Source organism: Cryptomeria japonica, chromosome 7, assembly GCF_030272615.1.
Source record: "Cryptomeria japonica chromosome 7, Sugi_1.0, whole genome shotgun sequence".
NCBI lineage: Eukaryota > Viridiplantae > Streptophyta > Pinopsida > Cupressales > Cupressaceae > Cryptomeria > Cryptomeria japonica.
In genome coordinates, this window is record NC_081411.1 from 381,473,004 (window position 1) to 381,545,092 (window position 72,089).

Genomic DNA, 72,089 nt, shown 5'->3' on the forward strand with positions numbered 1-72,089 from the left:
TAAAAATCCTATCCAAAAAATATAGGACACTAGAAATATGGACCTATTATGCAATGTCATGGCATAATAGGTCCTATTATGAAATGACATGATATAGTAGGTGGACTATTATGCAATGATATTATTATGGACCTATTATTCCATGATGGCATAATAGGTGGACTATTATGCAATGTCATGGCATAATAGGACCTATTATGCCATGATGGCCATGACATGATATAATAGGACCAACTATGGACCTATTATGCCATCGTGGCATAATAGGTCCATAATTGGTCCTATTATACTAAGTAAACATGTCGAACTAGCATAGTTTCAGTGTTGGAGATTAATTAGATGATGAAGTAGGCAATTCAAGAAAATCATATCATGTTGTGGCTTAATAGGTCCTATTATGGACCTGTTATGCCATGATGGCATAATAGGTGGACTATTATGCAATGTCATGGCATAATATGACCTATTATGCCATGATGGCATAATAGGTCCTATTATGCCATGAAATGATATAATAGGACCAAGTATGGACCTATTATGCAATGTCATGGCATAATAGGACATATTATGCCATCATGGCATAATAGGTCCATAATTGGTCCTATCCTACTAAGTAAACATGTAAAATTAGCATAGTTTCAGTTTTGGAGATGAATTATATGGAGTTGGCAATTTGAGAAAATCATGTCATGTTGTGGCTTAATAGGTCCTATTATGGACCTGTTATGCCATGATGGCATAAAAGGAGGACTATTATGCAATGTCATGGAATAATATGACCTATTATGCCATTATGGCATAATAGGTCCTATTATGCCATGACATGATATAATAGGACCAACTATGGACCGATTATGCAATGTCATGGCATAATAGGACATATTATGGAATATTGGTATAATGTGTCCTATTATGCCATGACATGGCATAATGTATCCATAATTGGTCCTTTTATACCATCACATGACATAATAGGACCATAATAGGACCTTTATGCCATGACATGGCATAAACCTAAGCCTAAACTTTGATATCTAAAATTTGAAGAGTAATGTTAATTACTTTTAAGGTTATACTAATAGTGGTAACTTTTGTATTACCTAATGAGGATTAAGAACAATTTTGGTAGATATGTTCAATTTAAGGAATTGGAATGGTGGCTTGCTAGAAGTGATTAAATTTTTTCGTTTTGATTTTCATTTAGTTTTGGTTTTGTTTCGATTTCATTTTCCTTTTTGTTTTTGTTTTGATTTTATTTTTGTTTTGATTTCATTTTCGTTTTGATGTTTCTGAGATATCTAATTTGATATTTTGTTTTGCTAACTATCTAGGTTTGGTTTTGATTTGTAAATTTGTTGATTAGGGTTTAGGGTTAACTGTTGAAGAATATTTCAGATCAAAATCAAGAATTTAAAAATGTGAAAACAAATCTATTTATAGGATACTTTAAAAAAAAAGTAAATTAATACCCCAAAAATCTACATAATACACAAAAAATAGGAAAAATATACAAGAAAATTATGAAATGTGAAAATACATGATTGAATGTGTACCTGGGATAGTGGTGAAGGCTTGAAATGGAGTCCATAGCATGGTGGCCCATTTTTGATCTCCTGTTCTTGATGAATACTAAGAGGGGGGGGGTGGTGAATTAGTATGTCAAAACTTACTATACTTAAACACTTTACTAGACTAACAGTAAACTGGTAAAACAGTTTAGCAGACAAACCAGTTAGCACACATGCAAACCAAATAGCAAGGAATGCATTCACCCATAGAAGTACAAACACCATAACATAAGAGATTTTGATGTGGAAACCCAAATGGGAAAAACCATAGTGAGATGGAACTCACAAGTAACTATCTGCAGAATAGGAACCAGACCAGTTAAGGTCAGACCGGTTAAGGTCATACAATGTTCTTTACCAGAACAGATCCTGTTAGGAATCTTAATCTCTGTTAGGAGATAAGTCTGGTTAAAGACTACCTTGCTAGAGGATTTTAGATTCACAGATGTGAACCACCTTGTTAGAGGATTTAGAAAAGGCTTTTGGGCCTACCCAGTTAAGGGCTTCAAACTTGTCGAAGATGTGAGTAATCAACAAGTGAGTGATCTAGCAAATAGCACAGATTGCTTGGTTAGATCCTTGATAGCTCATTCGTAATGCATTCTAGCATTACTTCAGTCTTCAACACATTCACACTCTCTCTAACTCATCAACCGCCTTAAAACCCTAGCAACAACCTAAAACCCTAGACATGATGTCCTTATAAAGGAATCTGATTTCATGTCGGTCCAATAAGATTACAATACAATTTCCTAGGTTCAATGCATCTAGACATATTCTATAACACGACACAAAAAGCACCATCAAAGTGTCAGCACCGTCAAACAAGTGATGGATGGTAACTCATCACGAAATGCCAATTGGTAACTCATCATAGAGTATTACCGGTTCATACAAAATACCGGTTCAAGCAAAATACCAGTTGCCGGTTTGACAATAATGAAGACTAGGAAATATGAGTTGTGTTGCTTCGTTCGTTCGTTCGTATCGCTTGAGATCCTCGAACCACTTGGGGTCTTCATACCGCTTCAGATCGGTACACACTTTCTGCAAAACACCGATAGTCTAAAGACTATAATACATCATACCGGTTGGAAGAAATACCAGTTGAGCTTTAACTCATACATACAAAAATTGATCTCAAATCAAGTGTGTGTCCATCAATGACAATCACAATATTAATCATCAAAAATGCCAACAATCTCCCCCTTTGGCATTGATGGCAACACTTAGGCAAAATTTTGACATCTAAGTGTTTTACAACAAAAATATGCCACAATCAAAATTACTCCCCCTAAGCATATACACTATCCCTTTTACAAACAAAACAATGTATATCTATTTGTGTATAGAGATAGTCATGAAGATATACAAAGCATACATCAAAATTTTATATACCAGAATACTTCTCCCCCTTTGCCAACAATGACAAAGTACAACTGAACAACCCCTGTTTCCATTTGGTATTAAAATAATAAGAGTTTATGACAATAAACAGGAAAACTTGTCAAAAGCTAATTTAAAGTCCTACAAAAATTGTTTCATAGATAAGGACCAGGACTCAAGTAGGGAGGTAGCCACTTCTTTCTTTGTTTGCATCTAGAAGACTTGTTCTTCCATGGCATCTATTGTGCTCATCTCTTGAGTCACCATTAAGGCATCTATATTGAGATAACATTTCTGAAGTATTTGCAGACGTGGGAGTAGAACCAGTTGTAGTTCCTACAAATCTTGAGTCCGGTTGCTGATTTCCAACTCTATTTTGGCAGACTGGATATGAAACCGGTGAATGGTTTGCCCATAAGTTGTAAAAGAGTCATATGGTGGCTTGAAGGTGCTCATGTATAACTATATGTCAGTATGTAGCTTTTGCTTCTATGCAAGCACATCATCACAAAAGAGATGGGGTGGGAAGATCTTACTCAGAAGTAGATTCCCCTCATCCAGAGCATTCCTTATAGCTTTTTGAGCTTTTTGCAAATCGAATCAGAGATCATTTAGCTTCTTCACCAGGGCAATGTTGAGAGCCTTGTGATGCTCTTTCTTTGCATTTGCCTCTGCTACCTCTTCTAGGCTCTACACCTGATGATCAACTATGGTGCATAAGAGCTTCAATTGTGCTAGTGATGAATCAGTATTGGGGAGGTTTGTGCTGGGTAACAAACTGATAAGAGTGTCCACTGTAGCTTGGATCACATCTTTCTCCTTCTTCCTCCTTATCACTTCAAGGCGTTCTTGAGCAACCTTAATGCTCTGTAGTAGCTCCATTTCATTTGCAGACTGGAGATCAATAAGACTGGTGAGGTTAGCAGGTTTGGCTTGACTACTGGTTGCCTTTAGAGTCCCCATCTGAGTGCATTTTGCTGCTTCTTCTTTCTCTTCTTCCTTCTTTTTCTTCTCCGCTTCTTTTTGCTGCTCCTCTTCCTTTTCCTCCTTTGCTTTCTTCTTCTTCACTTCCTTTCTCTTCTCCTCTTCCTTATCCTCCTCTGCTTTCTTCTTCTTCGCTTCCTTTCTCTTTTCCTCTTCTTTATCCTCCTCTACTTTCTTCTTCTCTGCTTCCTTTCTCTTCTCCTCTTCTTTATCCTCCTCTACTTTCTTCTTCTTCACATCTTCTTGTTTCTTTTCCTCTTCTTCCTCTTTTCTCTTTTTCTCCTCTTTCTTTTTCTTCTCATCCTCTTTTATCTTTTCCTCCTCTTTCCTTTTCTCCTCATCCTCTTTTCTCTTTTCTTCCTCTTTCCTTTTCTCCTCATCTTCTTTGTTTTTCTTCTCCTCCACTTGCTTCTTTGCTTCCTCCTTTTTGTCCTTTGCTTCCTTTTTCTTTTCTACCTATTCTGCCTGCTTCTCCTATCCTGTTCCTTCTGATGGTATATCCTGAGTAACATTTTCCCCATCTAAGGCATCTACATCAATAGGGTCCATTTGTTCTATGACTGTTTCTTCTTCACTGTCATACACTACATTTGGTTTGCCAGTTTCCGGTTCTCACTCAGCTTTTCTGTTGGCTTCATCCACTTCATGCATCTTAAGAGATTCTTGAGCATGAGTGTGTGTATCCTTGATCACTTCTTGACCCTTTCCTTCCAGTTACAAGAGTCTTCTTCTTCTCATGAAGATGAGGCCTTTGTATTTATTCATAACTTCAAAAAGTTCTAAATTAGATACATTAGGAGAATGTTGAGCAAATATTTTCTCCCTCATTTCCTATTCCTTTTCTATGGCAATGCGCCATTTATTGTCTAAAGAATTATACAAAGAATCCGGTGTCTCAGATCTAATTTCTGAAGGTGACCAGTCATTAACACACAAATACTTAATGATTTCCTATTCAACTGCTTCCTTTTCATCATAATTGAAATCATCAAATCAATCAATTAAATCATTCATCACTTTTCTCCTAATGTTCTTTATAGTTCTTTGACAATGTGTCAAAGGTTTGTAAGAAGAAATGTCAATATTTACCAGTGCAGATGATGTCGGTTCATTCTTTGTCTTTTTCTTTGTTTGCCTAGTCTTCTTCTTAGGCGGTTCTTCTGACACAGTTTCTTCTAAGTCAGGTGTATTGATTTTTGTCTTTTGCTTCTTCTCAAAGACTTTTGCAGGTGCTGCTTTCAGTTTCTTCTTAACTGGTGACTGCTTGGTCACTTTGGGACTGACTGCAATAATCGGTGCCGATGCTGAAGACACTGCCTTTCCTTTCTTTTCAGAGGGTTCTACAACCGGTGCAACCCTTTCCAAATAGGTGCAGGTTCTCTTTGCCTTAGGATCAAGGGGTGAGGTGATTAGGGTAGAAGCATACCCATCCAGCATCTCATACATCACCTCGTAGCCCATAGGCTCCACTTCTTCCTATTTGGGCTCAATGACCTTCATTATGCATTCATCCACATTGATGATAAAGAAGATGTCCTCTTCATATTTCTTGACAATGTCACTAGATATCCTCATCCTTAGGCTCATCTTTCTTCTAAACTCATCAAAGTACTTATTCAAAACTTTAGGGTAACTAGTTCCAACTGCTTGCAGGCTCTCCTTTATTTGTTTTGTTATCGGTTGGTCCATAGACCACTGAATATCACTACTCCTGGAAAGTAGCCTTGAAAGTAAAAGAACAACCCAACTAGTAGTTGTTTGAACTTGAATCTCAGTGGATTGTCCTGTTTGATTGACCTAAGATTCAACATAAGTTGTCTTTGCATACAAGTGTACAGATCAAATGATGCATCCTCCTTGATCATCCTGTAAGTGGCATTTATCGCTATAGCAGAGACAAAATTAATTCTTCTAGCAGAGAACGTCTGGTAACCTATCACCATGTAGGAATACTTGACCAGACCATCCTTGATTGAGTTGATGGTCATGCCATGTGAGTCACTCACTAAACCAGTGAGTTTGGACATTTCAGTCTTGCTGACCTTCCTCAGGGCTGGCACTTCCCCTGTATTGCAGAAACCAGTGATGACATGAATCACTTCCGGTGTGATATCATGTGTTCTCTTAAGATACATCTTGTCACCGTGAACTCTGCTCAGAATGATTCGAATGTGGTCATCTGTGAAATCCTCTAGGAAGTAAACTGCATTGTGAAGTTTCTTCTTTTCCAAGATGCTATACTTCGGTTTGATCTTTTTATCCTTCCCACAAAATATACCTAGCTAAGAATGGATCACTAGAGACCCTAGGTCTTCGATTTTGCAGTCTATGTAATCAAAAATCCCTTCTACTATAACACTAGCTGGTACTTGAGACAAGGCATTATATTTCAACTTTTGTTGTATGAAGTCCATAGAATCAATAGTTGCACTAGAACTATCATGAGATGCGGAAGCCATGATAAAATAGAAAAACTTGAGAAATACCTTTCAGAAATCAAGAATTTAGGGCTTTCTAATTCCTCTTCACCTCACACTTCATCGGTTGTTGAATTACCGCTTTGAGTTCCTCTCTTGACCGTTTGATATTTTCTTCTGAATCTTCTTCAGGGTTTCAAAATTTCTTTGAATCACAACACAAATCACTTTTTCTTTGCTCTGCACTTGAAAAAATTCTTCGCTCAAAAAAATGATAGTGAGAAATGATTTGAAAATTCCTTTTAAACATATTCCTCACCTACTGTAATAAATGCTCCACCATTAGGGTGTAAACCCTAATTTTCCTATTACCGTTTTCGGTCTTCTACCAAATGACAGGTATCAAATACTGGTTAAGGTCTTTTACTGGTATAAACTGGGGGTTTGAAACATTTCACCGTTTTCTCCCCCTAAGCTTTATGATGCTTAGTTTGCTAGTTCCATGATTTCCACACTAGTTGCAGAAACTAGTTCATCTTGCAACACTGCCGATTTCTTTTTCCAGTTTTGTTCATATCCTCTTGAATAGTTTCAATATCAATCTTTCCTTTTGGAGTGACTAGTATATAATCTGATATACTCTTTCTACTTCTGCAGAATCTTGCTGAATGACCCAGTTTGTTGCAATGATAGCAAACCATTCAACGTGCTCTCCAAGGTCCATTATTCATGTTTCCATTCTTCCTTCTGCATGTTGCAGCTGTGTGACCATGACCATGGAAAATCCAACAGTTTGATCTGCATCTGGTTGCCGCTTGATAGCCACTACTTCCTAACTGATGATTATAGGTATTAAATCGGTTGGGATTTCTATTCACAAAAGGTTCCGGACCAACTCCTTGAGTCCTCTGAGGATATCTTCCAGTGTTGTTCATAACAGACCTACATTTAGATGCTCTATGCCCAAACTTGTTGCATGCATAACAATTACCATTGAACTTATTGGATCTAGGCACATTGTTTATAAAGTAAGGAAAATTATTGTAGGCTTTGCTCCTACACACATTGGCAGTATGCCCTTCTTTAAGACAGTTAAAGCAAACAAGTTTAAACTTTTGCTTACCTTTATCCTTTGATGCCGGTTCTTTGTTCGACGCTCTAGCATTTGTACTAGAGGTCTCACCTTCCTCATGACTGGAATAACTAGGTCCATCAATATTCTTGACAAGTTTGACAGATTCAAGCTTTTGCTCTAGCTTAACAGTACTCTTGTTGAACTTAGCAAGTATTTCCTTTGACTCAGAGAGTCCTTTCGAAATAGCAGAATTTGTTTCCATCAAGTTTGCATTCTTGGAGATGGTCATGTTCAGTTCTCCTTGCATGTCTTCCTTTTCCACTTTTCTTGCATGGAGTTGAGTAGTTAGGGCATTGATCTCTTGCTTCAGCTTGGAGATTTCATGATCTTTGTCTTTTACCAGATCTTCAACTTTCCTCCGGTTCTCAAGCTCTTGGCACATTCGAATAGTTAGTCCTTCCAACTCCTTTCTTAGGTTGGAATTGGATTTATTCAGCTTTTCTACTTCTTGAATCAGAGCTTCAATGTCCACTTCATCAGAAGAACTATTTTCAGATAGCTCCATCAATTTTTTAGCATGTTCTCTCCTTTTTTCTTGAGAGGCCTTATATTTGACCATAAGATCATCATAGGCTTGCTCAGACTACATGAGCCAATGAGTAATTTCCCTCATAGTATATTCCCTCATGTCTCTTTCCAAGTGGTTAGACTTATAGAAAGGTTGGCTCTAATACCAATTGATGAATACTAAGAGGGGGGGGTGAATTAGTATGCCAAAACTTACTGTACTTAAACACTTTACTAGACTAACAGTAAACTGGTAAAAAAGTTTCGCAGATAAACCAGTTAGCACACATGCAAACCAAATAGCAAGTAATGCATTCACCCATAGAAGCATAAACACCATAACATAAGAGATTTTGATGTGGAAACCCAAATGGGAAAAACCACAGTGAGATGGAACTCACAGGTAACTATCTGCAGAATAGGAACCAGACCAGTTAAGGTCAGACCGGTTAAGGTCATACAATGTTCTTTACCACAACAAATCTTGTTAGGAATATTAATCTCTTTTAGGAGATAAGTCTGGTTAAAGACTACCTTGCTAGAGGATTTTAGATCCACAGATGTGAACCACCTTGTTAGAGGATTTACAAAAGGCTTTTGGGCCTACCCGGTTAAGGGCTTCAGACTTGTCGAAGATGTGAGTAATCAATAAGTGAGTGATCTAGAAAATAGCATAGATTGCTTAGTTAGATCCTTGATAGCTCATTCCTAATGCATTCCAGCATTACTTCAGTCTTCAACACATTCACACTCTCTCTAACTCATGATCCGCCTTAAAACCCTAGCAACAACCTAAAACCCTAGACATGATGTCCTTATAAAGGAATCTAATTTCATGTCGGTCCAATAGGATTACAATACAATTTTCTAGGTTCAATGCATCTAGACATATTCTATAACACGACACAAAAAGAACCGTTAAAGTGTCAGCACCATCAAACAATCAGTGGATGGTAACTCATCACAAAATATCGATTGGTAACTCATCACACAGTATTACCGGTTTATACAAAATACCGGTTCAAGCAAAATACTGGTTGCCGGTTTGACAATAATGAAGACTGGGAAATATAAGTTATGCCTCTTCATTCCTTCATACTACTTGAGATCCTCAAACCACTTGGGGTCTTCATACTGCTTCAGATTGGTACACACTTTCTGCAAAAAACCAATAGTCTAAAGACTATAATACATCATACTGGTTGGAACAAATACCGGTTGAGCTTTAACTCATACATACAAAATGTGATCTCAAATCAAGTGTGTTTCTATCAATGACAATCACAACATTAATCATCAAAAATGCCAATCAGTCTCACTTGACTGTCAGGGTGAAAATGAAAACAATCACCCAAAAAAAAGGGTAAAATACGATTTACAAATGGGCCCCATTTTTTGAAAATGGTCCCCCGTTTTGTTTAAAAGCGAGGCCCCATTTTATAACAAAATGGGGGCCTGTTTATTTTAGCTTCGGGCCCCCGTCACCTTTCGGCTCAGGAGCCCAAATCATAAACGGGCCCCCATTTTTAGGAGTGCATTTTCCAATGTATAGACTTCTGCAAATTTGTGACTCATTACCTTGCACTTTCCCTTCAACCAACCAGTATTGGGGGATGGGGATGACCATTTAATTTAATTTCTAAAACCAATAGGAGGAGAAATGAATCTAGAAAGGGAATCAACCAAACTCTTACTTCTAGCAATCTACCAATCCAGGGAAGACGGTGGGTGAGAGTGTTTTTTTTTCACAAAGAACCCCATATTTTGTTTGATGTTGTTAACTATGGAGATGGTTAGAGAGTCCCAACTCCTATTCCTATCTTGTAATATTTTTTTATTTTGTTCTTTCCATAGACTCCACCCTATATGAAAGAAACCCTACCACCTATAATGGTAAAAATTATGGTTTCCACCATTAGATGTACTAAAACGTCTAATTTTTCTTAGGGACCACTAAATTAGGGAAATATAGAAATTTGACCGATCTAAACATAGTAGATCTAGACTCTAATGAAATTACAGGGGTCCTTGAATGTGCCTCTTCTTTCCCTTAAGTTGAATTGAATTATTGAAGATGATGAACTTAGGGTAAAGCGGTGGAAATGAGAGTAAAAAACACAGAAAAAAAAAGCTACAAATGTAGGACTAAGCAACCAACTTGGAACTGAGAAATATAGGTAGATTTAAATTTGATCCCCAAAGTAGATCCTGAAATTTATAGACCATGGTGCCCTTCACCCTAGTCCTTGAAACTTTTTGCAAATCAAAGGGGCATTGATTTGTCACTATAAATAATGCCTATCCTAAATATTGTAGCTATGTACCTACTTCATACACAGAAAAGAAGGGGAAATAGGTTGAGAATAGGGGTTTGTCTTAGTCAAACCTTGGTTTAGTAATTAAACTTGAATGGAATGTTGCAAATACTGAAATAAATAATGGAAAGGTATACCACAGATCTACAATTGTTGATAATGATGCTCTGCTTCTTGAATGTAATCACATATATTATATGAAATGGCATGGACATGAAAAAACCCTAATCACACACACATGCTTGCATATGAATGACATAATTTGCTACAAAATTGTTGAATGCAGAATATGCAGTCTTCAAGATCTATAGAAATGCTTGATGATGAATGCTTCAACACTTGAATGCTTTAGGTCAAATACTTACGATGCTTAGAGTCGTAGATTCAAAATGAGTTGAGAATGATGCCTTATACAAGGATTTCATAATTAAAATCACCTTTAGGCTAACCTAAAATTGTATATTTTTACACAAAGCAAGATTTGAACAAATGTTATAATACTGCCAAAACATGATCTCCAAATTCAGGGAGAAGAGGCAGGACTATGGTGCCACGCCATGGTCCGTTTGAATTTTTTCCAAATTTTTAGGGATGCAAGGTATCATGATTACTAAGTCAATAATAGCTTTGTGTGATAATTCAAGGTGCTTAGATATGCAAAATATTCTTTGGGAGTTGAAATTAGGGCAAGATTAAGGAAAACTTGGGATAAAATGATAAAGGGCACACCTAGAATTAAGGGCCCAAATAAGAGTGTGATGATGTAATAAAGTGAAATAAGATGCATAATATTTAATTAAATATTAATTAATTACAATAAAGATCCTGTAATGCATAGAACAAAGGGATATACTAAAACAGTTGTTAGGAGAGCGTGAAATTCCAGACACTTGAATCAAGGCTGTACAATTTATGAAGCTACATTTAGCCCCCACTTTAGTGGAGTATGAGCTTATGATCATACTCTTCGTAAAGTAGAAAGATGAGATGAGAGAAAGGAGAAAATAGGAGAAAAATCACAAGGAGATAAGACTTCTCTCATTTTGAGGAACCAAGTCCCCAATCTTAGGATCTTAACTCACACGACCATATGCAAGGACACATAACACAAGGTGTTAGTAATAAAAACAAGACCTCAAGTCAACTAGCCAAAGAGACCTTGATAATCAAAATGTCTCAACCACTAATATCATTCTTGAAAAATTCCATCTCAAGAACACAAGTGATCACATAAAAGAGAAAATCATGCATCATCCATAAACTATAAATAGAAAAGCTATGAGCTCATGAGAAGAGAACAGTGGAGCATGAATAAACCTTAGATGTGTTTTTCTAGATGATCCATGAGAAGAATGATGAGAGAGGACATATCTATACTCACCCCTAGATGTGTTTTTATAGGCGATTCTTGTTGGGGAGGATAGTAGGAATATTCTAGTTGTGTTTTGGTAGTTCCAATCATCCTCATGCATGTGTGCAAGTGATGTCTAGTTTCAAGTCTATAGCACCCCGCATAAGATTTTCCTTCCTCTGGTTTCAAGCATGCATCAACTTGTTTAATACATGTAATGTAAATGTCAAGGGGCAAATGATAGGTACATGCCTAGTTTCAAGGACATCCCATGTAAGAGTTTGTTTTCTCTAGTTTCATTGATGTGCAACCCGCTTAAGACATATATCAATGTTGCATTTGGTTTTGGGTGTGTTGGTGTAAATAAATATTCATTTTGGATATTATTACACTTACTTAAGTTAACTTAGGATAATGCATCTCTTCGTAGTTTGGATTTGAGACACTTAGGGAAGAGTGCACTTAGGGATAGAGCTTGTAGGAGAAATTCCACCTTTTGTGGTCTTATTTTGCTATTACACTCCACATTCGGTGGGTCATCCACCTCTTGTGGAATATTATATTATTTCTCCTACCTACCCTTAGTATTTCTTACCTACCCTTGTTTCTCATTGAGCCACATGTCATATTTGTGTGCTCATACATCCATATGGCCTTGCCTATATAAGCAGGCCTCTATTCATTGTATTGGTTAATCCAGTTGATCATTTTGTATATTGATGAGAATACAGTTTGCTCTTGTCATTCTATTGTCTCTTTTATGCTTTTCATTGTTCCCTTGATCTTGGCAAAATCCTACAGGGTGTGAATCATCTCGCTTTAATAGTTTTTTTTCTCTGGTTCCAAGGATGAACACCCCATTTAAGACATGAAAAGATATGGGATAATAAGGTACAAAGAGAGAAATACGGGTGTTCCCCCCTTAAGATATCCCTATGTTAATGTCTTAAGGAAGCTTAGAGACTATAAAATGGAAAATTTGGGGCTTATTAAATTCACCACATTGAAGGGAGAAATCACTAAACCGATTTCCCTTTGGGTGACTATATTCAAAAGAGGTGATGAATCTACTAGATCCAATCCTAAATGATACAAGGACTGAGTACGAAGTAGATTGGTTGTGTTTGGAATATGATTGATCGTCTTTTATAAGTTGAGTAGTTGAATTGAGATTAAGTGTTGGAAATGAAGACAAATGTGATAAAAAAATGAGCTACAGATTTGAGATTTCATCGTACACCTAGATCTGAGAAGTTTGAGATGATTCAGAGCTTCTCTACAAAAATTTTCAAAAGTTGCGGGGACCATGTGTTCGGACCAGGTTGCCCTCCTATTGGTCCTTGAAACTTTCCATGCATTGAAAAGGGTTTTTCCATCTCTTTAAATGAAGCTTAATTCTAGAAGTATAGGTGCACACCTACTTCCTACACACAAAAGGAAAGGGAAATGTGTTTTAAATAGGGGTTTACCTTTAGGTGAAACCATAGTTTTGGAATTAACCAAGTGGTTGAAATAATATAATCGAAATGACTAAAATTAGAAATCCACCTCTTTGAGGGGATGTTGAATTGATTGAAAATGAAATTCTTATACCTCCGTATAGATTTTTGCTTGCCTCCACAAGGAATTATGGTTTCATGAATTAGAATCATGATCTCCTCTTCAATTATTGAAATCTTGACTCTATTGCTGCTCCAAAGGTTGAAGGAAGAATGAAAATGCTCAATTGCTTTTGATTGCTTGATCTCTTGAATGCTCAGATGCTTGATTGAATTTCATGTATTGTGGATGATCAAATGAGAGCGAAAATCCCTCTTATATACTTTCTTGTAGGATTAATTGATTAATTTTCTGACATGAGCCCACATAGATGGGATTTTCCTTCGTCAAATTTGAGATAGGTCACGGGGAGGGGCCCAAGATAGGTCCCTATTAAGGGGGACTAGGGTGCCACAACGTGGTCTTGCCCTAATTTGGGGAAGGATCAAGGTGTAGGAAGGGTGCATCACTAAGTTGAATGGAGTTCTTGACATGTGTGAGCATAATTAGGTCTTCGATCAGGCCGAGGGGTGAAAAAACTAAGGAAAAGACCCAAATACAGTAAAAAATTGCAAGGGGTGTAAGTTTAGAATGTTACATTTAGCCCCCATTTTAGCGGGAGTATGAGCTTATGCAGATACTCATGATAAAGTACAAGGAATCTAGATTTAAAGACTTTCACCATGTCAAAGAGGCAAGATTCACCAAGGCCCCAATGGAATTTAGGATCTTATGACTTCAATGATAAGGTAAAAGGGGAGATCATGAGAGAGAAAGAGATAACAATGATTACAACTAGTATGGTTCTCTTAATATGAGTCATGAAAAGAAAAAGTACCAAAAATTACAAAGCAAAGACAGTTTGCAAAGTAATTTTGAGTATCAAGAGAGAATCATGAGTAGATTGTATGCCCCCACATTAAAGAGATTGTACATGCCTTGCTGGGAGAAATTGTTTTAAGTTAGGATAAACACAAAAAAGACAAGCACATTATCATAGTAATTCATCCCCCAAGAGAGGATAAATCAAAGGATAATGAACACAAAGCACAAAACATGAGGTGGTTTCACCTAACTTTGGAGTCAGTATGCTTTTTATGATAACTCATGTATATTATGTGTATATATACATATATATATATATATATATGCATAGAATTTCCCTCATTCCCCAAAGAAAGAAATCCACCATGGAAGAAGGGAACACATGTGTCTTTTGAGTCAACATGGAAGAGACCAAAAGAGATCTCAATTCTTTGTATCATCCTCAAGTAGACAAAAGTAGGGACAACAAATAGAAGAATGTCACAAATAAGCAAGAGAAGAGAGAGAGAATCTATGGTGCTAATGAAGCTAATCAAGCACATCATCCTACCCTCGATCTTGTTGATCATTATTTCAGAAAGGTGGACAACACGCAAGAGGAGCCACATCGAGAATAGTAGATGGAGCTATCACAAGTTCCAAACAAGGACCATGCTCTAATGATGAGTCACTTTGTTCGTTACTAGGATCTAGTATTAACACTTTTAATTTTTTTTTTAGATAAACCATTGTAAACATCAACATATTCATATTCATCATTACAAATATTAGGATAAACATTTCACATTAACAATATTTTCACCTATGTAATCATCAAGATTAATAAAAATAGGAGCTCTAATAGGAATAGAACTTGAACCATCATTTATTTTACACATTTTGTGTCTTGAAGAATTAGGTTGAACATCTTGTTTAGGAGAAAATGGAATCATGTCAACAGTTGGTGTTTTAGGAGAAGAAATGGTTTGGGAAGTCACTTCATGAACTCTAGCACGATGTCTCCATCAACATTCTCTCACACAATGGTTTCGTCTAGTTTTGGTTTAAGGTTGAGGAGGTTTAGGTTCATTAGGTATAGGCTTCATCTCTTCTTTTAGGGAATGATGAATGGGTTAAGGTCTTTTATCCTAGACAATAGGAGAGGTCGATCGCTTCTCTCTATAAGATGAAGGAGGAGGAACCACACCATATAAAGGAGGAGTGGGAGGTGTAGGAAGGAGACTGGGTCCATCATGAGGAGGAGGGATGGGTCTACCCTTGGGAGGAATAGATTTATGTTTATGAGGAAGAGTTTTTCTACCTTTGGGAGGAGGAATAGACTCATCCATAGGAGAAGGAATAGATTCTTCTTTAGGAAGAAGAATATCTCTTTTATTAGGAGAAATGATACTCTTCCCTTTAGGAGAGGGAATAGATGCCTCTTTGGGAAGAAGATTATTTATTTCCTGAGGAGGAAGAATAATCTTATCCTTAAGAAGGGGTATATAATCATCAAGAGGAATGAAAAGTGTTGGATTTCTAGGTTTACTTAATGACACAATTATTTCATTCTTCCAGTTTTGATATGATCTAAAAAGAGCATCACTTCTAGGTTGAAGAGGTTGCAATCATTCAGACCAAAAATAGTCAAGACAAACATCTCTATGCCTCATTGTAGGTTGATACATGCTATGATTAATAGTTATGATTTTATCATTATGAGGAAATTTCAAACACTTATGAACTGTAGAAGCAGTCACTTTCATGGAAGAGAGCCAACAATTTCCCAACTTCACATGAAATTAATCGGATGTAGGAATGATAGCAAATTTAACATCTAAGCATTTAGTGTGAATGTCAATAGGAAGTGTTAGAGAACTAATAGTAGGACAAGAAAATCCATAAAAACTTTAAGTACCACATCAATATCATCATATATCACTTGATGCAATTGCAAAGTATAAATAAATTCTTCAGTTATCACATTAACCATGCAAGTAGGATCAAGAAGCACTCCTCTAGTAGGTATGCCTTTGATTTTTGCACTTATGTATAATGGGCCATCAGGTGTTGTAATGGTGTCACAAGGATCAAATATGATGCACAAATCCTTAGGAGGTTCTTGTTTATCTACAAGGTTCACCATATTATTATATTCAAGGCCAACATCATTGGGATAGAAAGCAAGATGCTCAGTCTCAATCACATTAGTGGAATGGGATGGTAAAGGATCGATGAAAATATGAAGGTTTTGATTACGAGGAGCTACAAATTTATTTCCTTTATCATTCACACTTGCCACAAATATTGTATTGTTATCAATCAATTCTTGAATCCTACTTCTCAATGAAAAATAATCACTCATACTCACACATTCCTTTGTATTAACTGAGACATAATGCTAAACAAAGATTCATTCAAAGGAGTAAATTATTTTTCTCTTTTAAAGTATTTAGAAAAAGGAGGCACACCTATAGCACCTACCAGTTGATTGTTTTTGTTGTTGTCATTAAATTTGATGAGTCCTTTGCTTGGTTTGGACTTTGAAAATAGATGTTAAGCACTATCACTCTTATCACTCAGAGCCATGAAAGGAGATGATTGTTCCAATTGACTCATAGTCAGTTTATAATTCTGAAGTACTACGCACAACTACAGAAAGGAAGTAAACTTAGTTAAGAGAGGTTTATCCCTTGTATGAGGGAAAATGTGCATGTTAATGTGTGGGGGAAAAAGTGACACTAAGCAAACATGCCCTAATCTCACTTTCAATCACACATTTGTGGAATACGAAAGAGCCTAGAGGTATCAAACAATTGGCTACTTCTTTTTGTGGAAGAGAGAGCCACGGGCTACTTATTAGGATTTCTATTCCTTTGTTGTAATTGGAAGATAAAATGATGCAAGTTCGATTCCTAACCCCAAAGTGCAAGTATGAACTAATAACAAGATTGCAGAATTGAAGTTAAACAATGGAAAGCTATAAACAAAAGGATAAAAGGAGAATGCAGATGTGTACCTGGGGTTAAAATCTGAGTGGAAATGTTCGTGACGGGGGTGCGGGCACCACTATCCTGATTCTGCACCTGAAACTGTTGTTTTGCAACCTGAAAAGCTGTCAGAAAAATACTGAAACTTGCTGTCTGACAGAAGGACCAGGGCGCCCAGCGCCCCTATCCCAGGGACCAGGGCACCCAGTGCCCCTGTCTTGATAGGACCAGGGCACCCCACACCCCTGTCCTGGTCTTTTGCTCTGAAATTTGGTGGGTTGCTCTGTCTCCGTCTGCTTCCGTCGGATCTACAACTTGCGGCATCCTTTGAATCCCGAAACCTGCACTTATATCTAAAAAGGTATGGTGGGCGGCTATATAGGGTTTTGCCTTAGTCAAACCCCCACTTTGGTGATTTCCACCTCCACGAATAGCCAAGTTGTATTGTAAAAGTAGTGTGTGTGCAGACCTTGTGTGTGTGCAAGATCCTAAAATGCAAGTAAGCAAACTAGAGCAACCTAGAAAGTAAACCCTAATTGCTTGTAAATGATAATGTAAATGCTCCAAATCAAGATGTAAAGAGATCTAAAGCATGAATACAAGTGATATAACGAGGCTTATGCAAAGACATGAAAACAACATGAAATCATACCCAACCCCAAGGGAGGGGTACAAGCCAATCTTTAGTTGGTGATCCCCTATTGATCTTCAATGTCTTCAAAGCCCTAAATGGATGAATGAAATTGATGAATGCTTGATGGATGGATGTTGAATGTTGTTGAAGTCTTCAAAGATCTGCTCTTTCGCTGCATAGAATGTCCTTGAAACCAAAATTCCTCCCCCTTTCAAATGAAGAAAGAGAGCCTTTATATATGAAACCCTAGGTCTTAATTTCAACTTTGGGCCGACCTAGAGATTGAATCTCCCACCAATTTCTTGGGGTTAAGCTTTATTTTATGATTGGATCGCGCTCCTAAAATTTCAAGAAAAATGTCCGGGACCATGTGCACTCCGGGCGCCATGGTCTCAACAACTTTTCACCAAATTTTCAGGGCCGTCGGATATGATGATTTTAGAGAGATTCCCAAAGTTACATGTGATTTCAAGATGTTTTGACCCCCGAAATCAAGCCCCCAAGTTCAAAATAGGACCTAATTAGGGTTTTTGATTAAATGATGTATTGGAGGAATAAATTGAAAGGGGCACACTTTAATGAAAGGGCCCAACTTTATGATATGGGAGATGATAAAATAGAACCTTAGACTTAATTAATTTAATTAATTAAGTGCTAAAGGGGAAATGCAATGCAAAAATGCAAAATGCGCCAAGGCGGGTGCTAAACTAGGTGTGAAATTGTACCACCCTAGCAAGTGCGTACAATTTATGATGCTACATTTAGCCCCCACTTTAGCGGTCATATGAACACTATGTGCATATGCAAGCTAAAGTACAGAAAAGTAAACATTATTTGAAAAAGGATATATCCATAAGTTTGTCGAACGAAGCCCCCAGCGGTATCTGCAGTACACAGTTAGGAACCGCACCCTACAAAACACACTTTAGATCACAAAATCACCTAATGCTTACTAAAGAAGGTGATGAAAATTCGAGGGTAGCTATATACCCCCCCCTGTTTCGGCTTGCTAATTTTAGTGAGTTGAAACAGGGTATCATGTTTACCACTTCGAATTTGTTAAAGAATATTGATGACAAATGCTCACAAGAAGATTTGATATGAGATCAAAAACTAATGGAGAGTCATTTGGTAAGAAAGAGGACCAAATCTCAATTCCAACACAACAAAGAGTGTGAGGATTTGAGAGTTCTCTAACACAAGATGAAGGATGTAAATGGAAACAAAATGCAAAGAGAAGAAAAGATAAGATAGTTGAAAAGGGATATCTTGTAGTATGTGTAAAGGAGATCCTTAGAGGAGAAGAGATCTTTGTACAAAAGACACCTATCCCTAAGAGGAATTGTCTTAGACAAATGTAACATTTTCTAAAATAAGACAAAGAAGAGAATAAGAATGCAATACTTCCTTCTTTTGCGAGGTGAAAGTGATTCTTAATGAAGGATGATGCTCTTTTTAACCCAATTGGGAGAGTGAATTCATTATGGATGTAATTTACCAAGTGCAAAAGAGGTTGTAGTCAAGGACTTACACCTCTTGTAAGAGAGAATCCTTGAACAAACAACAACAAATGCATACAAGGAATAACATCAAGTAATAAAGTTCACACCATCCCCGAAATAGGAAAAAGTGGATCCTTAGATAAAAATAAGGAAAGATCATTGCCTCCCAAGGATAAGGACAATGAGAAGGACTTACACAATCTTCTAGGGAGAGATTTAGACATAAGAAAAATGTACTACATACTCACATGAGTTCATGCAAGAAAGACATTAGTGTATGTAAAATGCTCCTCACAAGAAGTGGGTAGGATAAGAAAGAGAATACACATCTTCTCCCATATCTAGGAAAAGAGGATTCTAAAGAAAAGATGATCAATATTTCCACACTATCACCCCATAGGAACAAGAGATAACATAGAAAAATTAGGCTATTATGTTGCTTCAAAAATATGATTGCACTTGAAATTGGACTATCATGAATGACAATGAGCCCCCAGTAAATGAGCTACCAATGTCACATAATGATGAGCAACATAATAGCCATTAATGTTATTTAAAAACATGATAGATTGAATGAGGTATTTGAATATGACATGCTGAATGCTCAACCATAAGTGAGATCAAAAACATGTATAAAATGATAAAAATTGAAGAAGGGAAGTTACGAGAAATCTTAGAAGAGAGATGAGTGTAATTTATTAGAGCCTTATTCCTAGAGGAAAGGACTTTATGATGAATAGGAGATGAAGATTCATAAGTGGATTTAGAAATTTGAGGGGAGTCATAAAGAGATTTGTTCATTGCCAAGATTTCCTTATGAGGGGAATGATATTTGATAGAGGTAGAAGATTATTTAGTTGAAGTGAGATCATCATCACTACTAAATATAGCATTCACACTGAGAGATGGTCTTTTAAATGCTTTGGTGGGCTTAGAAAGATTATATCCAAGTCCAAATGAATATTCATGCATGTTATGTTCTAAAGGAACTTTAATTCCTTGTTCATTTGTGCCACAACCATTTCCACTATAGCCACTCTTAGCCAAAATATGGAAACCATGACCATAATGATTAGCCATTTTAGAAAGAAAAGGTGGTTTTTCATAAGACAAAGAATCAAATTCTTCAGAATTAGAGGTGTGAGGAGAATAAGTTTGAGAAGTAGCCACAAAATTATTGCTCATAGGTTTAGGTAAAACTGATTGATCTGTAGTTTCTTCCTTCTTTTTAACTTTAAGATCTCTAGGAGGAACCCTATACTCACCTACAAAGGTGGGATTAAAATCAAGAGATCCCCAATCGTCTTCTATGAGAACCTTCTCAGGATCAAAAGCCTTTTCATGTGTAAATTCAAGTTGAGAAGAGTCTTCTTCGGGAAATTCAGACTCATGCAAAGAATTTTGATTATCAGAGGGTAATGATTCATCCATAGGTATCTTGTTTAACGAGTCATCACTAGAAGAGGAAGGCTTAGAAGAACTTCCTTTGGAAGTAGATGTTTGCAAACAAGCTTGAAAATTAGTATCACCTATCAAGGTATATGTCTTATTATTATAAATAAATTTAACTTGTCTATGCAATGTAGAGGGGACAACTTGCATACTGTGAATCCAAGGTCTCCCTAATAACAAGTTGTACGTTAGATTTCCCGACATAACATGGATAGGAGTAGGCAAAGTAACAAGTCCCACTGTGATGGGTAAGGTGATAATACCTCATGAAGACTTAGCCACATTATCAAAGCCTTGAATGGGATGAGAGTCAGGCTCAATAAGGGATGTATCCACATTCATCTTATGAAATAGATTAATGCTACACACATTAAGGCCAGAACCATTATCTACCAGTGTTCGTCTTATAGCAGTGTTATTTATGATAACCACAATCATCAAGGGATCATATTGATGTTGAATTTCGCTAGTAGGCAACTCATCTTGAGTAAACACAATTTGAGCTTTAGGATTCATCACAGAGTTAACCAAAGACACTATATTACTAGATGTATTAGGTGGAGGAACATTCAAATCTTTCAAGGCATCTTGTAACATTCCATGATGAGCGGAAGAAGTTTGGATCAAATCCCAAAGGGATATCTTAGCAGGGGTAGCTTTAAGTTATTCTATGAGATCATATTCCTTACTAAGCATTTGTGAAATACGAGGAGCTTGAGGAAGAATAGGTTGAGGATTAGGAAGAGACACTGGAGTAACAGGAGGAAGATTAGGCTGCCTATTATTTCTAGTATTATAAGTATGGGCAACCACATGATAACTCTCTCTAGTCAGTTGCTTAGCATACTCATAAGGGCTCTTAGTAGATTAACCTCCTTGCACAGTAATAATAGGTTTCTTAGGAGTGCAAAAAGAATCATTATCACAACCACCTTGAACCACTAAGATAGGCTTGTTTAAAGGTTGAGAATTTTGAGAAGGACAAGCACCTTGGATAGTGAAGAGAGGTTTGTTAGGTGTTTCATTCACATGTATCAAATTGATTGAGGATGGTTTAGAGGAATGAACAAAAGTGTTGGAAAAATTATTGATAGTCTTCTCTTGCACTAAAATCTTATCACGGATTAAATCAATTTTAGGAGAGAGACAAGGGGTAGGCATTGATGTTCTAGTAGGAAAAGTAATACTAGGAAAGGTCATATCATCCTCTATCATCAAAGGATCTACATGGGGAATAAACTGTCTAGGAGAAGGATCAACATTACTCTCCAAAGTCTCACTCTTGAGAGGGAGATCTTTGAAAGAGATGTTAACCATCTTGCCTTGAACTAGGGTTTCCTTATGAGTAGGACCAAGTTGAGGAGAGGGAGAATAATTGAGATTCAAGGAAGGTGAGAAACTATCAAGGGAGTTTTCAATCTTGATTTCATCCCCTTTGGCTAGGGTTCTCTCATGGGGTAGAGAATAATCTACACCTTCTTCTAATGGTTCATCCCAAATAGCGAAGTTGTTGAAAGGAATGTTTGAAGTATTGTCAATTTCAGCAGAGGAGATAACATTGTTTATTAATTCCTCATCCTTAGGAGGGAGAGCATCAATAGATGTGTTAAAATCATCCTCTTTCCTCAAAATATGTTCAATATGATCTTTAGGGGAGAGAGAATTAAGGAAATTGCTTATTATTTCATCTTCTTTCTCTAAGGGATGCTTATGGGTAAGACAAACTTTAGGAGAAGGGTAAGCATTTATCATTAATTCATCATCTCTAGTGGGAATTTTGTTGGAAAAGGAAATGCCATCACTAGGAAATGTAGGGATAATGTCATATTCTTGCACAAAAGGATCCTCATGAAGGGAGTGTTTTTTAGGAGGAACATGAACATATTTCTCCAAAGATTCATGCTTAGGAAGGAGATCTTTGAAAGAAGTGTTCATAACCTCTTGTTGCACTAACATGCCCCCATTGGAAGGACCAACTTTAAGAGAAAATAAGTCAATGTCCACCAATACCTTTTCACTTAAAGAGGAATCATGTAGGGAAGGTGAAGTAACATTAAGAAAGGTGTTTATGATATCATTCTCTTCCTCTAGGATAGCTAAATAGGAAGGGCACATTTTAGGAGAATTGTCAAGATCACTCTTAAAGTCTTCATCCTTAGAGCATGGGAGAGTCTCAAAGGGATTGGTAACAACTCTTTTAGGCACTAAAATGTTGTTATAGATGGGGGGAGGTTCTTTAGGAGAAGGAAAAATTGAAACAAGGGAAGCTAACCCATTATCACATCTATGAAATGAATGCATCATGACAACAATTTTCCTTTTTCAAATGATAACACATGCAAAATAGAAGGAAATGTTTAATTTTAACCAATGCAAGCACTTAGAATGTATATTTAGAAAATGAAATTTATGATTCAAATGAGTTCCTAAATCAGATTTGAAATTAGTGATCCCAATTAAGCTATCCACAAGTTCAACTTTGAATTGAAAAATTAGGGTTTTAGCAAAAATTTCCTCTAAATTTTTGAATCTTGCAAGAAATTAAAACTTGTAAATGCAAATTTGAATTTGAAATAGCATAAATACTCAAATTTGAAAACATAAATCAAAATTAGAGAAGATTGGAATTCATGTCGGGTTCACCAAAATGTGTGGGGGAAAAAGTGACACTAAGAAAACATGCCCTAATCTCACTTTCAATCACACATTTGTGGAATACGAAAGAGCCTAGAGGTATCACACAATTGGCTACTTCTTTTTGTGGAAGAGAGAGCCACGGGCTACCTATTAGGATTTCTATTCCTTTGTTGTAATTGGAAGATAAAATGATGCAAGTTCGATTCCTAACCCCAAAGTGCAAGTATGAACTAATAACAAGATTGTAGAATTGAAGTTAAACAATGGAAAGCTGTAAACACAAGGATAAAAGGAGAATGCAGATGTGTACCTGGGGTTAAAATCTGAGTGGAAATGTTCGGGACGGGGGCGCGGGCGCCACTGTCCTGATTCTGCTGTTTTGCAACCTGAAAAGCTGTCAGAAAAATACTGAAACTTGCTGTCTGATAGAAGGACCAGGGCGCCCAGCGCCCCTATCCCAGGGCGCCCCACGCCCCTGTCCTGGTCTTTTGCTCTGAAATTTGGTGGGTTGCTCTATCTCCGTCTGCTTCCATCAGATCTGCAACTTGCGGCGTCCTTCGAATCTCGAAACCTGCACTTATATCTGAAAAGGTATGGTGGCCGACTATATAGGGTTTTGCCTTAGTCAAACCCCCACTTTGGTGATTTCCACCTCCACGAATAGCCAAGTTGTATTGTAAAAGTAGTGTGTGTGCAGACCTTGTGTGTGTGCAAGATCCTAAAATGCATGTAAGCAAACTAGAGCAACCTAGAAAGTAAACCCTAATTGCTTGTAAATGATAATGTAAATGCTCCAAATCAAGATGTAAAGAGATCTAAAGCATGAATACAAGTGATATAATGAGGCTTATGCAAAGACATGAAAACAACATGAAATCATACCCAACCCCAAGCTATTGCTCTTCAATGTCTTCAAAGCCCTAAATGGATGAATGAAATTGATGAATGCTTGATGGATGGATGTTGAATGTTGTTGAAGTCTTCAAAGATCTGCTCTTTCGCTGCATAGAAGGTCCTTGAAACCAAAATTCCTCCCCCTTTCAAATGAAGAAAGAGAGCCTTTATATATGAAACCCTAGGTCTTAATTTCAACTTTTGGCCGACCTAGAGATTGAATCTCCTGCCAATTTCTTTTGGGTTAAGCTTTATTTTATGATTGGATCGCGCTCCTAAAATTTTGAGAAAAATGTCCGAGACCATGTGCACTCTGGGCGCCATGGTCCCAACAAATTTTCACCAAATTTTCAGGGCCGTCGGATATGATGATTTTAGAGAGAATCCCAAAGTTACAGGTGATTTCAAGATGTTTTGACCCTCGAAATCAAGCCCCCAAGTTCAAAATAGGACCTAATTAGGGTTTTTGATTAAATGATGTATTGGAGGAATAAATTGAAAGGGGCACACTTTAATGAAAGGGCCCAACTTTATGATATGGGAGATGATAAAATAGAACCTTAGACCTAATTAATTTAATTAATTAAGTGCTAAAGGGGAAATGCAATGCAAAATGCAAAATGTGCCAAGGTGGGTGCTAAACTAGGTGTGAAATTGTACCACCCTAGCAAGTGCGTACAATTTATGATGCTACAGTTAACATAAAGGATAAAAAGATAAACTAATTAACCAAAACAAGCCATTAAACTAAACACTTCAAGATCAAAATGATAAAACCAAAGTAAAAAAACAAATGACAAGCAATGCAAACCAATATCCTTTCTTTGATTTGATTATTTAGCGATTGGATGTGCACTCATGACATCAACGGATGTCTGATTTGTGCTCCATGATTGTAGATTCAAGTGATAATGAGATGAAAAATGGATGTGTGAGTATGAGTGATTATTTTGGCAGAGTAATGATGCATTGAGTGAAAAAGTGGATGATTTGGTCTAAAATGATGGAGATTAAATAGGAGAGATGAGGAATGGAAGGGGAGGTGAAGAGAAGACACTTATCCTCAAAAAGAACAAGTGCCTCAAGTAGAAAGAAAAGGAATGCCATGTGTCCAAGAGGACACATGTCCATTTTGGGAAAAGCCACCCAAAATTAGGAAGAGTGACATGACACATGTCTATTTTGGGAAAAGGCCGCCCAAAATAGGATATTTTCCCCACAATAAGGAGTTGGTTAGGATATGCACACATTTGTGGGAGGTCAGAAGGGACAGAATAAGGTTGGTTGGAGGGTTGACTAGGCTAGGAAAGTGGGTTCGAAGGATAGGATTGGTTAAGGAGGATGACTAGGATAGGGTAGTTGGTTAAATGGTAGGAGATATCTTCTCAAATAGGAATTTGCGCTTAATTATTTAATTAAATTAATTAATTAATGTGCTTGGAAAAAGGGGGAATTTAATTAATTAAAGTAATTAATCAAAAGGGGTGGAGAACAAAGATAATTAATTAGTTGGATAGGATTGGAAAATTAATTAATTAGGAACTAATTAATTAGAAGAAAAGGGTTTAAATTTGATTAAATTAATTAGTCAAATTTAGTTGTCTACATTTTGCCCCTCTTCATGGTGGCGCTAAAAAGGCATCAGTTCAAAGAAAAATAAAACACTTGAGAGTGAGGAAGCGAAAAATGCCCCAAGCCCAACTGAGAACAGAGGACGTGGGGAGGAGTACCCCCTCGAGAGGGTGCACAAGAAAAAGGGCCTAGGCGGTGTCTAGAAAAAGACATTATCCTAGTAAATGGAAAGAAAGGGGATGAAAAACTGGATCAGCAGGCAAAAACAACATGTCAAATAGAGGTCCGAAGAAGGAGATATGCTCAAAATAGTCTGGGAGGGCCCGAGATGATAAAAAATAGGCACCCAAGCACCTTATAAGATTAAAAAGTTCTTTAAAAATGCTCATTTGTGCATACCCATTGTCTTTCTATTATAGTTGGAGCTAATAGTTGTATTAGAGGATATGGTGAGCACAGAAAAATTGAGGCATCAAGTGGACGTGGTGCGGAGTGTGAGGCTTCATCAAGTCCTAGATTGTGAGGTAGGGTTTTAAACCCAACTCCATGTTTTCACTGTTTTTGGAAAAAATAATAAAATAATAATTTCCGCTTCGTATCGAGCATATCTCTGGAAGGGGGGAAAGAGGGGCTGACAGGATCTCATTCCCACTATGGTGTGAAAGTGATCCCGCCAAACGGGCCACGGTGGGCAATGGGATTGATTTCTTGTCGTGGTGGGATGGTGGTCTCGCTAGGGAGGCAAGGTACGGGACTACATTCTAGCAATGGTGGGATGGCAGTCCTACTAGAAAGGTGGGGTGGCAGGTCTGCAATCTTGCAATGGTAGGATGGTGGTCCCACCAAGGAGGTAGGGCACGGGGAGGCAGGCGGGGTGGCCTTCTCACCCATCAGGAATGCTTTCCCACCTAATGGGAATGCTTTCTTGCCATGACGGGAACGCGGACCCACCAAAGCATGGGAAAGAGGGAGAAAAAGTGGGGTCCACTCAGTGGACCCACCAAAAGATGGGGAAGGGCGGGATTACTATCTCACCAAAGGGAGAGTGATCCCATCCAAAAAGACAAGGGGGAGAAAAAAAAATAATTCATTAGATTAATTAAATAGGATGGATGGGAAAGAAATTTAATTAATTAGATTAATTAAATTGAAGGGAAAGGCACCAAATTTAATTAATTAGATTAATTAAATGGGAAGGAAGCGGGAAGAAGATTTAATTAATTAACGAGATTAATTGATTAAGGGAAAAAGGAAATTAATTAATTAGAAGGAAAATGATTAAGGAGCTGAAAAAACTATTGTTGGTTTGATGCACAATGGAGCATGGACATCCTCATGTGCCGAGAGAGACATTATGGTCTCTTGAAGCTTGGGACCGAGCTATGTGCTGCCGACTGGGCACAGATCAAGTGGATCGGGCTCGGATATGTGGTGCAGATGCCACACATTCGATCATACATGTCGATGTTGACGGTTTTGATCGAGAGATATAGGAGCGAGACTTCTACTTTCCACCTACCAACATGAGAGATCATAGTGACTCTCGAGGACATGTATCAAATTATACAGGTACTGATATGAGGCATGTGATGCATAACATAGAGGGTCAAGAAAGAAAAGATCATGAGACTACTGGTTGGAGTAAATATGCCCCTACATCATGGGCAACTATCCATAGAGTAGGCACTGTCACTGGCACTAGCAGCATCTGCTAGGTAGATATGTTTCTTCATGTGTACACTAGTGTGCAGCTACATCCTGCTAGATCATGGAAGTAGATGAGTTGTATTGGGGATGATCCTAGTAGTGATGGAGGTAGTGGAGAGAGGACGACCGATGGCCTGGGGGACCTTAGTACTAATGGAGTTGTACAAGGAGCTCCATGATATCATCTATCATCTAGGTCAAGGATTTAGTTATGTCATACTGCTATAGGTGTGGACGTGTGAGCAAATTGCTATCATGCAAACATTGGGTAGATAGGAGAGGGATGCAGCCAAGTCCATTGCATTCAATTGATGAGGAGGGTTGAGATATGAGGTCACTAACGACATTGATCATTGGTGAGTACCGTTTGACAGATTGGCAGCCGACATGATCACCTGATGACTATACATGGGGATTCTAGCATGACTAGAGGATCCTCAACACATTCCATATATGATGACCACATGATACATCATTGGTATATAGGAGCATGTCATTGAGATGTATAGGCTAGATCGGGTGCAGAGACAGTTGGTTAGGGTAAAGGATGTACCTGGGGCACCACACACATTATGATGGGTCACTAGGGAGAGCTTAGTTGATTTTAGACGCTCGTTGTAGGATAGAGCATGGATCATAGACTAGTGGACATGGTTAGCTCTGGTATAGTGGGATCCATGAGGGGGACCCCTAGATGCAAGTTTTATAAAAGCCTTTAGGGATTGGTGGGCAGAGGTTAGACTGAGGCTACTCAGGAGAGAAAGATTAGAATCCCTCGACGGGAGGAGTATATAGTCATGAGCTAGGGGAGGCAGGATAGGATAGTATTAGCCAGCCAGATGGACAATTGAGACCATGGTAGAGGCCATAACCCAGATGAGGTCTAGATTGATCACATGATGACAAGTGCAAGAGGGGATCAGAGGAGAATATGAAGGGGGGGGGGGGAAGACAGAGGATATGAGGAAGTAGCCATGGATGTGGACTCACTACCACAGGTAGAGGAATTAGGCTGAGGTGAGAGTTCATTGAGACCAATTCCCACTAGGAGGACTAGGAGGGAGGAGAGAGGAGAGGGTTCCACAACACCACCAGACTTGGAAGCATGGATTCCCTCTCTCAAAGAAATAGTGGCTAGGACAGAGAGTAGGCTACAGATCATCACTAGAGAGAGAGACAACCTGCAGAGGGAGAGAAATAGCATGCACTGGGAGAGAGACACGGTAGAGGGCACTAAGGTACAACTGCAGGTAGAGAGGGCTAGGCTCCTCCAAGAGAGAGATGCAATGATTCTGGCCAGGGATGCTTTAGAGCATTCTAGAGAAAGGGCAGAGGAGGCTATGACCCATTACCAGAGGGAGAGTAATGAGGGTCAAAGACAAGTAGTAATGAGTAGTGGACGAGGGGGCGAGATAGTTGCATGGATGCTAGAGAGATATATTTCCAAGATAGAGGCCTTCTTTCACTAAGCAAGATGGTAGAGGGCCAAGTATGAGAAATCAGTACCAGCAGATGAGAGGGAGCAGTATGTGCGCCCTCCTAGGGCTAGGGCAGCTGGCTCCTCATGCAGTGGAGGATCCAACGGAGGGTTAGAGAAATCCAACTATAGTACAAGTATATTAGGCAGGAGGACTTGGACAGAGGACACGCTAGTGTCAGGATCATGATCTGCATAGGGATCCCTAGGAGAGGGACAAGGGCAGGGACCAACCCAGTCATCATAGAGAAGAGGACTATGTAGATGGCTATGCAGATGATGTATTTTTTTGGTATGTTTGGTACACCATACAAAAAACATAGAGATGTATATATATATGCCTTGTAGTCGTATTTGTTTTTTGCACCTCATGCATGTGTTATGAGCATGATAGGTGATCACCATTCGTTATGATATCATATGTACTTGATTCATCTTTTGATTAGATATGACAACGAACATTGACATACATGTATATTTGGTATTGACATACATGTTGAGACCATGATGATATTTCTGATATACATTCTATTTTGGGTCCACCATATGATGCTTATTTTATGAGTTTTATGATGCATACGATGCCATGTGATATATGCTATATATGATCTATGCTTTATGATGTATGTTTTATGATGACCTATGCTTACATGATTATGAGATGTATATGTATGATAGAGGTTATATGCAACAAAATAACTGATTGGTGATGTGGGATGGGATGATAATATGTTTGTATGGCATGAGCTATGGATGCATATGATGTGATTGGATATATTCATTATGTGTGAACCCATGTGTGATGTAGAATGCTATATATAATGCAACGCATGTGATATGATATAGTAGATATGGATTATATGCTAACCCATATGTGATGCAAGATGCTATGGATACTTCTCTAGGAGAACTAGGCCAGACAAGAAAAGGAGGAAATAGACAAGGGAATGCATGCACATGTCAAGGAGGAAGGGAGGAATCAAATGCAAATGGAGATACAATGAAGATGACGAAATCATGGAGCACGAATATCCATATAAAATGGGATGCCATGTAGTGAGCTCTTATTTTGATATAGCATTGTCTGTGAGTTGGCCAATGCATAATTTCACAGCCAATGCATGGACTGGCATGTATGCACAGACACGTAGGCCAATCCAGCATCACATAGAGTTACAGAAACCCTACTGGAAATGATGCTAGAATGACCACAAGAAAAAGATATGCCCCAATGTAACATGAGATAATAGAGACCTCCCAAGGGAACAACAAAGGGACATACCAAAAATAAACGCTAGGTGAAAACCAAAGAGTAGCAATATCCTCTCTCAAGCCCTGTTATTACTAGCGCATGATGATATAAAAGATCATGGGACCAAGAGGAAACAATATTCAAGGACCTTTTGAAGATTAAAAAGATAAAAAGAATGCAAAATCAAAACAAGGTGTCACAAATGTCTTTTGTCGATAGACGACGGACGGATGAGGATTGACGATGTTGTCTAACTAGAGGAAGGATATATCCTGCACAGACTGACGATAGGTGTTGGTCAAAAGAATACATCTCGGAACAACACCAAGGCAAATGATGAGTGAACCAAGGACTAACAAAAGGACCTAGGAGACATGCGAGGATCTAGATACTAAAAATCCTGCTAAAGAACTAGCAAAGAGGAAAAGATCTTTCCCATTGAGACAAAGAACCAACAAACTATGCATAGTGAGAACCCTATATACAAGGTAGCCTATGGACAATGAAAGACCAACTATGCACAAAGGACCAAGCACAAATTGAATAATTACAGGGATTATGTACAAGTGATGAGTATGAAAGCAAATGGAGATGTGAGTATCATGAGATACTATGCCAAAGAAGATGGATGCAATGGAGACAACTGTGATGCAATAGAAATGGGATGCGGGTAACATGAGATACCACACATGGAAGGAGAAAGATGATGGTGGTAGGTAACAATAGATACCATGCCAAGAAGGATTAAAGGAAGGACCAAGAGATAATGGAACTTCCCTTTGGTACATATGATGCCCATGTCTAGGTTTTCACCATACATACATGTCCAAGGCACCACAAGAAGTGGTTTTCGCTATAGGACACATTATTCTTTTTATTTTTTATTTTTTATTTTTTATTTTTATTTTTTGAAAGATGAGGTATACTATCATAGACTAGGTATTGAATTTCTTTAGATACATGATGTTGAGGGGATCGCAGAGAGGTTCCCATTTTGGAGTGGATAACATATATGCAGCTAAACCATATTCTGTTGTAACCACATATGGACCGAGCCAGTTTGCTTCAAACATTTCTTTCTTTTGGCGGTATTGTTGATTCAGTGGGATTTCTCTTAGGACTAGATCACTCACTTCAAACTCACGATGGTGGACTTTCTTTTGATATTGTCTCTTGAGGTAGATCTGGTATATTTGCATGTGATCATAGGCTTTTTGACGTTGTTCGGCAAGAAGATCTAGCTGTGATAGTCTTGTCACTCTCTAGTCCCCATTAAAAATAAAACCTTTTAGGGAAATATGTAGTGATGGTAATTCGACCTCAATTGGTATGATTGCTTCTGCACCATAAACAAGGGAGTAAGGGGTGGCTCCCGTAGGAGCCTGAAAACTGGTTTGGTAAGCCCATAAGGCAGGATTGAGATTGAGGTTCCAATCACGACCAATTTCATTGACAACTTTCTTTAGGATACAGAGCAATGTTTTATTAGTTTCCTCGGCTCGACCATTCTCTTGGGGGTAGTATTGTGTAGACCAATGATGTTGGATATGAAACATTGAGCAAAGGTCGTGCATGTGTTGGTTTTTAAATGGGGTTCCATTGTCAGTAATAATGGTGGAGGGAATCAGATAACGAAAAATGATGTGGCATAGGATGAACTTGGACACTTGGACACCATTAGTGAGGGTAAGAGGAATGGATTCCACCCATTTGGTGAAGTATTCTATAGCAACAATGATAAACTTTTGTCCATCTAAGGAAGGAGGATTGATCTTACCAACGAGGTCGAGGCCTCATGTGGAAAAAGGCCATGGTGTTGCAATAGGTTGCAAATCCTATGGTAGAACATGAATCAAATCTCCATGCTGCTGACAGGGTACACATTTCTTCACATATTCACAAGAATCATGTTCCATGGTGGGTCAGTAATATCCCACTCTTAAGAGTTGTTTGGCGAGAACATATCCACTTGTGCGAGCGTCACAAGTACCAGCATGCAATTCTTGCATCACAAGTTTAGCTTCATTCAAATTGAGACAGTAAAAAAGTATTTCATGATAGCCACGATGATACAGATTGTATCCTATAAGGGTGAATAGGGAACAACAACGAATAAGGTTTTGGTGGTCATTACGAGATATGTTTTCAAGGAGGGTACCATCTTTCAGCTAAGCATGGATGTCATGCTACCAGGCTGATTAGGGTCCAACAATGTTGCACACCATGTCCATATGTGATGTCTCAAATGCTGGCTATAGAAGCTATTCAACTAAGAATTCATATCTCAGACTATCTGATCTAATATCTAGGAGTGATCCAATGGTGGCCATTCCGTCAGCTGTCCTATTCTGAGCTTGTGGAACTTGATCAAAGATGATATTCCAAAAAATACTCTTAAGGTCATCAACTATCCTTTTGTAAGGTAGGAAATTTTCATCTTTACTTTGGTATTCATCATTAGCTTGGTGGATGAGAAGTTGTGAATCTACATAGACCAAAAGAACAAATATATTCCATTGTATAGCTACCTTTAATCTAGTAATTATTACTTCATACTCAACAATATTATATGTGCATGAGAACACCAACTTGAAAGATTTTAGAATTAGATCTCCTTGGGGTGTTACAAATAGAAATCCTACCCCAGCTCCCTTTTGAATATGTGAACCATCAAAGAATAGTTTCCTGGGAGGTTGTGCATTGAATGTGGAGACATATTCATCAAGGAATTATGTGATGAGTGGATATGCATCAATGAATGGTGTTTCTGCTAACTGATTGGGGATGACTTGCCCCTTGATATCCTTTTGATCCATGTACACAATATCAAACTTTCTGAGCAATAGGACACACTTATCCATACGTCCTATTAGAGTAGTTATAAAAAGAAGATATTTAAGAGGATTGATTTTAGAAACAAGCTTCACTGTATGAAATAGCATGTAGTGTTGCAATTTCTAAGAACAAAAGATGACAGCTAGGCATGCTTTTTCCATTGGAGAATAATTAAGATCATATCCCACTAAGGTGAGCCTACTGTAATCAATTTCTCTTTTCTTTCCTTCATCATTAAGTTGTTTCAGTAATGCCCCCAGTGTTGTTGCAGTTATAGAAATGTATAAAATCAACAGTTGACCTAGAATAGGAGACATTAGAACTAGTGGATTAGTTAGGTATTCTTTGATCTTATCAAAAGCAATTTGACAATAGATATCCCACTTCAATTTTGCACCTTTCCTAAGTAGATGAGTGTAAGGGTGGCATTTATCTGCTAGCTATGCAATGAATCGCCTGACAGATTGTAACTTTCCTTATAGCTATGCAAATTCCTCAATGTCTTGGGAGGAGGCATTTCTATTATTTCTTTGACCTTCTTGGGATAAACCTAAATGTCACATCGAGAAATGATAAACCCTAGCAGCTTCCCTAATGTAACCCTAAAAGCACACTTTTTAGGGTTAAGATGCAACGTATATTTAGGCAAACCCTCAAATACATGCTCAAGGATTGTCAGATGTTTTGTTATTGTTCTGGACTTTCACAATATGTCATCCACATAATCTTCCATCACTTTGTGCTTAAGATTATGAAATATTACTATCATAGCCAAAAGGCATGACTTGATAAAAAATCTACCCCATCATTTGGTAAAAGTTGTCTTATGTTGATCATCTTCTACTATTTTTATCTAATTGTATCATAACAAGCCATCCATCAGAGATAACATTTTATGTCCCGGTGTAAGATCCAAAAAGATGTCAATGTTAGGAAGTGGAAATTCGTCTTTAGGGAATGCTTTATTTAGGTCTCTAAAGTCAGTACATACTCTAATATCACCATTAGGATTTAAAACAGGGACCTTATTTGAGATCTATTTAGAGTAATCAATTTGTCAGATGAATTTGACTTCTAACAACTTTTATAATTCTACTTTGACCAACAATGCAATTCTTGGATGCCTCTTTCGTAGTTTTTGTTTGATTAGTTTAGCATTGGATCAACTACAAGATGATGAACAACCAACTTAGGATCAATTCTAGGCATGTCTCCATAGGACTATACGAAGTTGATGGGCCATCTGTGAAGAATATTAGAGAAAACTTGAGCCTTATCATCAGATAGCGATGCTACCACATGACTAATATGTGGATTTTCTAAAGTACCCAAATTTATCTCTTTCATCAAATATAGTAGAACAGGTGAGTGTTTAGGGACATAATCATTACCAAGGGGAAGATGAGAATCCTCATCCTTTGGTGCCTCAGAGAGGTTTTAACCAAAAGAGACACCCTTTATTTTTACTATTTTGGAGTCAAGAAGTGCCTCTGAGAGGTTTTCTCTAGAAGACCCTTGACTTTTTATTTATTTTTCAATTCTGTGGTTAAATATTTCTTCTTCCCCAAAGTAACCTTTAGGATCAAGCTTCTAAACTATATTTTGATCAAGATTATAATATGGTGCACACTCAGTTGCCCCCAGAAATTGTAGAAGTTTTGTGTCATTTTGGAATGTATCTAGGTGTGCAACAGTTTGGTCCTAATCAATGACTTTAGGGTGGTGAACGGGAAGGTCAATAAATAAAATGGAGTTTTCAAATAGCTCATATGTACCAAAGGATGACGAGCTATTTATATCACTATATGCATGTTTGACAACCTCAGGGATGTTTTTGCGATTGAGTGGAACAACCACATTGTTTACAGAAGTGTCATTCGAACTTGAGGCTTCAAGGGAGGGATGTCCAAAACCAAGCCCTTTGTGATTTTTATTATCAATGGGATCAATAGGAGTTCTTATGTCTTGTTTTGCTTGACCTAGTCCACCACCTTGATAGTTACATTTTTTAGTAGCCCACTCATCCTGTTTTGGATATTTGTGCTTGAATCCTTATAGATGGGTCTCACTATCTATAGGGACATCCTTGTATAGCCACTGATTTATGTCCCATTCTATGACATCATGATTAAGATCTCCTTAAGCTTGGAATATGGTGGAGCCATATTGTTTGATCACTATTCCTTTCTTCTTCTATTCCTTAGTGGATTTCCCATGGGAATGTGGATCTAAGGGCAAAGAATCCATTGTGAAAGTACCTTGCAGGGAGTATTTTCCACAACCAATGTCGTTGATCTTGAGTTGGGAATAGGCTGAAGGGATGGATGTATTTTCTTTAGTAGTGGCTAAGATGGTATTAGGATCAACATACGAGGGTGATGTGGCATTAGGTGTGTCACTACTATTGATGCCAGGGAAATGATGGGAATATGGAGATGAGGCCTTGAGTACACAAAACTACTCAAAGGGTTGAGTGTCACCACAAATGATGATTTCACATCCTTAGAATGGAAATTTGAGGCATTGGTGATAGGTTCAAGGATGACCTACATGGCATGAATCCATGGGCGACCAAGAAGTATGTTGAATGTGAGATCAAGATCAACGACATGGCACAATGTATTTTGTGTTACCCGACCCACCTGAACTAGGAGATTGATCATTCTCACTGAACTTCTTTTAGCATTAACATATGCCTTGATAGTGATACATTGGTTGTACATATCCACGATAGTATACCCCACTTAAGTAACAAATCTCAATGTGCATAGATTCAGGGCAGAACCATTACCAATTAGAACTCTTTTCACTCTATGAAATTTTGCGATAGCTTCAATATTCAGAGGGCAAATATGGTCAAGATCTAAGACCATGGCATTGGATTGCATGAAACTGAGATAGTATGTGGAGGACAGATGAGCTACCATCACCTATAATTATGTGGGATCAATGTTACTAGGGACTCGAGCTTCTTGCAATGTACTTATGAGAATCTCTTGATGAGTGGGTGAAGCTTTGAGCAAATCCTAAATGGAGATTTGTGCAGTAGTTTTTCCTAGGTGCTCAATGATATTGTACTGCAACGATATAGACACCATAGGGGCAACATCTGATGTGGGTGAACCTAAGGCTGACATGCGGGCTCTCCTAGTGGTTATAACACATTGCGTATCGACCCCCTTCACCCAGATCATGTTAACATGATCATCAACCTTAGGAATGCATCCTACTATAGGACCATAGTCAAAAATAACATTTTTGTAATTAATGTTGTTAGTAGTGTGACCTTGATGAGAAGTGTATTTTCTTACTTCCCCTTGGTGCTTGGGAAGGGCATCCTTATACATACCAAGACTAGAATTAGGCGATTTTCCTATGAGAGGATCAACAACAAACTTGCCCTGGTCAATAGTCTTCAACCAGATGTTTCAACTTCATGCATTTTTTTGTAGGATGACCTTTGACATGATGATAAGCACAATATTTATGTTCCTTGTACCGATCAGGCTTAGGTTTTGAGTCATCAAATGGTTCTGTTTGAGGATACATGACCATGTTGTGTTGTTCCATACACTTAAAGATAACATCTAGTAGTTTAGCCATGGGCATGAAATTTTGGTGAGGGTTGTTATTACCTGAGGGTCCTAGAGGAGCCTTGGAGATAGTGATATTGTTAGTCCTATTAGCCTGCACATTTGTTGTTTGTGCTTGTGAAGGAGGGATATGCATTGGTGGTGGAGTTGTAACATACATTTGTGTGGGTGATGGCTTTGTAGCCACAACCATTTGTACAGTCTTGGAGTCAGTGACACCATCAACAACAACATTCTTGTTTCTATTCCAATAATGAGACCTATCATTGTTAGGCTTATCTGAACACTCTTTGCAAAGTTTTATGAATCCTTCGTCGATGAGCTCTTGTTTTATCGAGGGGCCTTTAGAATTGATATCTTTGAATGTGATATCCCAATTCTAGATGGAGATTACTGATAAAAAAAGGCACCAACTAGGTATCCGACAGTTTTCATGGGAGGCGATTAGCTAGGGCTCTCCATTATTTGGTAAAATCAAGAAGACTTTCAACACCCTTTTGTTAAGCTTGACATAAGTTGAGCATAGAGGTGTAATTTTTTATGTTATAGTGATATTGCACCATGAAACATTCAGACAAGTTTGCAAAGGTGGTGATGACCCCAAATGGTAATTTGGAGAACCACTCTAATGAAGGACCACTAAGGCTCTTAGGGAACAACCATAAAAGATAGTTGTCACACCACGATACTTCTTGGAAAGCCATGAAAAATTCCTTGACATGATGTCTGGGATCTCCTTGGCAAGCCATGAAAAATTCCTTGACATGATGTCTGGGATCTCCTTTTACTTTGTATTTATCAAATCTGGGCATTTCAAAGTGTTTAGGAAAAGGCATATCTATGATAGATTTGTCGAACAGATAGATACAAAGTTCTTCAAATTTGAAGACCCATTCAAAGATATTCTCCTATAATGTTTTAAGAGAAGCATTCATTTCCTCCCATTTGGTATTGACCGGGAAGGGATTAGGAGAGGGTGTAGTTGATTGATATCAAGGTATCTAATGTGACATTTGTTGAGACTGATGATAACCTTGTTGGTGTGGCGGGTTCTGATAACTAGCGATGTTTTAATAACGTAGAATTTGTTGTTGACCAAAAGGTTGTTGTTGGTATTGAGCTATCTGCAAATAGCTTGCTGTGTTCTACTGCAGGATGCCAAGTGGTTGTTAATATTGCAGATTCTAAATTTTTTTAATTTATGGCAGACTACCTTGTTGATAACTGCCCCATGTATAATTGGGATATATGTTAGATTAAGCATTTCCTGTCGAGGGCTTTTAGTTTGCACCGCTTTGCACATGATGAATGTTTGTGACCACACAGGGGGTAGGCGATGCTTTCAAGTAACTAAATTGCCATTGAGAAATAGGTGGTTGGATAGTTACTTGGGGTTGATACTGGGTCATACCAACAATCTCTTGTATTGATTGAATGGGTAGGGGTATGTATTATCATGATGGTATCGTGTAGTTCATGCCCCTAGCCAGGATCTGCATAAAGAATGAGAGGGTATCTTGTCATCCCTATAGTGTTACTTGTTGTGTGTGTGAAGTAGGATACTTGTAGCTGCAACACAAACACTCAATAGATCATTACAAGCATGGTTAGCAGATTGAAATCAAACAAAAGATAAACCATGACAAAGCGACCTATCGCCTCCTAAGAGATGAGAGTGTGGATTTTCTCTCAAATCTAGATGAGAAATCCTAGTGACTTGACTACACTGAGGCGAAGGATTTAAAATGATATGATGTGCAATCTAGATGAATGTATGATTAGGCTAGATTGATCCAAGAACCTAATTAAGCTGATGCAGGAGCACCTAGGACTTAGGCTTATAGTTTTTTTCTCAATTTTGGCTTGTACTAACCTTAGCCAGGTCATGTATTTAATAAGGACTCCAAGAGGGTCCAAGAGTGAGTGTTTTGAGTAAAATGTAGGCCTAGTTGAGTTAATTCCTTCCTAGGTTTGCATTTTGTGCATAAGTAGTGGTTTGAGTAGGAAATTGACCTTCGTGATGGTCAAAAGTGGTAAAACTTGTTATAAGAATTAGGGATGGTTAAAATATTCTTAGGAATTCTTTAAAATTCATGAGTAATGACTTAGAATGGGTTTAATGGATTAGAAAAGAAAAAACTGCAAAAAGTGCAAAGTTGCAAACGTTGTCATGACAACTTTTATCAGTTGTCATGATACTTTTTGTCCTAAAATGCTTAGTGATGGGGTTAGGGATAGCCCAATTCCCTAGAATTCCTCCACACATTGGGAAGACTATAAAAACCTTCTCTTGCATGGTTACCAAGGTTGGAGTTTTGTTTTTGTAAGATCAACAATCTGAAACTACTCATTTTCGGACTGTTTGACACTATTTTGGCTTATTTTGCTCATATTGTGAATACAAATGGATTGAACCCATTGATCCATTAATCGATTGAGTTTCTTAGGTGTGTTTCAGTGTCATTTAATTCATTTCAATTTTTTTAGTTAGGTTGTGTTTGTGTTTTCATTGCTTAGTTTGCAAACAACCAATTTTGGCTTGTACATAGAAATTTTGTGTAAAATGGTTGCCCCATGAATTCCGTCCATGCTACCATCATGGCCTATTGGGAAATGGAAGGAAACCACTTTTATAGTGTACATATGTAGGGACAAGTTCTGGAGATGAAGATTAACATGATGGTCACCTTGTTCTAGGCGAGTCCAGGAACAACTCAGCTAGAGGAGACAGGGTGAATTTGGTGTGTAAAGTGCAGGGGTGAATGCAAAACCACAACCAACCCTTTTGGAGGGGTCCATGATGTTCATATAGAGTTTCCAATGAAATTATAAACCTTGACAAGACCATTTGATTCCCATACACAAACTTGATCAGTCACTGTCGGTTAGAAGGCCTAGAAACCCTTCAAAACCCTCATTTTTGGGTTAGGGCATTGTACGATACATTGAGAAACCAAAACCACTGAAATCACTTGGGGCTAGGTGATTATTTGAGGAGAAAAAATATTTTTGTAGGGTCTTTTGGACAGTTTTCCTCTAAACCCTAGAAAACCGGATTTTGGAGGCCTAATAGGGGCTCATTCCTTGTAGCCCTTTTCTAGGAAAAATGGCGAAACCGGTAAGAATGCTATTGGTTGCAAACCTCAAATGGACCCAAATGGTATTCAAAACATGTTATAAGCCACCTCCACACCTCTACAACAACTCACAATAGTAGGAGGTAAAATTGACAAATTGAGGTCAAGACACCAATGATGAGCAAGTGGGATACACCTTGAAATGGTAGGGTTCCTAGTTAAACACTTGATGCAAACACCTTGAGATTGACAAGAAGAAAGCACTAGAAGAGATTGAGAAGGAATTGGAGGTCTTAGAGAATAGCTAGACCTAGAGAGTTAGTGGAATTGAGAAACACCAACTAGGTGAAGTGTGAGCAAGCTAGGTGAACCCCATCAAACTGGTATCAGAGCCTATAATATTTGGGCTAAGTGAGTAGATGTCCTCAATGGAATTTGTAGGAGATAACAACATGGTGACCAATCTAGAGTTGGAAAATAAAGTGGATGATTAGGAGGAAGAGAATAGACTCTTGAAGGAGAAGTTGATTGAATTGGAAAGCAAGCTTGGTGAGATTGAAACCAAGGCAGATGAAGTGTTGGTAAAGGTTGAAGGAGAAGAACAGATGGGTAAATAAGTGTCAGAGATTGAAAAATTACTTGAACCTCACCCTTCCCTAAAAAAAGAACCTTTCCTAAAGGAATTGAAGGCCTTAAGTGGTAAATCACTAGAAGGATTTCCATTGTTCACTGGCAAGATGGAAGCAGAAGTGGTCCTAGAATGGATAGAAGGCATAATTGAAGCCCAAAGAGTCAAAGTATCCAAGTAGGATGAGAGAAGCTGCTCTCACATGGTGGAAATTTATACAAGATGAGATAAAGAAAATGGGCAAAGCACCCATCTCTTCTTGGAAAGGGATGTTAGTCAAAATCAAAGAAGTCTATCTCCCTGACGACTATGAAGTGCAAATTAATAGGAAGAGACAAAACTTAAGACAAAAAGACATTGATGTCAGTAGTTATATAGAGGAGTTTCACAAACTTACCCTTAGATCTCATGCGATGGAAGAAGAGAGTCTCAAAGCTGCTAGGTACCTAAATGGTCTACAGTGGAACATCCAAGAAGAAATTAGTCTAATGAGCCCAAAGACAGTTCATCAAACCTATCAACTTGCCCTTAAGGTGGAAGAAAAATTGAAAAGAAGACATGATTCAAGCAGCAATAGGGGCAGAGGTAGAGGAAAAGACAATAGAGGCCATAGAGGAGGCTTTGGAGGAAGAAGATGTGAACAAAGAACACAAGGTGAGTCTAAACTCACTAAGCAGTAATAGAGTGGCACTAGTAAAGGAGGATTCAATAGAGGAAGGGGGTCAAAGAGTGGCTTTAGAGGAAGATGTAGTGGCCAGGGTAGAGGTTCCTCATATTTTGCAACAATGAAGTATAACCATTGCAACCAACTTGGTCATCTAGCATATAGGTGTCCAGAGAAGGGATCATCATCATAAGGTAGTGAAAGGAGAGTGAACTATCTTCAAGAAGAGTCTTCAAGCAGCAAGACCTTAGAGGTTTCCTTAGAATCAGAGGTAGGTGACAAATTGATGATTAGGAGAACTTTTATAAAAGAACCAATTAGAGAAGAGCCTAGCCAAAGGAGGTCATTATTCAAGATTAAATGCAAGATAATGGACAAAGTTTGCAAATTGATCATTGATTCAGGGTCAACAGACAACATTGTGTCAGAAGAGGAAGTGAGTAAGCTCAAATGGCAAAGGATACCTCACAACAACCCATATAGAGTCACTTTGTTGAATAAAGGACAACATGTCCTAGTCAATGAGCAAGCATGGGTGGATTTTACCATTGGGAGGTATAAGGACAAGGTGTTATGTGATGTCTTACCCATGGATGCATGCCATCTTCTATTAGGAAGACCATGGCAATTTGATTGAAAAGCTATTCATGATGGAGCCAAGAATGCATACTCATTCAAGAAAGATGGGGTCACATTCAAGATTTAGGCTATCATTGAGGAAGTGAAAAGAGGGCAGTAGGTCCTAATGTTCTTTTGGTGGGTGAAAAACAGTTCTGAAGACACTTTAGGAAGGTGAAGGTATAGGGTCTGCATTAGTAATGAAGCCTAAAGAGGAAGACAAGAAAGAGAAGCCAGATTTGCCAATAGAGGTTCAAGACCTATTGAAGAAGTTCAAAGGCATAGTGAGTGATGGACAACCAGCCACCTTACCTCCTAAAAGAACCATAAGCGATCAAATAGACTTCATTCCCAGAGCATCCTTACCTAACAAGGCAGCTTATAAAATGAATCCCCAACAAAATGTTGATATTGCCAAGCAAATCCAAGAGCTCTTAGACAAAGGCCTAATTAGGAAAAGCATTAGCCCTTGTGTTGTCCCTACTGTGTTAGCCCCAAAGAAAGTTGGTACTTGGAGATTGTGTACTGATTCTAGATCTATAAATAGGATCACCATCAGATATAGGTTTCCAATTCATAGGATAGAAGACCTAATGGATTGTTTAGGGGAAGCCAAGTACTTTACGAAGACTGACCTTAAAAGTGGATACCTCCAAATTAGGATTAAGGAGGGTGATGAGTGGAAAACTGCATTTAAGACTAAAGAGGGTCTTTATGAATGGCTTGTAATGCCATTTGGCTTATCCAATGCTCCAAGCACCTTCATGAGACTCATGAATGAGGTGATGAAGGACTTCATAGGTAAATTTATGGTGGTATATCTAGATGATATTCTCATTTTCAGTAAGGATAGGGTAGATCATATTAATCATTTGCAAGATGTGCTACAAAGATTGTATGATGAAAAGATAACCATGAACTTGGACAAGTGTGAATTTGTTAAGCAGGAGTTGGTGTACCTTTGGTTTGTGTTGTCTCAAGGAAACCTCAAGATGGATCCCAGCAAGGTTGAAGCCATAGTAAATTGGCCTACTCCTAAGTCAGCAACAGAGGTGAGAAGCTTCCATGGACTAGCTCAGTACTACAGGAAGTTCACTAGGCAATTCAGTGCTATATGTGCACCAATGTTAGACACCAATAGAGGTGGAATGAAGGCAAAGTTTTAGTGGATTTAATAAGAAAATAGAGGTTTTGAAACCTTGAAGGAGAAGATAACTACTCAATCGGTGTTGGTATTGCCTAGTTTTGAGAAACTTTTCACAGTGGAATGTGATGCAAGAAATGTTGTAGTAGGTGTTGTCCTAAGCCAAGAAGAAAGACCAGTAGATTTCCATAGTGAGAATCTAAGTGATGCAAAGAGGAAATACTCCTCTTATGAATTAGAGTTATATGCTTTAGTGCAAGCTTTGAGGAAGTGGAGACACTATCTCCTTCCTAAGGAATGTGTAGTCTTTACAGACAACTAAGCATTGAGATTTCTAAACTCAGAAGAAAAACTCAGTCATAAACACATGAAATGGGTGGAGGACATGCAAGCCTACACATTCACAATCAAGAACAAGAAATGACTGTTAAACCGGGTTGTTGATGCATTAAGCAGGAGACTTTTGACAGTCCAAGAAATCCAATTGAGGAGCATAGGAGTTGACAGTTTTAGAGACCTATACCCAGAGGATGAAGACTTCTCAAATGCCTACAAGGTGTGCAAGGAGTATCAAAATCATTTCCATGGTGAGTATTCTGATTTTACTTTGCAAATGGACTATTGTTAAGAGGTGGACAACTTTGTGTGCCTAGAGGTTCAATGAGAGAAAATCTCATACAAGAAAAGCATAATGGCAGCCTTAGTGGACATTTTGGAGCTAATAAGAATCAAGAGCTAGTTCAGAGGTACTACTATTGGCCTAGGATGAATCAAGATGTGAAAAAGTATGGGGAGACTTTCATAGTTTGCCAAAAGGCCAAGGGTACTTCTTCCAATGCTGGTTTATACCAACCTCTTCCCATACCAAATATACCTTGGGAGTGCATTAGTATGGACTTTGTAGGAGGTTTACCAAGGACAAAGAAGGGATTTGACAACATTTATGTCATTGTGGATAGATTTAGTAAGATGGCTCACATTGTACCTTGCAAGACTACTCATGATGCATGTCAAATTTCTCATTTGTTCTTCAAAGAAGTGATAAGGATACATGATTTTCCCATGAGCATTCTTTCAGATAGAGACTCAAAGTTCATGAGTCATTTTTGGAAGACACTTTGGAAAAAGTTTGGCACCAACCTATCTCTTAGATCAACCTACCATCCACAAATAGATGGGTAGACCGAAGTGGTGCATAGAAGCTTAGGGAACTTATTGAGGTGCCTTAATAAAGAGTATGGTCTGACATGGGATCAAATGCTTTCACAAGATGAATATACTAATAATGACACAATAAATAGGACCACCGGCAAGATCCCTTTTGAAGTGGTCTATGGTCTTCACCCAAGGGGTATTTTTGAGTTGAGAGACTTAGGTAGTGTAGAAGCAAGAACTTGATATGAAGAAGACTTTTCTCAATCAATGAAGGAAGTACATAAATCAATCAAGAAAGCATTGATGGATCTAACACAAGCAAAATCAAGAAAAAAGTTGATGAGAGAAAGAATAACCTCCAATTTCAAGTGGGATATCTTGTCATGGTGCACCTAAACAAAGAAAGGCTACATCAAGGAGTTCCTAACAAGTTGCAAATGAGAAGTTTGGGTCCATGTGCCATTCTAGCCAAGTATGGAGAAAATGCATATAAGGTGGACCTACCTAGTGACATAGGATTGTCACCGGTTTTCAACATAGTAGAATTAGTTGCCTACAAAGGAACAATTCAAGGTTCAGATTGCAGTCACTCAGAGGTATCAGATGATGTGAACAACCTTCAACTATCAGCCAAACTAAATCCAAAGGCTGAGAAGGTGTTGAGTTCAAGGGTCACCAAGAAGACAAGGCATCAAATCTATTGGGAGAACATAATCAAATGGCAGGGTATGGATGATGCTCAAGCTACATGGGTGCTTGAGATAGAGTTTAAGAAGCTAGGCATTGATCAGAATCTAATTCCCAAAGAGGTGACATAATTTTCTTTTGTTTGGGAGAATGGTGTAGGAGCACCTAGGACTTAGGCTTATAGGTTTTTATCAATTTTAGCTTGTACTGACCTTAGCCAAGTCAGTTATTTAATAAGGACTCTAGGAGGGTCCAAGAGTGAGTGTTTTGAGTAAAATTTACGCCTAGTTGAGTTAGTTCCCCCCTGGGTTTGCATTTTGTGCATAAGTAGTGGTTTGAGTAGGAAATTCACCGTCTTGATGGTCAAAAGTGGTAAAACTTGGTATAAGAATTAGGGAGGGTTAAAATACTCGTAGGAATTCTTTAAAAGTCATGAGTAATGACTGAGAATAGGTTTCATGGATTAGAAAAGCAAAAAGTGCAACGTTGCAAAAGTTGTCATGACACTTTTTATCCTAAAATGCTTAGCGATGGGGTTAGGGATAGACCAATGCCCTAGAATGCCTCCACACATGGGGAAGACTATAAAAAAATTCTGTTGCACAGTTACCAAGGTTAGAGTTTTGTTTTTGTAAGATCAACAATCTGAAACTACTCATTTTTTGGACTTTTTGACACTATTTTGGCTTATTTTGCTCATATTGTGAATACAAATGGATTGAATCCATTGATCTAGTAATGGATTGAGTTTCTTTGGTGTGTTTCAATGTCATTTAATTCATTTCAAGCTTTGTAGTTAGGTTGTGTTAGTGTTTTCATACCTTAGTTTGCAAACAACCAGTTTTGGCTTGTACATAGAAATTTTGTGTAAAATGGTTGCCCCATGAATTCCCTCTGTGCTATCATCACGGCCTATTGGGAAATGGAAGGCAATAACTTTTAAAATGTACATATGTAAGGACAAGTTATGGAGATGAAGATTAACATGACTATCACCTTGTTCTAGGTGAGTCCAGGAGCAACCTGGCTATAGGAGACAAGGTGAATTTTGTGTGTAAAGTGCAAGGGTGAATGGGAAAGGGAATCCTTGAAAATACCATTTGATGCCCATACACAAACTTGATCAGTCACTGCTGGTTAGAAGGCCTAGAAACCCTTCAAAACTCTCATTTTTGGGTTAGGGCATTGTACGGTGGGTTGAGAGACCAAAACCACTGAAATCACTTGGGGATAGGTGAGTCTTTGAGGAAAACCAATCTTGTTGTAGGGTCTTTTGGACCGCTTTCCTCCAAGCCCTAGAAAACTAGATTTTGGAGGCCTAATGGGGGCTCATTCCTTGTAGCCCTTTCCTACGCAAAATGGTGAAATCGGTAAGAAAGCTATTGGTTGCAAACCTCAAATGGACCCAAATGGTATTCAAAACATGTTAGAAGACACCTCCACACCTCTACAACAACTCATAATAGTAGGAGGTAAAATTGCCAAATTGATGTGAAGACAACAATGATGAGCAAGTGGGAAACACCTTGAAATGGTAGGGTTCCTAGTTAAACACTTGATGCAAACACCTTGAGATTGACAAGAAGAAAACCCTAGAAGAGATTGAGAAGGACTTGGAGATTTGGTGGAATTGAGAAACACCAACTAGGTGAAGTGTGAGCAAGCTAGGTGAACCCCATCATAAGCTAATGATATGCATTGATTGAACTAGATGATGGTTCGATTAAGCTAGATGAGATTGATTATGCTATATGATAACAATTATACTAGAATATGACCAAATTAAGCTAGATCTAAGATACAATTGCCTATCATAACAATGCTAAACTAGAATTCTAGAGATGATATGCCTATAATAGCAATGCTTGAGATAAAATGAGATGGGATGCTTTATGCTGCAAAATGGGGGATATTTATAGGATTTCCAAGGACAGGGGTGAGGTGGTAGGAATCAATGGTCAATATTGAATCTAAAGATATCAAGGGTCAAATTAGAGGAGGTTGGAGAAGAAGTTGGAGGGAGGGACACTTGTCATCTCTATGGTGACAAGTGTCAAGGAGCCTTCCTCATAAGAGGGAAAGTATCCAAGGGAGGAGACATGTCGCATAAGTGCCATGTGTCTCAATGGGAGAATATCCAACCCATAGGAGGTTATGATGTGCAACATAGGATAGGGTTAACTAAACCTAGGATTAGGTGGAATGGGTTAGGTTAGGAGGTGGTTAGGCTAGGTGGTTAGAAGTTAGGAGGCATGTGGGGAATTTGAATTTAAAAATTCAAATAATAGGAAAAAGCTAATTAACTTTCAACAACTCATAAATTGATTTGTTTTAACTAATTAGGGGATTATAAGAAATGAAATAAATGGGGGGAGGATTAGTCAATTTAGATTAATTAATCAATGGGGACTATTTAAATGGACCTATTAAATAAATCCTAAGATTTATTAATAAACAGGTGAATGGGGGAAAGTAATCAAATTGCTAATGAACTCAATTAAATTGGGAAGGGGGATTAATTAAATAATTACTTATTTAATTAATTATCTTCAAACTATTTTTAGATGTATACATTACCCATGACTTGTGAAATTGATTGAATAGGTGGGGGTATGTATGATGATGATGGCATCATGTAATTCATGCCCCCAATCAAGACTTGTGTGGTAGTAGCGGGAGGATAGCTTTGCATTCTGGTGGTCTAGTATAGAATTTGTGTAGAAAGCACATTAATAGGTCGAGAGATCGGATTGGTAAAAGGTGTGACTTGCATCATGCTTGATGTCATGCGTATCTGCACCATTAACGGTAGAGATATGGTGACTTGTGTGGATAACACATTAACTAGTGCATTATAAATACTGCTTCCTGCAGAGGCACGCCCTTGCCACTTATTATAAAATGGTTGGTATCATTGTGCAAGGGAATCCATAGGCACTTGCATATGTGGTATGGATATGTTGCTCTGTGACAATGCTAGTGAAGGTAAAGAGATTTGTTGAGGGAATTCTCGCTGACTAGTGGTTACAAGGACATTAGGTGATGCGATAGTCATGCCACTTGTGACCATGTTAGCAAAGATGAGGTCCTTACGTGCTTCAATGATCTTGTCGACCATTTGGGTGTTATTAGTGTTAGTTAAGAATTGATCGACAAGATTGATTTGATTATTTGCATCATCAAGTTGATTTACAATGGTGTCATCTAAGATTATGGTTGGATTGAGTGTTTCATACGTGAGAGGAATATTTCCTGCGATAGTGGGATTGACAACCAACTCAGGGGTTTTTTGCGGTTTTGAAAACCCTAATCCCATCTGGGATGATTGTTCCATAGCTTGCCTAGATTTGGATCGAGTAGTTATGGGCATGAACCGCATGAAAATATTGAGAGATATTGTGAACTAAATAGACAAGAGACTGTACTATCTAGGATGATCTAATCGTACGAATGAGAAAAAGAAGCCCTAGACAAGGATCAAGTATTGTCTGATAAGGAACAATGTGATATAGAGGAGAGCTCTGGAGGATACACTAAACACAAAACCCAGTAAGGCAAAACACTAGAGATCGAACCTCTAGCTCAAGGTGATAAGATCACAATGTGATACGTGATGAGAAAACCCTGGGACACAGTATAGTCCAACGAGAGGTGGTGATTGTCGTCAAAAGGATACAGACTGACCTGATCAAAATCTAGATCGATGAAGAAGTAAATAGATTGATGGAGGATGGAAAAGACTGAAGAGCAATATGTTGAGAGATAAAATGAAGATGTTGAACTGATAGCCTAATGACACAGGTACCCAAGATGATGAAAGATAGATTGTGGTAAAAAGCCACTACACTGACAACTAGACCAATCAAAATTGCAAAGAGATTACAAAAGAGCTACAAAAATAGCAATGATGAGAACGATAATTTGAATGCTAAGAGATGTGCAACAAGTGATCTAACAAAAAATTGGCAACATCTAGATGCAAATCAAGATATTACAACTCAAACTAGAATGTGAAAAGCAAAGCACAAATGATATCGATCGAGAGTAAACTAATGAACTGCGAATAGCACTCTGCTAGTGCAACAACATCTAAGACTCATAACACACAAGGATAGATACTGACTACTATACTGACTACTAAAAATGCAAGAGATTTCTAATGTAATGGTAATAACACTTCGGCAGTGTGACAAATTCTAAGACTAAGATCACGAAGATAGATTCTAATAGTCGAAGAGTCAAGAAAACTCTAACGCTAAATGGACAAAATTTTGGCAGCGTGACACCGTCTAAAACCTAATATCGAAGAGACAAATGATAGTTGAACATTCAAGGAAACTTTAACGCTAAATGAATAGAATTATGACAGTGTGACAACATCTAAAAACCAATATCAAAGAGATAACTGACAGCTAAAGATTCAAGGAAACTCTAACACTAAACAAATAGAATCTCGACAACATGACAATGTCTAAAAACAAAGATCACAAAGACAGCTAACTAATGAGTGAAGAAAACTCTAATGCTAAATGGACAAAATTCCAACTACATGATAACATCTAAGATCAAGATCACAAAGATGACTAATAGCTGAATAATCAAGTAAGTTATAAGACAATATAGACAACATAATGATAGTGAAATGGCATCTAAGAACAAGATCATAAAAGATAGGTGTAAAATGTTGATAGATAATGAAATGTATAAAGTAATGAGGACAACATAACGTCAGTAAAATGATGTCTAAGACTAGGATCATAAAAGATAGACTCTAACTGCCTGAGCAAACCCGCTAGAACAAAGAGAAAACCCGCAGGTTGAGAAAATGTCAGTGAATGTACTAAGTATGTCAATTCTAGCTCAAAGTGAACAACATTCCTGCTAGGACAAGATGTCAAACCCGCTATCCTAGACCATGAGTCTGTTGGAACTGACTTCAAACCCACTAGAATGATATTTCGACAAAAGACTTGACACCAGACACAACACACATGAAAATGTGACCATAAAACAAATAAAATCAGTTAAGTACAACCCTATGGATTGTCAAATGATAGTATGTCTTGAATCTCCTAGCCTAAAATACCACATCCAACTGAATAGATAGAAGCTTGACAGCACTGGCTCCACCCTCAGCACACACTTCTTGGGCATGCCAAGCTTCAAATTCCTGGGTAATCACTTCCTGAGGAATTTTCTATCTCGAATTAGGGGTACATGAGGAGTATCTTCAGTATGCGCGCATCACAACACCTGAGTCAACACATAGAAAGATTTTTGGATACTAAAGAACAAATAGCTCATAACTTGGGGGAACTTTCGGGGTGAATCAAGTAGTCATACATGTGGTGGCTAACTCATTTAAGAGATATCCCAGCCCGTAGAACACAATTTTTATGCATCTACCACACAAGCACCAGGGGATTTTGATTTGTGTCAAGACCACAAAGGTATTTGCATAATGAGACTGAAGAAAACCATCCAGATAACACAACATTACTAGTTGATTTATAGCTTTCACTAAAATCACAAATATTTATATAGCGGACCGAAAGAAAGTACTGCTTGGTTCATTCTCTCCTCACCCTATCTTATACACTACTTGGAGGGATAGGCCCTCCTACGTAGAAGGTAAAATCGAGTGATGCTAACACTTTTTTCTTGCACCTACGACCATGAGAGCCAGAGGAAGACGATAGTGTGTGTTAGCAGTAGGACCTCTCTACACATGTAGAAGTGCACAAAACACCAAAGGCATGGGGTTCATTCCATTAATTTGAATTGAAGTCTGCCTAATTACTCAAAAGACACACATGTCCATTTCCTTAATTGAACTGAAGTGTGCCTAGATTAAACCAAAAACACAAATGCAAGACTAGAAGCAATAAAGGAAATATTGTTTTTGCGAAACCCCTCTTCAACAATCCTACAATAAATTGTTAATGTTTTCATAGCATGGGGTCTTCTTATCCCTCAATTTATTGCATAAATGTTAGCAAAATATCATCCAAAAACATACAAGTTAGTTGATTAGTACTAAAATAGCATTATGGAAAACCATACAAATGATAATTAGCGAACCTGCAATTTCATAGTGCAAACCCGTTGTTTTAGGTCGCCCTCCTGATGTTTCAGGTTGCGTTCCTGCTATTTCAGGGTGTGTTCCCGTTGTTTTGTGTTCCTACTGTTTTAGGGTGCATTCCTGTAGTTTTGTGTTCCTGTTGTTTCAGGGCGTGTTCTCGCTATTTTGCATTCCCACTATTTCAGGTTGCATTCCCACCACTTTAGGTTGTGTTCCCGCTATTTCGTGAAATCTCAGTTATCCTTTTTACATTCCTTAGTCAAACCATTAGTAGCAAAAATCAAAATTACATCATTTTTTGTTTTTTTTAATTTTTAAATTTTTTATTTAGAATATTCTAAAATTAGAAACCTACTAAAAATGGAAACCTGCAAAAAATAACATGTCAGATTTAGAAACTTGCTAAAAACGAAAAATTGCTAGATTTAGAAACCAATTAATAATTAAAACCTGCCAGATTTAAAAACCTACTAAAATTGAAAAAATTGCTAGATTTAGAAGCTTACTAAACATAGAAACCTGGCAGATTTAGAAACCTACTAAAATAGGAAATTGCTAGATTTAAAAACCTGATGGATTTAGAAACCTACTAAAACCAGAAATTACTAGATTTAGAAACCTGCTAAAAATAGAAACCTACCAGATTTAGAAACTTGCTAAAAATGGTGACCTACTAGATTTAGAAACCCGCTAAAAATAGAAACCTGCCAGATTTAGAAACTTGCTAAAAATGGTGACCTACCAGATTTAGAAACTTGCTAAAAAGAGAAACCTACCAGATTTAGAAACCTACTAAAAATAGAAAATTTTTAGATTTAGAAACTTGCTAAAAATGGCAACCTACTAATAGAATTAAATCGACCTGTGAAGTGGGTCCCATCGGGCATGCCAGAAAATGTATGAGGAAAACTGTGCATGTTAACCTAAAGGATAAAAGGATAAACTAATTAACCAAAACAAGTCATTAAACTCAGCACTTCAAGATCGAAATGATAAAACCAAAGGAAAAACACAAATGACAAGCCATGCAAACCAATATCCTCTCTTTAATTTGATTATTTCACGATTGGATGTGCACTCATGATGTCAATAGATGTAAGATTTGTGCTCCATGACTGTAGATTCAAGTGATAATGAGAGATGAAAAATGTATGTGTGAGTATGAGTGATTATTTCGACCGAGTAACGATGCATTGAGTGAAAAAGTGGATGATTTGGTCTAAAATGAGGGAGATTAAATGGGAGAGATCAGGAATGGAAGGGGAGGTGAAGAGGAGACACTTGTCCTCAAAAAGGAAAACTAGCTCAACTAGAAAGAAAAGGAATGACATGTGTCTAAGAGGACACATGTCCATTTTGGGCAAAGCCACCCAAAAATAGAAAAGAGTGACATGTGTCTTTAGGGACACATGTCTATTTTGGGAAAACCCAACCAAAATAGGATATTTTTCCCAAAATAAGGAATTGGTTAGGATGTGCACACATGTGTGGGAGGTTAGAAGGGATAGGATAAGGTTGGTTGGAGGGTTGACTAGGTTAGTAAAATGGGTTGGAAGGATAGTGTAGTTGGTGAAATGGTAGGAGACATGTGCTGAAAAAGGAATTTGAGCTTAGTTAATTAATTTAATTAATAAATTCATGTTCTTGGTAAAAGGGGGGATTTAATTAATTAAAGTAATTAATCAAAAGGGGTGGAGAACAAGGATAATTAATTAGGAGGATGGGATAATTAATTAATTAGGAACTAATTGATTAGAAGAAAAGGGTTTAAATTTAATTAAATTAATTAGTCAAATTTAGGTGTCTACATCCCTAATATCATTTTGTAAATTAGTAATAAAAATCTTTTTAATATCTTGATCAAGCACAGGAAAATAAATCTGAGAATACAAATGCTTATATCTACCAATAAAGTTAGTCACTTTTTCTTTAACACCTTGTTTACAATGCATCAAATTAGTGAAAGTAACTTTAGGACCAATGTTATTATGAAATTTGTGAATAAAATCATTAGCCAATTGTTGAAAATAAGTAATAGAATGAGGAGGCAAAGAACAATACCATTGTAAAGCTCTATCCCTTAATGTTGTAGTAAATTTTTTTTGTATAAATCTTTGATCATGAGAAAAGTCACTACACAAAGTTTGGAATGTTTTAACATGAGTTAAGGGATCACCTTTTCCATTGCAAAGTTCCAATTGAGGGACTTATACATGTTTAGGTGGGATAGATCTAACAATATCACTGAATAATGGGTGTGCTACATCAAATGTGGGCACATTATACTTAGATTGATTCATAGAAGATATTTGTTGTTTTAATTAAGACATTGTTTGGGCTAGACTATTGATTGTAGCTTCGGTAGAAGGATTGAAATTAGACACATTGGATTGAGAGGGAGGAGTAACATTATTGAAGAAAGGAAGAGATTGAGAATAAGGAGGTGGGACACTATAATAAGTAGGTAATGGAGAGGGTTGTATAACATATGGAAAGCTCATAGGAGGAATGAAGGAATTTTGATTGAAGGAGTTGCCCCCTTGACTAACATTTATAGGTGATGAGTGTGATTGGGTAACAAGGGGAGCACTCATGGTAGGAGAAATGAAGGAAGAGGTATTTCCCCCATGAGTAACATTTGTAGGTATGGAATTTTGTGTAGAGGTAGCCATAATGTTTGATGTGAAGGTAGGGACACTAGTCATAGGAGTTGTCACAGGAATTGAATGATTAACGTGACTAGGAGGTTGTGTATAAAATAGGTTTTCAACACAACTCTTCATAGGAATGATATTAGAATCAACAATATGAGAAATACCACACAAGATATCAACACCATGTTTATCACTTGAATCATTATTTTTAATCCTTCTACCTTAGTTTCTTCTGTTTTCTTCATCAATACCTTTTAAATGCCAGGGCTGTGTCATCATCAGATGCAGACTCTACTGTAATAGGCTCAATGAATATTTTTGGTTCTTTCCTCTTCCTTCCTTTCTCTAGAACAACATCAATCAATGCTTTAATGTCCTGTGAAACTTTTTCAACAAATTTACTTTCCTTTCCTTCCCGCTTCTCTATCTTCTTTCGGTTGAACTCAGTTTCAACCTCTTTCTTCTTCTTAGCAGTGCCAAAGGTTTTTATAGTTTCATCTAGCAGTGCATCAATTAGCATTTGTGCATTATAATAAAGAATCTAAGCATCTAATTCATAACCCATTTCCTTAATCCAAATCTTCTGGAGCCTTACAACTTCCATCAAAGTTTTATCTTTCTTGACCATGAAGCATATGTCGGTTGAGTACTTCTCAATAATGTGCTTGGGAACCCTCATCCTAGAATTCATAGCCTTTTGAAATGATTTTAAATAACCCCACGCTTTGTCATCTCTTTGACTACCTAATGTAGCAATTGACCGTTTTAGTTGCCTCCCTACCGAGATATAGAATGCCCCATTTTCTCTTCCCAAAACCAGGAGTCTCATTGATGAAAAATAGCATTAAACAGACAACTCTAGGTTACCATACTAGAATGTCCCTTTCTTTTCTCCTTAAATCTATTCTAGGTTAATCAATAATTCATCAACATACAACCACATAGATCAAACTTCTCATTCTCCCTCATCATTTTATGAGCTACGTAAATGCAGGAGCTAGAAACATAATATAGTCGGTTTGATTGTGTTACCTTGTAAACGATGACCATGCTTCTGAATCTGATTTCTGTGTCGGTGATAGTACTTATCTACATTGACCGCTTGTCTGATGTTGTACAGGTAATCTTGTTAACCTGATCATTTGAAAGTTTCCTCTCTGGACGTTGTCCAACCTGCGGTAAACCGGTGATTGCCCTGATGGCTTCCTTCATAATATTATATGGTCTATCTAACTAGATAAACTCTCCATGCACTCTACTCAAAACATACCTAACAATTTCATCTTTGAATTCCAGAATATCCAGAATGCCAGTAAACCCTAGATCAACAATATGCTGGTATTCAGGTTTAATCTTTCTAGTATCTCCCATTAACTCATTCATGTAAATGCTCTTGATATCAGTTATTCCCAAATCCTCAATATGACAGTGGATGTATGCTCTTACATCTTCAACATACATGAGTCCTTTTGAAACATGAGAAAAAGTGCCAACTGAATCATCTAGGGTAGCAACATGCAGATATCACTTGAAAATTGACCTGGGATGGTCCTTGACCTCAACAATAGTCAGATTTGCAACAAACATAGGTACATATGATGATCTCGCTTTCATGATTAAAGATAAATACCCGTGAATCACTGTCGGTGAAAGACCCTAAAGACCTCTTCCAATCGCTGGTGAAATTGCTCAAGATGATATCAATCACTATGATTCGCCTTAGACTTACTTGAATGTCTCTAAATTTCCCTAAATGCAAAGTGATTAGAAATGAAGTGAATTCGATCTTTTATCCTCCAAGAAAAACCCTAATCCGTCATTGATATAAATGAATTTTGGTGAAAGATATCAGATTGTTTAAACATCTCCATGTCCGATAAGCATATCCAATGTCTGGAATATCTTCCGTAACCTCTTCCTAGGGCTTAAGTAGTATTATTATGAATTTTTCCTACACCTAAGGCATTTGCCTAAATTATCAGTTGAGCTTCCTATAGGTGCAGGAGCAACCTCCTTTGTTGGTTATGTAACTGGAGCATTCCCATCTGCAGATTGATCTTCTAACTTCCTGACCCATCTCTGGGTATGATCTTGCTGGATTTCATTAACCTTTTCTTTCTCTTTCTCATTTGATCCTCCATTACCAACTGGTGGATTTCTGCTTCTACTGAATTTAGCAATATGTCCAACCTCGTTACACACAGAACATGTAACATTATTCTTTTGAATTGATTTGCTAGAACTAGTATAATTGTTAGACTTGCACTCATTAGCCACGTGTCCAAATTTTCCACATGCGCAACATTTAACATCTATTATGCAATCTTTTATCTTATGTACATACTTATTACATTTCAAACATTGATCGAGAGTAGAATTAGGGTTCTAATTTTCTCTATTTCTACATTGCCTAGCCATGTGACCAAATTTATTACAAACAAAGAATCTACCATTAAATTTATAAGCATTAAACTACCTTACTGGTGCCTTATGGTTTTGATCTTCTTTTGGAGTACCAGAACTCTATCGTTGTTCAAATCCAAGTCCACTAGAATCTCCATTCTTCCTTTGTCTCTTGAATAACTCATCTAGCTGTGTTGAACTAATCTTGAACTTTTTTTATACTCACTTGCAATAGTCAGATCATCTCTCAGAATTATCATTTATCTCTCAAACTCTTGTTCATTACTCTCTAGGATTGTACTAAATCAGTTCTCAACATATCATTCTCATGAACCAACCTACCACATTCTTTAAATTTGTTCTTCAGAGATACAACAAGCTTTTCTTCCTTTTTCTTCTGGTCTTCAATCTCCTTATACATTCTCATAGTTATAGCTTGCATATCATTTGTCATGACCATGTTCTTCTGACTCAGCTTCTGACACGGTTCCTTAAGTGCATCTTTCTCTTCATCATCCTGATTTGGCAAAAGTTCCTTCCTCCTAGCTTGAACAAATGACAGCCTCTCCTATAGGACAAGAATGAATTCATGAGCAGAATTCAATTCATTTTATAGCTTCAAGTTCTTCATCCTTTCAGCATCATAATCTTAAAGTGCTACCTCAATATCCATGGATTCCGGATTCAAGATCTTCCTCAAGTTGTTAAACTTTCTCCAAGGCACGAGGCTCTGATACCAATTGTTGGAATCCAAGAACACTAAGAGGGGTAGGATGAATCAGTGTTCTACTAGAATAATCAATTTTACCGTTATTAAAAGATGCATTCACCAACTGGTAAACCGTTACATATAAGATTGAAAGAAGTAAAACAACCAATAAGCCAATCACATAGATAAATAACATAACAAACATAATTATACATGGAATACCTCAAAGAGGAAAAAACACTATTGGATTTGTGACACACAATATGAATCTACTGGCCATATGAAGAGATATTACAAAATATAGGGGTGTGCACTTGCATGAAGGCTTATAGGCTAGAGCACACTGCTTATTCACAAAAAGAGCCTCACTGACTACATACAAATCTAGACTACAATCTGGAGAAATGATTGAACTGCAAAGATAACATCTTTTATGCCTGAATATAGTTCCAGTTAAGCTATTTTTGTTCTGGTCTGAAACCCTAAACCCTTTACTAAAATACCCCTTACATAAATATCCTCACATACATGATCTATCTCATATGTTTTTCATCTCCTTTACATTCCATAACCTTACACATGTTCCTTTGATATTTCAAAATGATCTAATCAACTAACCTATATACCCTTTATAATTTATCATGCCTTATGTCAGCTTACAAAGATAATTACAATATGAATATACATGTCGGCTAGATAACATAAATACATGAATATCAAAAACAATTGACGATGTCAGATCTAAAAGATGTCAGCCTCCAATACTAATAGCCTGATTCTAAACCATGTCGGCCTACATTGCCAGTGACCAAAGAATTCCTTCCAACCTATTGGTGCTGGTGAAGTGTCTGTGAAGTTCTTGTCGGTACACAACTAACCCAAAATATGAAGTCGGAATAAATTACCATGTTGCCATCAATGACAACATATTGAAACCAACCAATTGGGTGTCAATTGCCAACAAGGGGACCATCTCTATAGTAAACCTCTATAGAAGTCAATTCATCTTGTGAGAATATAATATCACTTGGTTTAGAAGAAGGATGAGGAATCACCCTTTGTAAGGATTCTTCGATCAACTTATGATATGAAGGTAAATTTTTAATCAAGTCCCAAAGGAAAATCTTAGCTAAGATATCATGAAGCTTCTAAAAAACATTAGGTTCTCTATCAACATGTTTCTTAGGATGATGGGGGAAAGGTAGGGACGTAAAAAGAACATTGTGATCTTTCTTTTTGGAACAAGTATTAAATGAGTGATGTATTTCAGAACCATATTTTTGTTCTAGTTGCCTTTCCATATTACTTCTTTCACATATGTATTTTGCAGCTTGTAGGATATTAAGAGGTTTTTTAGGTCTAGGCTTCTCATAAGTAGAAGCATTAATGGTATTGACTTGATTAGTTTATTTTCTCTCTAGGGATACATCTTTAGAAGAGAGAGAATCAAGTAAATTCGTAATAATTTCATCTTCTTGCTTGAAAGCATCATTATGGGTAATAAAAGATTTAGGAGAAGGACAAACATAACTCATTAATGCTTCATCTCTAGTGGGAAATTCATTAATTTGATAAGAGGGCATGCTATCAATAGGAAAGGTAGTGACAATATCATCCACTTGCACCAAACGGTCTTTATAATCTAGGTACATTATAGGAGGAAGATGAACATCATTCTTAAAAAAATCATGATTATGAGGGATATTTTTGAAAGAAGTGTTCATAACGCCATCTTGCACCAATGTGCCCTCATTGGTAAGACCAAATTTGGGAGAGGATAACTCAATTTCCATTAGCAATTTTTCTCTAAGAGAGGTACCATGTATGGAAGGTAAGGTAGCATTAAGGAAGGTGTTTATGATATCATCATCTTCCTCTACTTAAGATACTCTCATGGGACAGGAACATTTTAGGAGAAATAGGAACATTATTTTTGAAATATTCATCCTTAGAAGGGAGAGGTTTGAAAGAAGTGTTAATCATTAATTTTGTCGTTAAAATATCCTCATGAGTAGGAGAGTCCTTAGGAGAGAGATAGAGTGAAATAAGGGAGGCTAATCCATTATCATATTTATAAAATAAATTCATCGTGACCAAAATTTGATTTTTTCAAATGGTAACATATGCAAAATCTGCAATTTTTATGATATTTTCACTAATTAAAGTACATAAATAATGATTGGATGCTAATGATATGATGAATCAATAAGGATCCAGACAACTACTAAGAAGGGGGGGTGAAACAGTAGATAGAAAAATCACTAAACTTTCACCAAACTCAATAACAATCTCACAAGTCACTCTCAAAACTAACTAGTTCAAACACTGAACTACAAATTGCAATATCAATGTCAAGTATACTAGTTGACTATCATAACAAAATAACAGTATGAAATCTACAAAACTCTAAAAAGCTTTTAATAAAAACATTAAAAAAGTTTACTAATAATAGTAAAAGCACATTTCATATTTCTGTCGGTCATCTTATCATATCTAAGTGGATTGAGTAGCTAAGAAAATTAACCATAGCAAACATAACCACAAAAACATTCACCACTTGAGACAATAATTTTGATGTGGAAACCCAAATGCGAAAAACCACGGTGGGGATGAATACCCACAAGTATTATGAACTCTTCTGAAGTTTGCCCTATTAGGAGGCAAGCCTATTAAAGCTTTAAAAAAGTCCTATTAAGAACAGATCCTGTTAGGGACCACCCGGTTAAGGGATTGACTATAATGCCCTATTAGAAGCAATACCCTATTAGGAGTAACCTCGGTAGAGGATTTGAAATCCAAGCTAATGGATCACCTAGTTAGAGGATTTAGATAGCACTAAGCCTATTAGAGCTTACTCAGTTAAGAGATTTGACTCTTGTAATTGTTAGAGAACATCAGGGGTTTGCTGATATGGTGAATAGAACTACTCTACTTGATCAGATCTTTTTCATTCTTCTATCTGCCTTCACACATACTGTAGATACACCTTTTGGTTTGGCAACCAATCACACTTACACTTAACCAAAATTGCCAACACTACAACAAAACAACTCAATGACCTTATAAGCAAAACAATAGGTCGGTAACACATCACAAACCTAAGATCTCATAGAGATTACAAAAAAATCGGTTCAAGTATGACTATTGGATTACATACCAATCATTTCACATTATTCAAGACAATCTCGATCGCTCCTTGATCACCTCTTCATTGATTCTTGTAACTCATCATGTTGTTTCCACTTCATTGAATGTACTCGCTCATTCCCAAGATAAAACCATTATCTCTACATGCCAAAACAATTTGAAACTCTTCACATACAACATGCATATGTGGCATAATCATTACTGTTCATCATTTGATCATAAACCAATACAACCGATTCACCAACCTCCATCAGTTAGGGTTTAGCACATCAATAGGTAGGGTTACCGGTTGATGTCAATGCATATCGTGTAATATCGGTTTCCTTCACTTATCTCACCTACCAGTTGCAAAAAAATATCATAACACCATCATTATCGGTTATAATTAACATCAATGACAACAAAATAGTTCATCAATGCAATCTTTATACAAATGCCAACAATCTCCCCCTTTAGCATTGATGGAAATTCAAATATCAATACCCTTGATTATGATGATTGAGAGTAATGCAGATACAAAGGTATAGGAATCCTAGTTTATATTTTACCATGTACTCTCCTTCAACTGAGTCTCCATGTCTTCAACTAGTAACTGAATATAGATCTTTTCTCTATCAATCATACAATTCTTCTCCTGATAATCATATAGTTCTTCTTCCCCTTTGACAACAATGCCAAAGTGAAAGTAAAACATGTAGTGTCATACTTCACTGTTCTACATCAACAATATGCAACTTGATCCTCCCCTTGTGGATTAACTCCACTCTACACCAATCCTACTTCAAGATTCTTCAATCAGCTCTAGGACTGATGTTTCCACATCTGCTCAATTGATCTCATGTAGGGGCTTAACCCCTAGCTAACCTCTAACATACTCAAAATTAGTCTTAGGTAGAGGTTTACTAAAGATATCTGCTAGCTGCTCCTAAGTAGATACATGCTCCAGTAACACATCTTTACTCTGCACTTTCTCTCTCAAGAAATGACATTTCAGCTCAACATGCTTGGTTCTAGAATGCAACATTGGGTTCTTTGAAATATTTATTTCACTGGTGTTGTCACATAAAATCTCTACTGGTTCTGTAATCTTCACCTTGAATCATTCCAAAATATGTTTCATCCAGATTGCCTAAGTAAAATTCATATACGCTGCAACACATCCAGCTTCAGCAATAGACTGTGATATACAACTCTGCTTCTTACTGCTCCAAGATACAAGCCTTCCTCCAAGAAACAATACACTACCGATTGTTCTCTTTCTATCATCAACATTACCTGCCTAGTCTACATCTATATAAACCTTCAAATCAAAGTTGCCTTCATATGGATACCATAATCCATACTCAATAGTACCTTTCAAATATCTGAATATCCTTTTAGTTGCTATAAAGTGTGTCTCATTTGGATTCTTCTAAAATTTGGCAACTAAACCAGCTGCATGAGCAATATCTGGTCTACTATGAAAAACATAATGCACTTTCCCTATCATTGATCTATACTCCTTTTTATCAACATATGCGACATCCTCCTCCTTAGATATTTTACAACCTATAACCATTGGTGTCCCAATTGGTTTACAGTGACTCATTCCAAATGTCTTCAATACCTCTTTCACATAGTTAGACTGTATGATAAAAATACCACTCTTTATCTGTTGAATTTGCAAACCTATGAAGAAATTTATCTCTCCTACTAGAGAAATTTCAAATTCACTTTTCATCTCATTTGTAAAGTCATCACTCATGTCATCATTGCCTCCAAATATGATATCATCTACAAACACTTCACTAACCAGTATCTTATTTCCTTCAAATTTGAGATATATATCGATGTCTTCACTGGTTCTCTAAAAACCTATCTTCATCAGGTGTGAATGTAGTCTTCCATACCATGCTCTTGATGCTTGCTTCAAACCATATAGTGCCTTGTAGAGTTTACACTCCATATCCTTTGCATCAGTCAAAGCATAACTATCTGGCTACTCAATGTATACTTCCTCTTCTAGTATTCCATTTAGAAATGTTGACTTCATATCCATCTGATATACTTTAAATCTCTTTTATGCTACAAATACAAGTAGAGTCCTACCACCTTCCAATCTAGCAACTAGTGCAAATGTCTCACCATAGTCTTCTCCTTCTTCCTGTGCATAACCTTTGCATACCAATCAAGCTTTGTTTCTGACTACTACTCCATCTTCATTCAATTTATTCCTAAATACCCATTTAGTGCCTATCACATTTTTATTCACCGGTCTAGGTACTAGGGTCCATGTATTGTTCTTCTCAATCTAGTCAAGCTCTTCTTCCATAGCTTTAATCCAGTGATCATCTCCAAATGCTTCCTTAGCAATTCTTGGCTCAATAGTGGACATCATGCAAGAATTCTCTCTAATTCTTCTTCTGGTTAATACTCCAGCATCTTTATCTCCAATAATCTGATCAGGATTATGATTGAGTCTCACATTCCTTGGAATAACATGATCATTACCTTTAGGTTCTTCTTCCTCACTATCATCTTCTTCTTCTTCTTCTTTAGAATCTACCTGTTCCAGTTGAATTGGTACTACAACATTCACTTCACCAGCTTCTGGCCTCACCAGTTTTGTTTCCAAAATCAGAATGTAAGGTTCATCTTCCTTTTTCTCATCACTGGTTTTTCTTGAAACTTCAAGATACTCATCCACTTAGACATCGAAACTCTCAATTACTCTCTTTGTCTAGTTGTTGTAACATTTGTAGGCCTTACTCTCGGTGGAGTAGCCAAGAAATATGAAATCATCACTTTTAGCATCAAACTTGCTAACATACTCACCTCTGTTGATAAAACATTTACTGCCAAAAATCTTAAAATAACTGACATTGGGTGATCTACCATACCAGTATTCATAAGTTGTTTTATCCTTACATCTCTTTATCAATATCCAGTTCATAGTGTCAACAACTATGCTGACAACTTCTCTCCAAAAAATTTTTGCTACACCTCCTTGTATTAGCATCATTCTAGCAATTTCAACAACTGACCTGTTGTTCCTCTCTATAATACCATTATGTTGTAGTGTCCTTGGTGTAGAAAGTTGCCTCTTAATTCCATTGTCTTCACAATATCTAGTGAATTCTTCTGAAGTAAATTCATCACCTTGATCAGTCCTCGAACACGTTATCTTCTTACCACTTTCCTTTTTAGCTAAGGCCCTGAATGCCTTGAACTTACTAAAGGCTTTTGTTTTGTCTTCAAGAGTGTGACCCACATCATTTTTGAGCAATCATCAGTGAAGATCATAAAATATCTATCACCTTGAATACTTTTATTCCTTATTTATGGACAAAGATCTGTATGAACCAATTCTAACAAATGTTCCATTGAGAAAAATTTTCTCTTAAAAGTTGAGCATGTCATCTTTCCTAACTGACATTCCTTACACAAAGCATTCACCGGTTTGTCCAACTGATGCAAACCTCTTACTGACTTGGACTTACAGACTTTGACAATGTTATCAAAGTTTATATGACAAAATCTCTGATGCCAAAGCCAACTATCATCTACTTTAGCAATTAAACAATTGTTGACTTTAGAATTCAAGTGAAACAGGTTACCTTTTGTCTGCTTGCTAGTTGCAATTAGTTCACCTTTTCTCCCATAGATTTTGTACATTCCATTCTTAAATTATAATGGATAACCTTTGTCATTAAGTTGAGCTACACTCAAAAGATTGTTCTTTAATCCTTCAACCAAGTAGGCATCATCTGCATTTCTCTTTTCATCAAGAGAAATGGCTTCCTTTCCCTTTACCATGCAGGGTGAGTCATTTCCAAATCTCACAACTCCTCCATCAAATTCCTTCAAAGTAAGAAATTTACTCCGATCACTGGTCATGTGGTGTGAACAACCACTATCTATGACCCAATCATTAGAACAATCCATGCAAGAAACTAATGCCTTCTGATCAGATGTCTCCTCTTTAATGGAAACAAAGACAATGTCTTCATTATCATCTCCCTCAAATTCCTCATCAATGATACCACCATCAACTACAATGAGACAATCTCTTTTGCCTTTTCCTTTGTACTTCTTATACTTCTCACGCTTATGCTCATTGTCACCATTAGGACCGTTAGCTGCAATTTGTCCAATCTTGTGACATGCAAAACACTTCAAAGGTAATTTACCTCTGTACTTACCAATACATCAGGGAAACTACTTGGCCAAAAAATGCTTCAAGCTTGATTAGATTGTCTTCATCATCAACTTCTCAGCTGGATCTAGACTCATAACTATGACTTTTCCTCATAGGTGGATTAGAAACTAAAGCTCTAAATGCAGATTCAGATTTCTGAGCACTGCCATCATAACTATTTAATTCAAATACAATAAGTTTACCAATGATGGAGTCAACAGTTACCTTAGTTTTATCAATAGACTTTAGCTCCTAAATGGCTACAACTTGGATAGTATAGACTGGTAGAAGGGTTCTCAACACCTTACTAACAACTATGGCATCCTCCACTTTACTACCAACACTCTTAATCTCACCAACTATCTCCTTGATCCTTTGACCATATTGTTAAATATTCTCACCTTCAACTATCCACATGTCATCAAATTTACCTCTCAGACTCTCTTCTTTGGCAATCTTCATATGCTCATCACCGCTACAGATTTGCTCAAGTTTCTTCCACACATCATAAGAAGTCTCAAGACCATGGACATCAACATAGTCTAAATCAGGCAATGAACTGATAATGACCTCCAATGCTTGGTTATTTTCTTGTTTCTTTTTCTTTTGATCATCAGACATAGTTCCACTAGGTGCAATATATTGAGTAACAACATGTTCCCAGTATTGACTTCCTAGACTCTTGATATAGATTTTCATCCTATCACTCCATATTCTATAGTATTCCCTATTAAACTTCAAACCTTCTTTCTTCATCATGTTCTACAAGATCTTTACCTCAAGTTGTTAGGCTTAGACACAAGAGGACCTAAAATACTCTAATAGCTATTGATGGTGTGATGAATCAATAAGGATCGGAACAACTACTAAGAGGGAGGTGAATCAGTAGATAGAAAACTGACTAAACTTTCACCAAACTCAATAACAATCTCACAAGTCACTCTCAGAACTAATTGGTTCAAACATTGAACTACAAATTGTAATATTACTGTCAAATATACCGGCTGACTTTCATAACAAAATAATAGTATAACAACTATGAAACTCTCAAAACCTTTTAACAAAAATATTCAAATACTTTACTAACAATAGTAAAAGCACACTTCAGATTACTGCCGGTCATTTTATCATACCTAAGTGGATTTAGTAGTTAAGCAAATTAACCATAGCAAACATAACCACAAAAATATTCACCACTTGACACAATGGTTTTGATGTGGAAACCCAAATGGGAAAAACCATGGTGGGGATGAATACCCACAAGTATTCTGAACTCTTCTAAAGTTTGCCCTGTTAGGAGCCAAGCCTATTAAAGCTTTACAAGAACAGATCCTATTAGGGACCACTTGGTTAATGGATTGACTATAATGCACTATTAGAAGCAATACCTTGTTAGGAGTAACCTCGGTAGAGGATTTGAAATCGAAGCTAATGGATCAACTGGTTAGAGCATTTAGATAGCACTAAGCCTATTAGAGCTTACTCGGTTGATGGATTTGACTATCGTAATTGTTAGAGAACAACAGGGGTTTTGCTGATCTAGTAAATAGCACTCATCTCCTTGATAAAATCCTTTTCATGCTTCTATCTATCTTCACACATACTATAGATACACCTTTTGGTTCGGCAACCAATCACAATTATACCTAACCAGAATTGCCAACACTACAATAAAACAACTCATCGACCTTATAAGAAAAACAATAGGTCGGCAACACATCACAAACCTAAGATCTCATAGAGATTATAAACAAATCGGTTCAAGTATTACCGTTGGATTACATAAAAATGATTGCACATTATTCAAGACAACCTCGACTGCTCCTTGATCACCACTTCATTGATTCTTGTAACTCGTCACACGGTTTCCACTTCATGTAATGTACTCGCTCATTCCCAACATAAAACCATTATCTCTACATGCCAAAACCATTTTAAACTCTTCACATACAACATGCATATGTGGCATAATCATTACCTCTCAATATTTGATCATAAACCAATACAACCAATTCACCAAGCTCCATCGGTTAGGGTTTAGGACATCAATAGGTAGGGTTACCAGTTGATCTCACTGCATCTCAAGTAATACTGGTTTCGATCACTTAGCTCACCTACCAGTTGCAAAACAATATCATAACAACATCATTACCAGTTATAATTGACATCAATGACAATAAAATAACTCATCATTGCAATCTTCATGCAAATGCCAACAAATGCATCTAAATTTAAACATAAGGTATGTCATAACAATCATAATTAAAAAAATTATGCATCCCAAAAAAATTAATCAAAATAAAATTAGGGTTTCTTTGATTTAAACCTCTAAATTTATGTAATTGGATTAAAATAATCTCTATGAGTGCAAGATTGAAATTTAGAATGTTCACAAATAAAATCTGAAATAATCAATCCAAATTAGACAACTCACAAACTCAATTTTAGAATTAAAAATTATGGTTTTTATGAATATAACCTCTATATTTTTGTTTTTCAAATTCAATTGAAAATTAAACTTGTATATGTAAATTTGAATTTTAAATTGCATACACACTCATACTTGAGAGCATAAATCAGAAATAAAGGTGTATGGAGCATGGTTCACCAAAATGTAATGGTGAAAATTAGGGTTTCCACCATTGGATGTAGTAAAACCTCTATTTTTTCTTAGGGACCACTACATTAAGGAAAGATAGGAATTTGATAGATCTAATCCTAGTAGATCTAGAATCTAATCAAATTCTAGGGGGTCTTGACTGTGCCTCTTCTTTCCCTTAAGTTGAATTGAAATATTGAAGATGCTGAAATTAGGGTAAAGTGCTAGAAATGAGAATGAAAAATACAGAAACAACAAGTTATAGATGCGGGACTTAGCGAACAACGTGGAACTAAAAAATATAAGCAGATTTGGATTTGATCCTTGAAGGAGCTCTTAAAATGTTTGGATCTGATTTCTTTTGTGAAACATGAGTATAATCAAAGAGGATAGCACACCAACCTTTATCTTCCATCATTGAAGTTGAACCAAGCAAAAGGGTATCATCCATAAATTGTTGATGAGAGACCACAAAAGGGCTAGAAGAATGCCCCGTTAAACACAAATATTGATATTTAACCCCAAAACATCCACCATGAGAATGAAAAGATAGGGGAAAATTAGGTTTCCCTATTTGAGACCACCAGAAGAAAAGAAAAAACCTTGGGGGGAACCATTTATCAACACCAAATACATAGGGGTTTTGAAGTAGGTCTCAGTAAACTTTAAGAATTTACCCCTAAAACTAGGTTTACTAATCACGATGGAAAGAAAGAGACATGAAACCATATCGTAAGCTTTAGAAATATCCATTTTCATGAGCATACACTCTCTTTGGTTGTACTTCATAGAGTGGAGCGTTTCATTCACAACAAGAACAACATCAAAATTATGATGACTCGGAACAAAGCCCTTTTGGTTAACATAGATTAGCTTACCAAGGAAAGGGTTAGTTCTATTGATAATGAGCTTATAGGATATTTTATACATGGTATTGTATAGACTAATGTGCCTAAAATCAGACATTTGATTGGCACTCATTTTCTTGGGGACTAACACATTATAGGTTTTATTGATCTCTTTTTGGATAGTAATCGACAACATAAATTCTCTAACAGCTAGGATGATATCTAGACCCACGTTATCCCATAACTCTTGAAAGAAAAAAGGGGTTTGGTATCCATATTATTTTATTTTAATTTCTATTTTGGTATACCCCTAGGAACACTCTCCTTGGTCTAATCACTTTAACTTTATTTGCATATGGTCGCACATTATGTTTTAGCTCAAAGAGAAAGAAATGAAATCCACTCTAATAAAGTTGGCCTTCAACCTTCCATTTTCTATTGATGATTTTATTTCACTTTCATGATAACAACCCTAACCTTGTGAGTAATCATTTATTCTAGGAAGTGGAGCAATGATTTCGGGAACCAACTGAATGGTTTAATCTCCTAAGATAAACTTGTTGGTTTAATTTGGTGGGATAACAAATCAAGAAGATATTAAGGGTTTAATATTGATTTGAAATATATATTTACGAGAAGACCTAAAAATTTTCCTTAGGGGTTCAATTTTCTCCAACGGTGTCCTCATTTTATGAGGTGGCAAATTTGCTCTCCTAAATTAATGTTTCTACTACTTACATATGTTTGTTGATGATGTTGCAAGTCTTATTTCCTTTTAGTGTAGTAGTGTTTCAAGGTACTTAAAGGTGTTCTACCCTCTTTTTCTCTAGGAAATACTTTTAATTTGTAAATTAATTTTTTTGTCAAATTAATGCATATCCTATTTTGACATAAATGATGTTTTGAAATCATTACCCGCTTTGGTTACTTGATGATGCCTCTTCTAAGAGCACAAATGACTCTACGAGTAAAGTTGAATTTGATGAGCCTATTGCTCATTTCTCTAAACTCTTTGATATAAAACTCACAAATTTAGTAATGTACATATACATGCTTGACCTTTATTTTGGGTGATTACATATTCAATCTACATCTATAAAATTTGAACTTGTTTCAACAATGATAGTGAATGACGAAAATAAATAATTTATTGTTGATTTTTGTTAGTTAGAAGCATATGTTTGTGACCCTCTCCGTTCTTATCAAAGCATGAAATTCCTCAAAAGGTAGGATGGGGAATTCTATTTTTTATTCTCACAATTTTGTATTTTTTTCAATAGACACCCATGTGAGTGTAGACCTAACGAAAATAAATGCATACACATGTATTGTTAGGATTTCCATCCTACTGGAAGTAAACAGAAAATATTATGGATTATGAGAAACAAACACTCGTAAAAATATGTATATCACAAATCTACTATATATTTATACTATTGTCAACTGGCATTCTTTTCATTTGTTGAACCAATCTAAATACTTATACATCATCGTTGGGTTGGTGTGCTCATGAACCTTGTGCTAGACCCATGTTGGGCATGAGCTACTTGTGGATCTAGTTCCTCCTTGGCGTGTGTTATTCGTGGACTCTGTGGCGGACCCACATGGGTCTTTCATGCCTGCTGTTTCTGTATTAGACCGATGCAGGTATTTCACTCCCACAAGCTCAGGTTTCATATTAGACTTCCGTGCTCATAGGTCTAGACTGTTGGATTCAGGACACACAAAAAAATAAAAATAAAAAAATAGTTTTTTAGATCTTACATTCATTTGTAAAACAAACTCTTTGAAATACCCTCTTTCCTTTCAAATTTATTTTTCTAAAATAATGCACAAGTGAATTTTTAAGATGTATTAATCTCACATGAGCATATTTCCATTGCCACTCCTTAATTTTGTCATATGTTTACCTTTTGTATTTTTCCAAACAACTAAATCAGAGAATACATGTGACCCACCCAAATTAAACTAAAAAGCCCACATAAAATGTTGTCAAATGATCAATAGACACATCTATAAATAATTCTATAAACTACAAATTGATTTATAAAAAGACATAAATATACCTATTAAAAAGACAAGGCATCCACTAGCCTTAATTAATCACAACAGGAACACATCCATGAAGATTACTCTAACTTAGATTACTAATTTTCTCGTAGCAGTAGAAGAAAAAGTTAGCTAAAACCTTAGCTTCCGTTTTGGATACGGATTAAAAAGAAAAAAGAAACGCAAACGAAATGGATATAAAATCTATAAATACAAATGAGATACCCCTCTCTTCTCCATGGATTAAAATTCATTTTTCACCAAATAGCTTTGGTATGAGTTTGTAAAAGAACACTGTAGACAAATACCAAATATCCAGTTTCTAACATATGGTTAGAACTCTAAATTTGGCACCCAAAATCTCATAAATGTAGTCCATGTTTGCGCTATTCTGAGATATTATTTATATTCGACAATGCATTATAAGTAAAATGAAATAAGTGTTTTTGTTTTCTTTTAATATGTTTATTTCTTGCACCGCCTCAGATAAGATTATTATCTAAAGCATTTATTGCAGATGTTATCGTCTTGTCCTTATCTCTGCCAGAAGATGATGTTAAAAGGTTATCTGATCTTATCTCCTCAGTGACGTCTACTGCAAAATAGGAATGTAAACTGCCTCAAAAAAAACTATAAATATGTGCTGCTTATGTTGCGAGTGCAATCCAATTGTAAGACATTAGGAGAACTGTGCAGAGTTCCATAAACCATTGTCTGTATTGTGTTCAATATATATAATTCTGTAATAGGAGATTTGATTAAGTGTTTCAGTAATTTCGTTGTTTTGTCCTTCTCTTATTTATACTTTGTGTTATTAATTAATCATCATTCCCTCCACCTCCAACATTTTTATCTGAATACAACGATCAGGTGAAAGACAACTGCGGGGAAAGAAATGCTAAATGTGTGATTTTTATCGGAGATATACAATTGATTATGCTTTACAACGAATAAAGTTGTTTTCACTTGGCTATCTACACAACAAATTACAAAAGACCGAAAATTCGACAGGCCATCCGCCGATCCATCTTCATCTGTCGGCTCTGCTGAGTATATCTTCTACTTCGCTTTTTAGTTCGGAACGCCTTATTTTAGTTCTATCTGCTGCTCTTCTGAGCCTTCAACACTATTTATGACTCACAACCCAATTGTAAACCTCGCTGCACTTTACCATAGAAGTCGAATTTAGTTGGGAGTACTTCTCGATGGACGCAGGAATCCTTCTTGACACTCTTATTTTTGTTTCTCATCATCCCCAACAATGCGTTTAATCTGGGAAAACCTATTCTAGGAAGGTAGACGACCACTGAGTTGGTGTGGACTACCCATTCCATTTTTTTTTCAATCAAGCGAGCAAAGGGAAGCTTATGGTATAAGCTAGATTGGTCTTTAGAGTCGCTAAGCCATGGAATTTTTTTTATTAACTCTTCATTTGTATATTTTGTTTGTTTGTTTTGATGACGAGTGCTTGTAGGTGTAGGCCACACCAATTGTAAGCCAAAACCCTATATGAGACTAACACCCACACTACCATGCCCTTGCAAGCTTGTTAATGTTGTGTCCAGTTTTTTCTTTTTTTAAATATATTTTAACATATTTAAATGATTATAATTGTGTGATTAAAAAAAGCTACAGTAATTATCACTATTCATTTAGTGTGGTTTAGGGTGGTTTCAATTTGCGAGTCTCCATTGTTTCTCATCATTGCTTCTCATCTTTAAGTTCTATGAGGAGGTTGGCAATAATTAAAGATTTTTTTTTTAAGAAAGTGTGAACATGGGATGTGTTACAAGGTCACAATATTGTGTTCATATTTTGTTAGATATATTTCAACATGATATAAATTATTAGAATTATGCAATAGATAATTAATATTAATTTAAATTTTTTAATCTTACAACAAACTTCAAATTTGAATGTTTTGTTTGTTATATTTAAAATATATTAATTAAGTTGTTTGTGATACTTGGAAATATTGATTGAGTGATATATCTTGTAATTGTCATATAGAAAAAATGATTTTAACATCATTGATCAAAAAATACAAGCAATTAATGTTGGTTAAAAATAACACCTTTTAAATCTCAAAATCATCTCTATGTACTTAAAACAAAACTCTCTTTTCAAAAAAGACAAAATTGAATAGAGTAAAAGCATGTTATACCACCTATTTTGGCATGGCCAATTTATTACAAGAAAGTAGAAAAAATATTTAGTTTTAGAAGGAGAATATTCATAAATTTTATAACATTAAAATAATGTAGTTAGAAAAAAAGTAAAGAGGGCTTCTTCTAAATGGAAACAAAGTGAAGGTGAATGCTTCCCTCTTACTCAACCTTCAACATATAATTGAATTGTGCTAATTCTCTCCTTTGGCACACCAACATAGATATTATACATATCCAATCTTATCTAAACATGTATGCATCTCTTGCATTCATTATTTTTTCTATATTAGAATGATTATATTAAAATTTTCAACCTCCAATTGTCTTATTTCTCTTATTTTGGCCATCTATTTTTCTAAGTTTGGCTTAATTTTCAGCCAATACACTTGATTTTTTAATAAATTATAATAATATTAAAGTTTTCTACCCTAGTTCTTTATATGAATATTGAAAAATTATTGAATCAATGAGCCATGGGCCTTGACAATCCAATGGTTGTAAAGGAAAATAGACCTAACTTCCAAATTAGATAGAATTGTAATATTTTGTGTTTTATTTTAGTTTTTGAACCAAATTTATCTTTGATGAAAACACACTTTCAATAAACATTATAAGAAAATCTTATTTTGACTAAACACTATGATGGTGGTTATTTTATAGCATTAATGACATGGCTTTATTTTAGAGTTATCACCACTCAATTAGTAATGACCAACTATATCTTCTAAG